The sequence below is a fragment of the Melopsittacus undulatus genome, chromosome 4 (genome assembly GCF_012275295.1).
Source record: "Melopsittacus undulatus isolate bMelUnd1 chromosome 4, bMelUnd1.mat.Z, whole genome shotgun sequence".
In the NCBI taxonomy this organism is placed as follows: domain Eukaryota; kingdom Metazoa; phylum Chordata; class Aves; order Psittaciformes; family Psittaculidae; genus Melopsittacus; species Melopsittacus undulatus.
In genome coordinates this window covers 76,580,732-76,652,820 of record NC_047530.1, presented here as the reverse complement: position 1 = coordinate 76,652,820, position 72,089 = coordinate 76,580,732, and the positions used below count along the sequence as shown (strand labels likewise).

General features: G+C 38.3%; 1 protein-coding gene across 1 annotated transcript; it reads left to right on the top strand.

Moving 5' to 3' along the window:
• Positions 1–20,348: 20,348 nt before the first annotated feature.
• On the top strand, positions 20,349–71,267 carry KYNU (kynureninase). The gene is made up of 13 exons (XM_031053360.2): positions 20,349–20,532; positions 24,916–25,036; positions 31,566–31,648; positions 37,626–37,687; positions 39,326–39,397; positions 40,791–40,865; positions 42,211–42,357; positions 47,964–48,062; positions 48,828–48,901; positions 64,533–64,585; positions 65,847–65,932; positions 69,271–69,501; positions 71,115–71,267. The coding sequence occupies exons 1-13, from the start codon at positions 20,364–20,366 to the stop codon at positions 71,265–71,267; spliced, it is 1,425 nt and encodes a 474-aa protein (XP_030909220.2). The 5' UTR covers positions 20,349–20,363.
• The last annotated feature ends 822 nt before the right edge of the window (positions 71,268–72,089 follow it).

The following is a 72,089-nucleotide window of genomic DNA, read 5'->3' as shown; positions in this document are numbered from 1 at the left end:
AGTATAAAGCTAGGAAATTTATACTGGCACTGAACAAGCCTTTGCACATTTATTGCTTAATTGAAGATAATTGGCCTGGCCATAGAAGTTTAGACCTTGACATTCCAAGATCATGACATATAAAGGTTAAGTATCACTTCCAGTAAAATCTCAGGGAATTTAAAAGTTGCAATACAAAGTTTGGCAGGACATCTAATATTCTTGCTGTATGCATTTTTTATATTTTTTAACTTAAGCTTAATATAGCATTTGGTTTTATTTATAACATATATGCCCTGACCAAAAATGATTATTAAAGCACTTAATGTTGCTTTAGTAACTGCATACATTTTTGGCATTTTTTTATATGGCTGCTGAATTGTTAGCTATGTCCGTATAGTATAATTACTTGAAATAGAAGAGGACAATAAGGATATTCTATGAAAACAGAAATAATCAGACAAAAATATTATTTCCATCTGCAAAATAATACGCTAATTGGAAAAGCAAGTTGTCCGTCATATTTGAAAAATCATGGCAGTCAGGTGAAGTTCCCGATGACTGGAAAAAGAGAAACATAACCCCCATTTTCAAGAAGGGGTAAATGGAAGACCCAGGGAATTACAGACCAATCAGTCTTACCTCTGTGCCTGGCAAAATCTTGGAGCAGATTCTCCTGGAAAGCATGCTAAGGCACATGAAAAACAATGAGGTAGCTGGTAACAGCCAGTGTGGCATCACTAAGGGGAAATCTTGCCTGAACAATTTGGTGGCATCCTGTGATGGGGCTAGGGAACTGTAGATGGATAGGGGCAGAGCAATTGATGTCACCTACCTCGACTTGTGGGAAGAGTGTGACACTGTCTTACATGACATCCTTGTTTCTAAATTGGAGAGACATCAATTTGATGGATGGACCACTCAGTGGCTAAAGAACTGATTGGATGTCCACATGTTTTAGTCAACAGCTTGATGTCCAATTAGAGTCCAGTAACAAGTGGTGTCCCTCAGGGGTCAGTGTTGGGACTGATCCTATTCAACATCTTTGTCAGTGACATGGTCAATGGGATTGAGTGCGCCTTTAGCAATTTTGCTGATGACATTAAGGTGCGTGGTTCGGTTGATACACTGGAGGGAAGGGATGGGATCCAGAAGGACCTTGACACACTTGAGAGGTGGGCCAATGCCGATCTCATGAAGTTCAACCATGCCAAGTGCAAGGTCCTATACCTGGGTCAGAGCAACCCCACTCACAACTACAGGTTGGTCAGAGAAGAGGTTGAGAGCAGCCCTGCAGAGAAGGACTTGGGGATGTTGGTCGATGAGAAAATGAACATGAGGCAGCAGTGTGTGCTTGCAGCCCAGAAAACCAGCTACATGCTGGGCTGCATCAAAAGAAGCATGACCAGCAGGTCAAAGGAGGTGATCCTGCCCCTCTACTCTTCTTTCATGAGATCCCACTTGGAGTACTGTGTGCAGTTCTGGTGTCCTCAGCATAAAAAGGACATGGAGCTCTTGGAACAAGTCCAGAGGAGGGCCATGAGGATGATCAGGGGACTGGAGCACCTCCTGTATGAAGGCAGGCTGAAAAAGTTGGGTCTGTTCAGCCTAGAGAAGGCTGCATGGAGACCTCATAGCAGCCTTCCAGTATCTGAAGGGGGCCTACAAGGATACTGGAGAGGTTCTCTTTATCAGGAACTGTAGCAATAGGACAAGGGGAGATGGGTTTAAACATAAACAAGGGAAGTTCAGGTTAGATATAGGGAAGAAGTTTTTTCCTGTGAGGGTGGTGAGGCACTGGAATGGACTGCCCAAGGAAGTTGTGAATGCTCCATCCCTGGCGGTGTTCAGGGCCAGGTTGGGCAAAACCTTGGGTGACATGGTTTGGTGTGAGGTGTGCCTGCCCATGGCAGGGGAGTTGTAACTAGATGATCTTAAGGTTCTTTCCAAACCTAACTGTTTTATGACTCTATAATTCTATGAAATAACAACTATTCAGAATCACTGTAGTAATATTTTTTGGGGGTTTTGTTTTTGGTTTGTTTTTTTTTTTTTTTTTAGAATTGCTGCTTCAAAACTATGTACCACAATTTAGTGACAATACTAGTTTGATATAATGCATTTTGTGGCCTGCTGTAATAAACACTATGACTGAGTTAACTCTCAGCTGGAGCTAGAATGAGCTTGGTTCCTGTAGGTAAGCTGTATTAAAAACCTAACATTGAGTCTTTGAGTCATAGGTTTGCCATGGAGACACATTGGATTTTCTAGTGCTATACGTGCCATCCAAAAATGAAATCTATTAAATTGTATCACATTTCTATTAGAAAACAAGGTTTTTAGGTATTTATGGCTAAGCTGTAAAGCATGTTCTGAGTGAAATGCAGAGACTTTCATCTTATCTAACAAGTTTGCCCCTCACATTTTCAGACAGAAACAATTTGTTTTATTATATTGTGCGATGTTTGTACTGCAGTTAATAGTTACAAACAAAACATGAAAGATTATACAGGTCATGTAATATGGACATCTATGCTACCTCAGATGAGGATTAACCAGGCTGCAAGTTTGCAATTAGTCTGATGAGGTCCAAGTATGTGTTAGCATCATCCCTTCATCCCCTCTTATGTCTGTGTAAAATATCTAGGCATTTCCCACATAAGTCAGCAGTCCTGCTTTTGAATGACCTTATAGTGAGCTGGACCAGGAGCTGACGTGACTGAAAATTAAGATAGATTTAAGAAAGAAAAGAAAAAGGATAAGAAAGAAGATTTCTCAGTAGTATGATTATCAGTGCTGACACAAGAGAGGTGCTGAAAGTATGTGGCCAGGACAAGAGAAGATCTTAAACCTTAATGAAACTGTGTGTTCAATTTTATTTCTTTAACATAGGAAGGAAAAAAAAATCCAAGGAAAAGGGGGAAGGATTTGCACTATTTTCCTAATGGCATGTACTGTTCATCTTCAGTTTTCATCATGTTATGAGCTGCCAAAGGTCATTTATAGCCACATGAATAATTAGAAAATATTCTTATGCAGGTGGATGTAATCTCTGCTAATCACATTTGTCCTGAAGTCAGAGTAAAAAACGGAGTAGAGAAAGTGATTTAAACAACACACTGTTAATTAGTCCAGCATCTGATTTCAGACTTAAAACTGAACACTCCTTATTACTGAGATGGTGTTAAAACATTGATTTTTAAATAAAAAACTTCGTTTGTTCTGTACATTCATATGGCAGTTACCACCTTGCATATTCTCCCAGAATTCTTCTGTTTCCTTAATTATTACTAGCATTTTTATTCCAAACTAATTTTCTTATGGACCCCATGATGCAATTGCTTTGTGCATGGGATCACTGCTGATTCCTGATGAGAACCTGCTCCTCTAAAGGGCAATATCTTCTGCAGGAGAAGGAAACTTGGCTTCATACCTCTGCTATGCTGTGTGCTGAGCAGCCACTTTAGCCTCAGCACAAACACAAACGGTGCTGCTGTAGCTTTTGGTACTTTCTGACTGACTTCATAAGTAGTGCTTGCTGTGACACTGAGGTTTTTTAGCTGCACACATGTATATATACTATATGTATATATTTTCATAAAGATAACCTTCTGGGTGAAGAAGGGTACTACTTCAGCAGTGAAATCCCTAAGACTTGTACTGGGGAGACATCTAAGAGGTGGTATTTATAGACCTTTTGCACTTCAGGAACTGAAGAAAAAGCCTGCAGTGAATGTGAGAACTTGGACTGGCCCTTAACCTGGGTGATACTGCATCTTGACAGTGCTTTGAGAGGCTTGAAAATAGTAATACTTTATGTTTGATACAGAACAAAATTAGACATTGATTAATAAGAATTTATGATAACACCTCACCTGCAGTGAGGTGTTTTTCCAGTCAGCTCCTGAGACAACAAAATTATGGTGTTGTCTTTTGTAAAGCTGTGATCAAGCACTTCAGTAATAAACTCTGTTTTCAGGCATTTATAATGGGGTGCAGAGGAATATCTGGGGATATGTTGGGGTTAAACCTGGTATACTGTTGAAATACCTCATCACTTATGCAACCAATTTTAAAGTAGCTGAACTGTTTTGTTTGGGTTTTTTTTTCTTCTCTTTTTTTCATGGGAAATGCATTGAGAACTGCTCCAGGCAGGTATTTTGTTTTCCAAGGTGGGTTAATACATTTAACAGCCTGGGGCAATATGAAATGCTGACCAAGGCTCCAGCACCTGTATTAATGCAATCATTATATATATATATATTAAAATATATATATATATAATATATATATTAAAAAACAAAACAAAACAAAACTACTCACAGTAGTCATGGGGAGATACTGGAATCCTTCTATAGCAGCCCCTGAACTTCCATAATGAAAAGACGCACCCTGCTGCAGCAAGTTTATCTTAAACTCAAGTCTCGCAACTGACTGTGAAGTCATGGCCTCAGTTTTTCAACGCTTTATGGGAGAAGGATGGTGGAGAGCTCACAGGCAGATAAAGCTGATGGAAACACATACATGGTTCTAAATTGTTGGCAACTTTTTTCTTCAAGGTCAAGTGGAACTTGCTATCTGCCAGAAAGATGCAGCCTGTGCACATACGTCAAGTAACATAACTTTTATGGACGGTGTCTCTCAAAATCTCTGGCTGGTATAACCTTCTTCAGTTTATGCCAGTAGGAAGCACATATTGTACCTTTACTTCATTAAAATAAGATTATAGAATAACCTTTCTGAGGCAAGAGCTAGGGGGACAATTAAGGGGTTTTGTGTATTCTCATATTCTTGCAAAGAGGAACCTCCAACCCCTCTTTGCTCCCTTTTGTGCAAAAGAGGTTTTAACTGCATGGAGGGCAGTGTCTTCACCATAGCTAGATTGGCTGAGGGAACTGGGGTTGTTTATCCTGGGGAAAAAGAGGCTTAGGGGAGATGTTATTGCTCTCTACTACTTGAAAGGAGGTTGTAGTGAGGTGAGGGTCAGTCTCTTCATCCAAGTAGCAAGCTATGGAATAAGAGAAAATGGCCTCAAGTTGTGCCTGGGGAGGTTCAGACTGGATATTAGGGAAAAATTACTTCATCAGAAGTCTTGTCAAGCATTGGAACAGGCTGCCCAGGGAAGTGTTGAAGTAATTGTCCCTGGAGATATTTAAAAGGCATGTAGATGTGGCACTGAGGGACATCTAGGGCATTTAGTGGTGGAATTGGCAGTTCTAAGTTAACAGTAAAAATCTTTTTCAACATAAAAGTTTCTATAAGTCTATGATTCTAAAAGTCTAGTTGAAATTACTCTGGACATGCTTGGGATCATCCTGACCTAGCTGACAAAGGACGGAGCCTTGCAAGGAGGTCATCTATGAGAAGAAAATCTGTATAAAGTTTCAGGATATACCTTACTGAACAAATAGGAACATAAGATTTTCATTGTGACTTTAATATAAGATTAGCCATAAGAAAAAAAAATATATGTAAGAAAGGTATCTCATAATGGGAACAGCTTGGTTCCTGACACTATATCTACATGTGTGTCTGGCTGTGACTGAAGAATAACTGCCAAAGTGTCACTCTGGGACACACTTTGTGAAAAGACACATGAGCAGGTATTCAGGTGTCCACAGCCCTGTGGGCAGCTTGTGTTGTGCCTGCCAAGAGTTTATCTCCTTCTTAGGAGACAAATGGTGGGTGTGCCAAGCACAAGTTGAATAGACTGTACATCATGAAGAACCAACAGGTGGCATTTCCCTAAGAGCATGAGAGCTGTGTTCTGGGATGACTATGATTTCTTTGCAGGACATGTTGGCCAATCCTGCGCCTGTTTGTGCTGTCATGGCTGAAGATGCACTCCTTAAGCCTAGTAGCTTTTAGAGCCGTTTTAGAGGAGACCTGCTTTATCTTTTACAAGGATGAGTTAGGACCTGTCATTTCTCCTGATTCATGTACTTTGCCTAAACTGCAAAGGGGTCTCTGCAAAGCTCTCCTCTCCCTGTGTTTGTCAAAAAATTCCTGTTTGCAACAGACCTTTCTTGCAGTAGAGGTGTATCTTCTCCCAGCTATCATCTAAACTGTCAGACTATGCAGATAAAGGTGATTTGGTCAGTGATGGCTGTTAGCCCAGGAAAGGTAATGCTGACCAAACCTGCAGCATGTTTTGCAGTTTGCACTTGGAGGACTGACTCTGACCTGGAAGATGATGCTCTCCTTCTGGCAGCAGGGGAGCAGACACTGATGCCCATGCCCAGTATTTTCTACCTACCAGCTGATCTAACCTTTCTGTGCCTGTTCATGATGCTGCTTCCCACTCTAGATTTTGGATATGCTCAGTTGTTTAAGAATCTAAAACTCAGATATGTCCTGCCCGAAATCATTATAGTGCATAGAATATATACATGTTTTCCTTTCTTGCCATTTCTGTTAAAACATCTTTTCCATGTAGCTGGACATCCAAGTAGTTAATGATACCCACCAGACTTATATTAAAAACTAGCAGCTGTGGCATCTTCAGTGTACTTTTCTGAGTTATGATACTTTTGCTGTTTGATATGTTCTTTAAAATATTTAGTATTTTTGCTTTAAAATCATGTTAAAATGAAATCTTGAAAAAGCTAACAGTTTTCAAAAAGAACTTGGCTTTTTTTTCTTTTTTTTCCCTTGGTGCAGAAGAAAATACAAAGAACCTTGGCAAATAATTAAACATTCTAATTTGAGATGATCTTTGATTAATGAAGAAGCTGCTTTCGAATGCTCTTCTCTGGCTCTAATAATTGATCTCTAATTGTCACATCTAAAGGTTATATATTGCCTTTCCTCATGATTGTGTCCTCCTAATGCCTTACAACTTGGATCCAGCTATTAGCAACGTTCATTAATTCGTCTTGAAAATGCTATGAACTTTCCAAGTTGAAATAGTGCTTTATAAAACCCAAGTTTAGTTTTATATTAGTTTTGAGTGTCTTGAGAAAATCACACCCAGAGATGTCTCAAACATGATGTACAGCTATTAAATTCTAAATTATTTTAGAATTTCTGTATAAACTATTCGAGGATATTGGACAGGAGAGGTGTAGGAGGATAACCTAATTAAAAATAAAGGCACAAGTGTTTTTTGTTCTCTTATTGTGAGTAAGCAGATAGTGGATTTGCATTTAAGTGTGTGATGCCTAAGTGGTAAATGCATTTATGCAAAAATTACAAAATTATAGAATTTAGGATCTGGTGAAATGTTCGTGATGATTTAAAAGCTCTGTAGTTACAGGGGAATTTTACTTGGATCTCTAACAAGCTGGGACAGCTAAACATATTTGCTTAATTTCTTACCTCGTTGAGAGATGAGGCTTCTCCATAGTGTAAGTTGTTAACTCATTTCTGACATATGCTGATTTTTGGCCTTTTTCTAATTTGGTAAGACAAACCCTTTTAACCTGTTGCTTGGCAGGCTTCATTTTATATAGCTTAAAGAAAATTGGCTAAATTTCTTTGGTTTTCCTACTAGACATTAAATTATGTGCCCCAAAAGTTAGTGTGTGCCTAGTGCTTTACAACAGCATTACAGCATCAAAGGCTTGTGATTACCTAACACATTTTATGCATAGTTTGATATTAAAAATTGCATAAGGTATGTGCATGATCACAGATTTTTACAAATATGTCTAAATAGTACTATTTGAAAATGTTTTTACTTCATTTGCTCCTGAATTTTTCAGTCTAATTTCATTAAAGTGGAATATTTATTCATGTGCTGCTTTCCCCAGTCTTGGCTTAATTGTTTCCAGTCTGTACAGCATGGCTGTCTGGAGATGTTTATTACTGAGTAAATGTATTCTGGAAGGAGAGAGCCTGGCTAAATTGGTAGAAAGAAAAATTCTACGATCTGACCTTATCAAGACACGATCCAGAAGGTTCTTATTTTTCATTTTGACTGTGGACCATTACCAAGGAAAAAAACAATCCAAAGAAGTTAACTAATGTCTATCACAACAGTCATTGGTGCTGGGGAAAAAAAAAAAAGCACTGTCAAATGCTTATAATCCATTCTGCAGAACTGCAGAAAAAGTGTTACATATCCTGTAATGATACAAAGCTCTTTTCTTCTGGCTTTGGAAAACACAAATCTATTCCATGCAAATGCACTTGGTATTTAGGGAACCTTTTAATATACTTTAATTATATGATAACACAGAAGGAGAGTATAGCATCAAAGTATTCAATAATATATTTTGAGTGATCTTTAGTATCTCTCCTGAGCATTTAAGTCTTGCTAGAGGGAAATGCACTTTTCAAAGATCATGCACAGTCCCTATGGAGACCTGTAACCTTCCTCAGAGCAATTCACCACAAACTGATAGGTCTGATCACAGCACAAGTGAGACAGTAGGTTTAAAATGCTCTGAAAACTCTCTGAGAATACTAATAGGAGCCCTGAGACTGCTGAGTCACTGTCTGCAGAAGGGGATTCAAGCAGAGGGTTATTTAGGGATTATAGATATTGATAGGAAGTTGGATATTGGCAAAAGCTTCATTTAGTCTGTGGCCAGATAATGGTCTGATATGCTGCGTAACCAATTTATTAGCAAATCAAGCAAAGATAAAATCTGCAGCTAGGGAGGGCTGGGAGGTTTAAATCTGGGGCCAGGGAGGGACTGAGTGTATGGATGTCAAAAGGCTCCTGCGAGTGGCACAGGGATTTATATTAGTTCTAGAAAGAGTTTGGTACTTATCTGTAGATCCCTCAGAACCTGCAGGGTTTGTGAATAAAGGGCAATGTTTTCTCTTCACCTCTGTCCCCTCGCAAGAGTAATGCTGTGCCTTGGTGGCCTTAATGCAGGAGCTTGTTGGTTTTCTTGTGTTATTTGGTGTTATTTTCCAGGAATTTCAGCTTTGGTGAAAAGATCTACTGCTTTTTGAATGTGTGCTGTTAAATCCCCACTGATAGAAAACTGCAAAATGAGTTTCTTATCACAGAACATGTATGAATATATCCCCTTCCGAAGTAACTGCTGACTTTAAATGGTGGCCTCCTTCGGGTGTCACACACCAGTTTGCTGCCTGTCATGATCCTTTATGTAATATTGCTTCCTCTACTGCTTCAAGGCCATACAGAACAGTAGCATACTATTTAAATCAGTCATCGCCTGTCATTGCAGTTTCAGCTTTTAGAGAGTCTGGATCCACATGGTGCTTCTCATTAATATTTATTTATTTATTTAAATGCATGTTTAGTAAAAGCTTAGCTTGTTATTTTCTGACCTGTCTTTTCTTCTTTCTTCCCTCCATGAGTCTTGCTCCAGATGGTAATTGCTGCAGGAGCTTAAAAATAAAAATGAAAGTGTGAAGTGCATTCACTTTTATGGAGCTGCAAACAGGGGGCAAGGGAATGAGGGAAAATGCACTGGGATTGTTTATCTACCTCACTTCAGTTAATGTCCTCAGCTATCAGTCAGCCTGCAGTGGTATGAAGTGCATCAGAAAAGACATGGTACACAAATATTTAAGAAAAATGAAAGCTCAGGTATTGTAGGGAGCCTCTCAATAAAGCTTTGTTATTGTTATCCCATTGCATCTGGCCTGTCACTGATTTCCTCTTTCTCAGAAACTGACCACAGGCAGGAAATGTGCTACAAGTAGATGAAGAAATCAAAAATTCTCTTGTACTGTAAGAGTCTGGATACACAGGGGGTCATTTGGCAGGTGAGTGCCTGTAGATGAAACAGTGGCTATATAGAAGGAGTCTGTATCTGATGTACAAACACCTTTACCTGTGTTTGAGAGGACAACGGAGAAAGAGTAATTGGGAGATTTGCTGAAAATAAATCTCCAAAGCACTTGTGTTTATTTTTAAGAAGGTTGTGCAAAGCATAGCAAGCAGATGCCATGGGAAAAATGGGTGCCAGGTTCCCCATTTTGTTTTTACCCTTGGCTGTCATCCTACTGCTCTCTTGGGAAGGGACAGACACATCCCCCTCCTGTTCCTGTGTTTGGTAAAAACAGCTTGAAATTTCCTCAGTGTCCAAAGCAAACATTAAGACCAAATATTTGACAACGGTAAAAAAAAAAAAAAAAAAGAAAAAGCTCTTATCCCTTAAAAAACTTTAAGATAAACAGCAGTGATAAACCATTCCTTAGAGGCTTTTAAAACATATATGTATGTGCATTTGGCCTGGAAATGCTGGTGAGAGCATCAGAAGTGCAGTCATCTTTTATTAGTAACTGCTAACTTGGAGAGATACAAGGAAATTTCATCTATTCAAAATACGTTCTCTTGCTATTGCAGCTACCATGGAGTTATCAAAGCTGAGGGGAGTTACTGTTGTTTTCCTTTACATGAAAATCGCTTGTCTCTGATTCCCTTATTGTCCCTTTCTGTGAATTACTATTGTTAGTACAGTGATGGAATATTTCTCCCTAAATCCTACTGCAGAAAACTAAAGAATTTCTTATTTCTATTTTTTTTTCATAGAAACTCTACTTTAAGAAGAAATTTTAAAGGAAAAATAATATGTTTTAGGACTCAGAAGAAAGAAATTTAAATGATAACTGAATCAGAGCCTGAAGAAAAACTGTATTAGAAGCAGGTCACATAACAGGGAAAAATCCATATGTATTTCAGGAGGTGTGCCTACAGTCTAATGTAAAGGAAACAGGGAAGACTGCTTCAGACAAGCAAGAAGATTTTGGGAGGTTACTTAGGCCATCCAAAAGGCAGCCAGTAATTCATCGGGAGCTATTATTATCTGCTCCATAAATTAAAAAATCCCCACAATCCAAACAGCAAACCCTGGATCATAGTTATGGAAAGTTAACTCCATAAAGTAAAGCTAAATGTACTGAGCGAGGCTTTTTCGGTCTTTACTAGAAGATCAAAAATCAGAATTGCACAACCAGAGTGATCAACTGCTGCAAGTAAGCCAGATATGCATGTTCCCTGAAGGGAGCTTCAGGGAAGCAAAATATCACTTCAGAAGCAAAATACAAGTCTCTAGTGTTTGGGAAAGAGAACAAAGTAAGTGGGAGCAGGTATAGGGAATCCTGATAAAGCAGGGTTTAAATGTGGCCTGAGGTAAAAAGTGCATTTTTTAGGCAGAGCTGAAGTGTTAATAGGGTAGAGAGAAAAGAGAAGCAATAAGAAAGCTGATAGAAGGAAGAAATCCAAGGGTTTTATGCTGGTGTTTACCAAGTCATTGGTGTTAGGCCTGAGACCTGCACCATGCTATCATAAGGTTTAGAAGGTATGCTTTGAAAAACAGCTGTGGGGTGTGCCTTATAACCTTAGTTTTAATAAGCATTTGTGTGCTGAGCAAAACTCTACGCTAAGGGTGCAGTGTGTGCTGCTCAGATACGTTGTTGCCTTGCTGCTCATTTTAGACTGTCGAAACCACAGCATTTTTCTGCCTGAGGGTGTTCCAGGCCACCTCATCCTAGGTAAGACTTGCCTTTTTCTGATAAAGAGAATCTTTCTGGTTTTGCAGGGTCACTTTAACCTCTTGCCAGTGAGAGTGCTTTGGGCTAGCAGGGCCAAGGCAAGCTTTCATGACCTGATGAGCCATGTGTCCTGGCATACACCCTGGCATGGAGTGGCTTGCTTTAGGGCACCATTGGTTACTTGTTGTTGTCACATGTCTTGAGAAGAAGGCATGTGTTTTATCAAATATGTTTATTGCAAGCTTTATTGGTGTTCCTGTGGAAAAGCTCACACAGTTTCTTTCAGTCGGGGACGATGCTCCTGTGACAAGCGCACAAACGTGCTTCGGTGAGCCTGGAGCTGGCAGTGACAGATACCCCGTGGGTATCATAATGGTTAGGGTGAAGGATGAGATAAAGCAGTGTCAGCATGCTTGTGGATGTGTCTGGCAGTTAGTGGCTTAACATGGTTAAGCACCTTGTCTGAATAAGCCAGGGAAACTGCTGGTATGAAAAATGTGTTTGCCTGTCCAACCCTTAATTCCTTCTTTGTCCTATGTACCCCATACAACCCTTGCTTCCAGACATATAGAGTTCATCTTCCCAAAAATCTGCAAATCCTTTCTCAATTTTCTTTTAATTTCTTTTTATTTTCTTTTTTTTTCAATGTCTGTCAAATGTCACTGCCTCTCCACCACTCACCTAACAGCTCCTTTGAGAGGGTGATGGCAGGACTGCCCTATACTGAGCTTTATGCCTTTTCTCAGCCTCATCAGCCACTGCCTGCTGGGGCTTTGGCTAGCTCTTGTGGCCTTACCCTCTTGTACACTGGTCTCCCTGTGGCTTGCAGTGCCTCCTCCTCCCTTACCAGCCCTCTGGTTGCTTCACAGCATCACAGGAAAAAAAGTGCGGACCATTAGATTAGTTCTGCAGCTAAAAAAGGTACCAAGAAGAAATATTTTCTGATTTTTGAGCCTTGAATTTAAGGGCAAAGGTTTTTCTCTTTGTTTTTCTTTCATTCCATGTGAAGAGTTAAGAAGAATAGCTGGGAAGAAGGGGGTCAGTATTCCTACTCTCATGAAAGTCTATAAACATGTGGTCTTTTGCAAGCTAGCTGCCTTCCTGCCACCATTGACAATCAAAGGTAAAATTCAGGAAAATGCAGTGGGAAAATTTTCACTCTACTGTTTGTGTAGTTTTATTTTCACAGGCAAAATGAAAAGTTGCAGTGCATTTCATCTTGGGTTGACCTAAATAGCCAATTAAACAAGAAATAAATACCTTTTTGGGATTAGTGAGACATTGAATCCCTCTTGCCTCAGTAGCTGAAGTGCCTCAGTCTCCCACTTCTCTTTCTTAGCCCAAACTGCTGGTGATAGTTTCCTGAGCAGCAGTCCTGTTGTCTTGCTGGTGGAGTGAACACAACAAGTTAGTGGGAAGTGCAAAAAGTCATCTGACAGTGCAAAACAGGGTAACAACACTCCAGGAACTGATGGATAGAGGTTAGCTTTATTTTGTGTCAATATTAAGTGATTTGTGTGATTGTTGTCTTGTTTGTTTTTTCTAGCAAAGATGAAAAGTTACAGCTCAGGAGTGTAAAATATATTGGTGCTTCCTTAAAATGGAAATGCAGATAATAAGCATTACTGTGGGGGTAATATATTACCAGGATATATTTGTACCTCAGAATTACATTTTTAGTCCACAACTCTGACCACTTTGCCCCCATAGTTCTCTATTTCTCCTCATTTGTTTTTTTTGTTTGTTTCCCTGCCCATCACCTCCCCCCCCTCCCCCCCCCCACCAACTTCAGAGGCTGAGTAGAGCAAAACTATTTTTGTTGCTTCCAGATGATTATGCTCTAGCTATGTGTAGGAATGGGTGTCATTCAAGTTTGAATTGAGGGGATTGGGCTAACATGACTGGTTTGCGATAATGTTTAGAAAGAGTAAAGAGAGATATCAGCTTTGTTCTTTAAGTTCTCTAATTTTTCTGTTTTCCACCCTGGTGAATCCATGTTCTGTGTAAGTTCCCACAACTCCCTCTGTCATGCAGCTATGACCATTGCTAACTTCTATCTGTTACGCTATTGATCTGCTCCTCCACTAAAGTGAAAGATTTTGGTTTAAAAACATTTTCATTATAATTATGTGTGTATTCTTGTACCTGTATGGGAAAAGAGTGCCTTCTTAATTTAATCAGAGCTTTAAATTTTTCCCTGGTGTCAAAGGTGGAGGGAAACCAAAAACAACAGTAACAAAAACTGCAACACCTATCTACATCTGGTTTTTGGTTAACTCTCAGAGGTCATATGTTTGGTTCCTGTGTGGGTCAAAGTCTGGTGTATCAGGCACGTGACTGTTTCTTCATACAGCAATAAGTATTTGCACAACAATTTCATCATCCTCTCTCAGGACATCTGCCAGCTGCTGGGTAATGTGGTTTCACTGTGGAGGGGGAAAACTGAGTTTTGTATGTAAAATTACTTTTAACACCATAGCACTTCTTGACACGAAGGTCAACCTGTGCCTAAATAACTCTAAGTAACTGAGTTTATTATAATTCCTGTCTGCCACAGTCCCTTGCTGCAGCTGTGACACTGTGCTACGTAACTTATTTAATTACACAGTTGTGTATCTGTTGTTGGGTAAGGTATGAATGTTTAGATTTTCTTTCTCTGCAATTCTGTAATTTAAACAATTCACTGAAATGTATTTAACCTGAAGTAATAGAGAATGTGCACTGCTTTGGGCTATGCTTTGTAGGAACTTTCTTCTGCAAAATTGTGCCCATGAAAGAATTTTTTTCTGTGTGAAGATAGGAAGGAGTATAAGCCCTTATGTGCTGTGCATTTCTGTGGTTTTCCTTTGGTTTTTAAAGCAACTTCAATTCAGAGTGCTATTAGTGCTTTCAGTGGGTGGATTTTGACAGCATGGACCTGTATGCTTATACATGTGCACACCACCAGTTTTCCTTCCAAAGAGTTCATCTGGACACTAACCTGAAAACACCAAAGGTTTGTTGGCTAAGCTGCATTTAGCAACCTGTTAAACAGCTGTTGGAGGACAGAAAGTGCAGGACGTTGGACATTTGCTCTGAGTATATTGATACGGCTTTTTAGTCAGGGATTCATTGTTAGCACCGTGCTCGGTAGAAAGACTGTAAGTAACATCTTGGAATATTTGAAGAAAATGTTAATGGGGGGACAAGGGGACTTCACAGTTTTCACGGTTTTGTTTTGTTTTTTTGAGCAGACATCAATATACAATTATAGACAGAGGGGTAGATTTATAGAAATATCGGAAGTGGATCTAAAAGTAGGACAAATTATCAGTCTTATAATTAAGCCTAATGGACCTTCTTGTGTAACTTTGGTAAAATGGCTTGGTAATATTCACACCTTTTTTTTCTGTTCAGTCAGTAAATTATGCATAAAGGACAAAACAGGATATTTGTCACTTGTGGCTGACTAATGCTCACCTATTGTCTTTGATAGTTTTAAAATGGGAGATGAAGCAGTGAGGCTGGTATCTGCTGATAAAATATTCAATAATGACTGTTTCCTTAATTTAAATTGCATATGGTCTTTCTGAAAATGAAAGACTGCCAACAGACATTGGTGAATCCTTTACATTGTATCAGTATGCAGCACAGGAAAATTCTCTGCAAGAGTTATAAGAGCAAAGCGAAAAAAAGAAGCTGACTTCGTCATCTCTATTTGTTATGTCACAAAGTGTAATAAAGTTTCAAGGAAAGGAAGAAAAAAACACCTGAATGCTTTTTTTTTTTTTTTTTTGAGTTGGTAGTGAAGGCAGGTCATTTCACTTAAAATTGTGATTATTTTTACTCTTAAGTTGTCTGAAAAAAAAAAATCCTGATAAAGAGTAGGGTTTATTTGACACCCCAGGGCAGCCTTAGCTGCAGGGATCATGAGATGGTCGAGTTCGAGATCCTCAGGACAGTGGGAGGGGCACACAGCAAGCTTGCTGCCCTGGACTTCAAGAGAGCAGACTTTGGAATCTTCAGGACCCTGCTTAGTGAGGTTCCATGGGATATAGCCCTGGAGAGCAGAGCTGCTGGCCGATATTCAAGGATTACCTGCTCCAAGCTCAGGAGTTTTGCATCCCAACAAGAAGGAAATGGGGCAAGGCCAGAAGACCTTCATGGATGGATAAGGAGCAGCTGAGGAATCTCAGAAGGAAAAAAGAAGCTTATACAAAGTGGAAGTGGGAGCAGGTGGCCTGGGAAGAATACAGGGACATTGTCCAGGAAGCTAGGGGTAAGGTCAGGAAAGCTAAGGCTCAGTTAGAATTGAGTCTGGCCAGGGACATCAAAGATATCAGCAACATCAGGAAAGGTTTCTATAGGTATGTTTCTCACAAATGACAGATAAGAAATAATGCGTGCCCTCTCTGGAAGGAAATGGGAGAACTGGCTACCCTGGATTTGGAGAAGGCTGAGGTTCTCAATGACTTCTTTGCCTCAGTCTTCACAGGCAAGTGCTCTAGCCAAGCAACTCAAGACTTGGAAGGCAGATGCAGGGACTATGAGAATGAAGACCTGAGGCTCATTGTAGGAGATGTTTAGGTGCGAGAACCTAAGAACCTGAATGCACAAGTCCATGGGACCTAATGAAGTCTATCTGCAGGTCCTGAGGGAGCTGGTGAATGAAATTACTAAGCCACTATCCATCATATTTGAAAAATCATGGCAGTCAGGTGAAGTTTCTGATGACTGCAAAAAAGGTAATATAAACCCCAATTTCAAGAATGGGAAAATGGAAGACCTAGGGAGCTACAGACCAGTCAGCCTTACCTCTGTGAGACTACAGTTCTGGTGTCCTCAGCATAAGAAGGACATGGAACTGTTGGAACAAGTCCAGGTGAGGGCCATGAGGATGATCAGGGGGATGATAACGGCTACAAGGATGAAGCACCTCCTTTATGAAGACAGGCTGAGAAAACTGGGGCTGTTCAGCCTGGAGAAGAGAAGGCTGCGTGGAGACCTCATAGCAGCCTTCCAGTATCTGAAGGGGGCCTACAAGGATACAGGAGAGGTTCTTTTTGCCAGGGACTATAGTGATAGGACAATGGGAGATGGGATAAACTTAAGGGAAGTTCAGGTTAGATATAAAGACGAAGTTCTTTACTGTGAGGGTGATGAGGCACTGGAACAGGCTGCCCAAAGAAGTAGTAAATGCTCCATCTCTGGTAGTGTTCAGGGCCAGGTTGGGCAGAGCCTTGAGTGACATGGGCCAGTGGGAATCCCTGCCCATGGCAGCGGGGTTATAACTAGATGTTCTTAAGGTCCTTTCCAGCCGTAACCCTAAGCATTCTATAATTCTCAAGGTGGGAATTACATTTTAGACTGATGGGTCTGAATTTCAATTTGAAGAGGATACAGAATATAGCTTTTGGCTAAATGAAGATAATGGGATGGAATAAAGGTGTGCTGTTCTTATACAAATATATTTCCTCTACATGTAGAAACCAACAAATGACTCATGAATTACTGTAAAATAATCTCATGGGACGTTCTTCTTCAGCAATTAAAAATCCGCAACGTCAGTTGGAAAAAAAAAAAAAAAAGAAAAACTAAAAACCCAAGCAATTCTGGTATTCCCTCTTTGTGAAGCCTAATTCCCATTTGAAGGCAAAAATATTTTCTTATTCTGGTCTCAGAATTGAATCTCTGGGATTTCATTCCTCAATAGGTTTTTGATTGATTTTATTTTAGTAGTTTTATCTTATTTCATAATGTTTGTATTAAATCAGGTAACTCTGAGCACTTAATAATTTTTGGCTTCTAGATTTTTGTATTTGTTATTATATTTGCTGTCAAAATTTAATATAAATAAGAATCACAGTAAATGTAAGTCATTGATCAGATGCAGCAAACTACAGCAATGACAGGGAATCAAAAGCCTGACCAAGAAGTTTTTTCCATAATAGAGACACCTACTGACTTCACTGGGGTTTGGGTCAGGCCTCAAATGGAAACAGAACCCATCTATGCTTGCCAGACAGGTCAGTGGATGACCTGGAATATGACAGTCATAAATCCACTGTAACAACTTTGTGTCCTTACTGAAAAATTGTGACTAGTAAGACAAATATTAGGATGCTGTGCTCTGCTCACATGGTGTAAGCAGAGAATCTACTGGCCAGATGAGAGTGATCTGGTGTACAGAACCAAACGTCAAGCACCCTTATAACCCATCTCCTGATCATAAATTACAGGGGAATTAGCTGGCATTGCCTGTGTGTACCCCAGGAGATAAACATTAGAGGATCCCAAACCTTCCTCATAGGGGTACAGGAGAGGACATAAGTGGTGGGAGTATCAACACTGCCTGGTCTCTCTCTTAGGGACTGGAGGAAGTGAGCATCACTGAACAAATATTCCTAACTCAAGTGAGCTATGTGCTTAGAGAGATTAAAGGGTGACTCCTCTTACTTCAGGACAACTCTTCTTACTTCAGGAGCTATGTCACTGGGGAGCAAAAAAAGACATTAGCTCAGGTGGAAAGGGGTTTCTACCTATGTAGAAAAGACCTCACAGACTACTGTGTGGTGCTTTTATCTGGAAGAAGACAATGAATCTTGAATTCCAGCCACTTCTCCAAGGATTGATGCCATAATTTTCTATAAATGCTCATTATTAAAAATAGAGGACTATATCTCAATTGTGTGAGTATGTAGTGGACATGCTTTAATCAGAATGCCCATACTAGTATTGTAAATCAAAGAAATAGGGCCTTGGAAACAAGAAGCAGTTTTACTTTCTAAGTGCCTATTTCAAGATTTCTTGAAAAGAAACACTGATTTACTCATTAAGCCCATGGATTCTTAAAATTGGTAGTTTGGAGAAGTGAAACTGAAGTTGTCGTACAGTATCTTTATATTATAACAATTTGCCTGTATTAGTGATGGCTATAGTGTCCATGACCCTCTCATGTATTGCTTCCAGCCAGCTCAGGCACTTTAGCATCACACCCAACTGCTTGTCTGGGTGCAGCCCTCTGCCTCTTAGAAACCTTGAAAAGCACTCTGACAAACAAGATATTAAAATATCTTTTTTTCAAGCATTTTTTCAATTTTATTTCCTTTTTATCAGCTAAGGGATGATTAGGATGAATGAGTGGGAAAAATAAATTTGGTGACAATAAGAAGGTGTGAAAAACCTGTGTGGAGATAGCACAGAAATAGGATATCTCCAGTAACTCCTAGGAAAGGTGAATATTAGCTAAATGAAAACTGGTCTTAAAGAGCTCAACTGACTTTTTTCTTTGGTTGGGTTTTTTTTTGTTCTTTTTTTTTAACTCTGTGTGCTACTGGGAAAAGAAAAACTGCTACTGCATAAGATACTGAGTCTGCAGAGGAGAAAGAAAATGTTCTTATCGTAAATGAATGATAGCAAATTAAATCAGTTAACTAGCACCATTCTGGCTGTTTGGCTAGAGTATAAACAGGTTTGGTTAAATTGATACTAATGAGGCTGTGCTTGCTAGGGCTTTATATGCCAACTGTTGTCCTTCCATTATGTATCAATGAAGCTCTCCTAGATGGTCTTGAGAGGCTGGCAAAAAAAATTTGATTAAAAAAACCTAATCTGCATTTGTGGATTCATTGTGAAATAATTAAGACAAATGTGTCATAAAGGATTTAAAACAAACAAACAAACAAACTTGAAATATACCATCACACTCATTCTCAGGATCCCTCTTCTACAAAAGAACAAGCAAGGTTAAGTGACAATGAATGTAATGCTCAGTTGGCTACAACCCACGTAATTGTCAGTGTTCTATCCATAGCTTTCTAGATAACTATCTGTAGTATACTACTGTTTTTAAGAAAAGATAGCTGGTACTTATGGAGGTTGTGTACTTTCTTTCTCAAACAGAAAAAAAGCTGTATTCTCTGGTGGCTCTGTGCTGCATATCATGTGCTAATCTGCCCTATTTTGGCCAATATGCTAGAGTTTTTCTTTTGTACCAATACTCTTGGGGATGTTTGAAAGGCAGGGATTATTGTCTAACTATACAGTTCCCTAAACTGGGCCAACCACCAAGCACCTCAATGAACCCCATGACTTCCTTCTGCAACAGAACACAGCAGGCAGCACTGACAAAGTTTTGCCCTGAAGTGTAAAGTACATGACATAAATTTTCTTTGCTAATATATTTGTAAAGTCAAGTGCATCAATGCTATCTTGAACATCGTGGTGTATGTCTCCGAGCATTACAGGTACATATCTCCATTTCTTATCAAGATCAATGAGCTTGTAAATTTTGGAGTTAGTTTTGGATATCCTGTTAGAACCTATGATCTGTCATGTGCGCAGCTTGACTTCTCTCCTTCCCCAAGACAAACAGCTAAAGCACCAGGATATTTGGTATAGCTAGAAGGGAATACTAATTAAAGGTTCTGGTCTAGAAATCTACATTTGTAATGATGTCTCTGTCTGCCATGTGTATCCTGCCCTTGTACTTGAGCACAGCTGTACACAAATACACTCTTGTATTTTTAAGGCAGAAAAGCTGGAAGAGGCCGAGCGTTGCACAGCCCGGAAACACCATCAATGTAGTTTGCACCTGCTATTTTCAGGAGCACAGACTGCAAAAACAATAATACTCTCTCTGGCTTTGAGATCTCAAAATTGTGAATGACATTTTAGTGCTTGTAACTGCACTGGTCTGGTGGGAGAACAGAAGCTGCTGATAGAGCTTATAAGGGGAAGACCATTGCATCTACAAAAAAAAAAAAAGGTGTTTGGGGATTACAGCAATATGTTGCTTTGGTAATACGTGAATTGATTGGTTTTACCATTATTCAAATATTTCACTTTTTAAAAGCTTTAAGTCAAGTAAATTTTGGTCTTGAATGATGTGGTTTTAATGGCTGTTTATCAGCCACTTGTGAATATGCATACTGCAGAAGCTAAACTGTGGTATTTTTCATTTTAAGGTGAAATTGAATGCCCTGAGAATGGATTCATCTTCTCCTGTGTTACCAGCAACCATTTTGGAACAAACTGCCTTGCGGCTAGGATGCAGTCCTGCAGACAAGAAACTTGCTTTTCACTTAGATGAAGAAGATGAGTTAAAGCATCTTCGTGAATGTTTCTGTATCCCAAAAGTCAAGGATCTGCCTCCAAGTGAGAATTATAATTAGAAAAGAAGTGGGGGGAAAGGGTGGAGTTTCACTTCTTTAGCATGTTTATCACAAATCTTTGGAAATCATTGTCACTTATGAGATAATTGAGCAATTGCAGTCATATCTGAGCACAATATGTCCCTGGTGTTGCTAAATCAATCCATCAACTTATTCTAGCACCAAAAGCTTTATGCTCTCATTTCCTTCCTGAATAAAATGTGAAGATATGGTACTTACATGGTGCTTATGCTGTCAGTCAGCTGCTTTGAACAATATAGTGGCTGATTGAAAATTATAGGCAGAAGCATTTCTATCTAATGGTTTGAAATGGCAATGTTGCTTACAATAGTTCAGAGCAGTTGCTTCCTTCATATAATATAGTTTGGTGTTATCTATCTAGTTATAATTATTTAAGTTAATGAAAGAGACAATACATATATTAACATTTATGCCTTATTGCTGGCAATAGAAATGATTTTTGTCCTGAGGCCAAATAGAAGACTGGGCCTCAGAATGAATAATTGATCTGATCAAATAATTCATAATAAACCCCTTTATCTGAAGATCTTTCCCACTTTCCTCATGATTGCATGCAAGTAGATAACTGCACTTTTATTCAATGTTGCCATGCAAAGTGATTCTTGATTTTTTTTCTGCTTTATTCCTGATCTGTCAGTTGTTTCAAGGAGCCTGTTTCATGCCTGGGCATGTTATGCAGGCAGGAGGGGTGCATGGGATGGCTGGCATTATGGGAGGAAAACATTTGCTTTGGTTTAGCACCCCCAGGCCAACAAAAGTACAGAACATTTCCATTAGGTTTTTTGTACCTGATACTGCTGTGTCTGGCCAAAATCATGCAGGGAAACCCTGTGGGAGCACCCATCTAAGGAGCCAGCATGGCTCTTCTCCTGCTTCTGAAGTCTTGTCTGGGTTTACTTTAAGGTTACATTGTCAAATACGTGGGGAGCAAAAGCTGTGTGATACCCCTGTGACAGTTTTCAATTATTTCCTTTCAACCTCCATTATTGTTTTTCAATTTCTATAATATTTAGATCCAAAGACTGCTGATGTTCTGTAGAGGGTTGTTTGTTTGTTTGCTTGTTTGCTTGTTCTTCCATACAGTTACTATAATGGTTAGTCCTGAGGATATGGGTATGTAAATTTCAGTGAAGGTAAGCAGTCTACAAAGTAGTACCAGTTGAACAGTACACAGAACCTACCACTCCTGTGTTCCCAAAACGAGGGGTTTTATTCTTCTTCATTTCCCCTGTCTTTCTTTTCTGTGCTTTGGCTGTCATCAGGAACAGCTTCCTTGCTGAAAAACAGCAGGAGGGTAAATATATATGTATTTACATTGTGTCTATACCGTAGAGACAGATCTCCTATGACATTTATCTGAGCACAGGAGCTAGATAACATGCTTCTGAAGATAAATGTCATTGCAGATATTAGCCATCAAATATTCTTTATATATTTACATAAAACATTACAATAAGGTTTTAATATGTGGCCTTACAAGCAGCAGACAGGAATATCCATAGGAAAAAAAACTGTAAGATGGTGTACATAAAAATATTTAGAAAGTCATCATAAGAGTTTAATTTAGTTATCAACTTACAGACTGTCACAGCTGTTTATTTATTGTATCAGTCAAGTGGAAACCACTAGCAGACTAACTCCCTGGCAAATCTTTGAGGTTTTTCTGTTTGTGAAGGACAAGGCTCAGGTGACAAAATAAGAAAAGATGACAACACAAAATTTAGAGAAATGTTTGGATCTCCTCGCTCTTCCCCAAGCTGACAACAAAGTCTCTTTAACATTCTCTCATGCATTGCAGGATGGAGGTAAGAATGACAGGATGTTGGCAGTTGGGCACCAAATCACCAATATGATTAAGGCAATGGCTTGTGCTTTGTCAGCTTGTAAATGAATAGAGTATCCTTTGTATCTCTTGGGAATAAAAAGATACCCCGGTGTGAAAGTGTTGAGCTATATTTCCCTGAAGAGATGGTTAAAGGAAGTGGTTAACTGTATAAATCTGTCTTCTTCTTTGGAGGGTTTGAGATGGGGTATAGGAAGTTGTGAAAAAAGTGGTCTTTTACCCTTCAGCAAAGGATAGGATATGCATATATATAAGCAGATTTAGTCCTTCCTTTCTGGATAGCAAAGACATTAAATTTTTTCCTTTTTTTTTTTTACTGAATATTTCTGAAAATAAATTTGCTTTTTCTAGAAATTGTAGAAATACCTCTTTAATGTAGAAAAATGGGTATAATCAGTATGCACAACAATGTATGCCATTAGATTTGACCAGTTTGCATGAAGCTGAGTAGGTGTGAAAATAATTTATAATGTATTTAATCTTAGTGTAAATTATTGTTAATGTAGGTTTTGGGATTTTCTGTTGTTGTGGGTTTTTTTCTGTTTGTTTTGCACCAGTCTTTATTTCATGAGTTGTGCTTATTTCCTATTTGACATTTAATCTATATTGAAATATTCAATCACAGCTCCTCCAGAAATAAAAAGGGTCAATACTGTGAGAAGTAAGGGTAAAGCAATCTGGGGAAAGACAAGTGCTAGTCTTTATACAACAAATATGTTACTGTAAAGAATATCACAGTGACCAGGGAAATGTTGGAGCACAAGAATGTGCTGGTCGGGAGAAGCTGTGAAATGACAAAAATGCTGCAAAAAAATAAGCCTAGTTTGGGAAGCAACAGTGGTCCAAAATGAGGCTTTTAACAATGTTAGAGAGAGGAAATTAAACTTTACTACATGAAAAAGAGTATAGCCCTATACAGAGTTGATAACATGTGAAAAAAACAATATCCAATGTAGCAGGTGTATAAGCAGAAAAATACCAAAGTTGCAATACTGTATCTCTCCAACAGTGACCCTGTGGGGAGGACTGTGGTGCAAGAAAAGCTAACTTTTTATAATTCCTTACTTGTTTTAATGCTTAATTGGAGCAAAAAGAGTATTTGTGAGATTAACGTCCAAACACTTGCGCAAAGGCCCTTCTGTCTATTCCCAATGAGATAGTATTACTGGGTTTTTTCATAGAAAAAGAACTGTTAATAGAACCAATCTAGGAACATGGATAATATTTATGCCTCTCTGTTTTCATTCATATTAGAATAGAAATGAAAAACAGACATAGCATCTGTAAAACAGATTAGGTTGAAATTGCTCTCTGACTTATGCTTTTTAAAAGCTTCTAAAGCTTTAATTAAGAAATCACCCAAGTTGTCTATACTTCTGAAAAAAGTGTTTCTGGTGAAGTTCAGTAAGTTGGCAATTGTTAATGCAAAAGATAGTAAATCTTTTCCAAGCATCCATTTTATTTTTCTGCAGTTCTAATATAAAATTTTTAGACAGAAATGCAACCTTATCATTCATTTCTAACATATATCTTAACATGTACATTAATTTGCTCTTTCTTCTGAGATATATCAATTATATTTACAGAAAATATCAGTGTTAGCTTTTGGGGTATTGTAAACATAGGTATAGATGAATGCAAATTAATTACTACTTCTAGTAGGTCATCATCACTTGTCCCTCCAAGAATCTCTAACATGAGAAATAATAGGCAATGTTTGTATTGACAGATGATGACATGGGGTAATTAGATTGTTCAGAATCTCACTAGAGCTAGTATTTATAAATTTCTAAGGCCTTGCTTTTTTCCTAATCATTGAAAGGATTTGTCAACATAGATTTCCTCCTTAGGTAATGATGATGACATGAAGTGCAGCCCACAATATATGCTGACAAGACAAGAACTTCTGAGATTGCCTTGAAATATTCTGTGCAATGACTAAATTTTTCTAAATAGTGATTTAATCATGCAGGGAGAACTTATATGAAAGACACAGATTTACCTAATCTTAACTTTTATTAAATGCAAAATCCAAGTAATTTCACAACTCAGTGTAGGAATGTAATGATGATGGAAGAAAAGTGTTCAGGAAAATGCTCCTTATTCATTTGCCATTTGTTACAGACCTGACAAAATCAGCAAACAGAGGCTGCTTCCCAGGCAGCCCCAGGAGACCTGGGGATTTGATGCTGCCTGAAGTCACGTTAGCTCCAGAACAGGCACAGGTGGACTCAGCCGAAAACTGCAGAAGGGTGAGGGGAGTAATTGCTTGCAAATTTCCCAGCTGTCCTCATCCTTAGATGGTTTTGCAGGGTCACCTGAGTGGTCTCTGTGGAGGAAGGTCAGGATGTGGCACTTCAGTTCACATGTGAGGACCATGAAGTCCCAGGGACATGTGAAATGGGCAGAGCTCTGGGTGGTGGCACACGTGTGCATATGAACATGCTGTCCCTTCTGTGTTCACACCCCTGTGTGTGTTATTTCTGTGATTTTCCTCCACAGCTGATCTGGGCCTGGTGAATGGAGAGGAAAGCTGCATATACTTTGCTGGGAATTCTCTTGGGCTCCAGCCAAGAAAAGTGAAAACCTACTTGGATGAAGAACTGGAAAAGTGGGCTCAAACGTGAGTACACTGTGGGGTATAAGAGATACTAACCCATGCTTCAAATGAGTACTTCATTTTATTTTGGGATCTGCCTTGGAATTGTGCGAATAGAAGGATAGCGTGTTAAAACCACTACAGCCCAGCAGTAAAACGTGTTCAGTGTTTCCCTAGCACTATTTATGTCTCCTTGTAAAGGTATGAGCCATAAAACAGACAAGGAGAAACTTCCAGCTGCTATAACCTGTGCTGTGCATAGATGCTCTGCTTTGGCTCATCTGGGGGATCTGCACAGTTTAACCATCCCCATCCAATTGCTACATGTGCTTATACACAAGAGACACAAACTCATTTGGTTGCTGCTGCTTGCTAATGAATGTGATTCAGTTTCAGACCCCATGATTTTCTAATTAGTAGTTAACTGCATGTGATTCACCCTGCAGGCCTTGCAATGGGCAGTCCATTGGAATAACACCTGGTGCAGGTGGTGTTATTACCAGTGCTGGCAGGTTTTTGGCTCCTTTTAAAAGGGGTCTCTGCCTGACAAGTTCGTTTTATTTAGAAAGCAACCCTGTCTTTTCAGTAACATCTTGGAGAGGAACTGAGTGGTTTGCAACAAGCTCTGCCAAACAGACATGATGTAAGAGAGACAGGAGGACAAAGGAGAGACAACTTTCAGCATTGCAGGAAAGGGGCATAGTCGTCATAGGAAATGGGAAGCTTTTTAATATATAGGGAGGAAAATTTTTTTTTTTAATTATTATTATACTTGGTTTCCATAGAGTTTGTGCTTTGAGGTGCCCAGTACCTGCTTGAGCACCTGGTGCAGGGATGAGTAAAGAAAAAGATAAATAAAAACCATGGAGCTGAAGATGGGAAAGGAAAATGACATCCAGAGGAGTGAGGGAACTGGGAGAGAGACAAACACTTTCATAGGGTACAGTATATGTGTGAAACAGATGTGGTTTCATGGTGAGAGAGCAGAGGAAATATGGAAAGGCAGAAGATGGAAAAACTAATTATGCTAACTAGGCAGCCTTGTTTCAGTAGAAATGGTCTAGATGGGGGCTTTGCAATGTAAATATGCAAGCTCTGTAGCTGCTTTTTCAATTGTTAATACATGAACGCTGTCGGTTAGTAACAATGGTTTACTGTTTCCTGTTTGTAACTTGTATTCTTATAAGTGAGAAGGTTGAGAATGAATGTGAACTTTGGGAAGTAATTGTTCTTCCTGGTTATTCATTCAGCATGGTGCTGCAGTTTGTCCAGTCTTTTGAAAAAATTGCAATCCTGTCCATTCTTGTCTGGTTATCCTACTTTAGCAAGAAAACAGGTGAGCTCTTTCAAAAGGTGAAAGTCAGTACTCTCAGCTGTTAATAATGCAGTTGGAGTGCAAACATATTTCAGCTCCTTCACTCTACTTTTTCACTAGTTCACTTCCATTCTTATGTTTGTCTTTGCTACAGGAAAGGATTATTTTTTTTTCTCTCAGTGATAAAAAAAAAAAAACAAAGAAAAGTGTAGGCATAATATTTCTCCAGAAGATAAAAAGTGCTTCCAGTAGCTGTATCTAAGAGGGAAGTATGGCTGAACATGACTTCAAGCCACCAGAAGAGAGGAAGCAAATATAGAAAGGTTGTTTAATAAAAAATACAGCTTGGCCCCAAACGTCTTACCTAGAATAAATCAGGCAGTTTAAAAACAAACAAAACCCCTAACCAAACAAAGAGACTCAAAACACAAGACAAACCAAAACTGAAATTAATGAAAACCTGGAACAAATATTCAGCTAGTTGCAGTTGCATCTAATCAACTGAGAAAGTCAGGGTAAGGTCAAGCCTAATTTGAACAGAGCAAGATAGGATGCTGGAGACTCCAAAGGAACATGTGGTTGGAGGTGTAGAAATGAGTACTTTTATTCCAGGTACCAAGAACAGCTTAGCAAAATCTAGTCTAAGGTAGTAGCTGTTACCAGCAGAAGTATGTTCAATGGCTCATGTGTTGGCAGTGTGGAATTTACTGCCTGTAGTTTAGATAAATAAGCAGCGAAAGTCTAAGAAATTGCATGTAAATTAGGTACATCCTTCAAGTCAGCAATGATAGAGATTCTGTCTTTCTTATAAATTGTTTTATTGCATTTTCTAGTTTTTGTGTCTTGGGACTCATCCGAAATAGCTACTAGTCTATTTAAGCAGTTTTCACTGCTTCTAATTAATGGTAAGAGTGAAAAAGAAAAATATGCAGTAGCTGTGGTCAAGGGCAGGGAAGCTTGTAGTTTCAGCTCTGTGTAGTGATGGCAATTAATTAGGGAAAGGCCTTCTCATGCATTTCTTGTATTCCCTCTTACAATGTCACTGTCCCTTCTACCTGGGCCCAGCTTTAAATCTTCCTCACATATATTTTCTGGTTTGGTATTCTTAATACTTTTCTATTTTTTTTTGTTTGTTTTTTAGATCTAAAAGACCAAAGTTCAAGTGACTTGCTTGGTTGGAGAAAGGCCTATAGGTGCTTTGCAGTGTCCTGTTTTGTCTTTCCCCTACCAGAACTGTTTAAGTAATTAATGTATTTTATAGAATTATTATTGCATGCAACCATACTTGCTGCAGTGGGCAATGTATCTTACCTCTGAGTAACTCATTAAAGTGGACTATTAAACAGAAGGGAGTCTGTCATAGCTGGTTGTTATGCCCTTGTGAGGGGCTATTGGGGTGATTGTGGAGTGGAGAACCTGCTGTGTGAAAACCTTGAGGATTGGACTTGTTTAGCTGAGCAAAAATAAGACTGAAAGGAAAAATTATCTCTGTCTATGTATTAAGGGGTAAACCTTGGGAGGGGGGGAAGGAGCTACTTACATGAAATAACATGCTGGCACAGTAAGTATAAACTAGGCATTAATAAATTGAGGCTAGAACAAAATATTTATATATATGCTTTTAGCACTGAAGCAATCTGGCAACAGGCTTCTGATGTGGACACAGTAGACAAAACCTTCAAGTCTGTGGAAGGCTTTATAATGTTACATCTGAGGCAACAAAGACTGTTTCCACAGAGTCAAAAGGTATCTTTGGTTCTATGTGCTGAATTAATCCTGCAAGATATAACAGCCCTGCAAACAGGAGTGCAGCTTGGTGGGGTTTGGTTATGTTCTGTTTGACAAGCCCACTTCTGCCGTTCTGCAGAAGTCATCTCTGCATTGTACCTTTCATCAGGCTGTATGTCAGAGCTGTAAATGCCTGGTTTAATACCCTGAGATTTTTAGGTTTGCCTTCTATCTACTGCTTCAAAAAGTTCTTTTTTCTTTGGGTATTATCTTCCTTTCTTTTGTCTATTTCTTTGCTTGAAACCATGGTCAAACTTAAAAAGACTGTGTTGGCTTATTAAATACCTTGCATCAGTTTTGGCAAAGAAGCAAGAATGAAATTTCCACTTGAACAAGATTTGGATGAGCACAGAAGATTTCTGAAGCTGGCAATTAATTTAAATCCCTTTTCTCACCACCTTTGAAACTTTGGGATTATATCAGAAAATGTTTCTAGCTCCCCTAGCGAGCTTTAAATCAACAGTGAATAGAATGTGGCATTGTGATTCCTTGCCAAACTGGAAAAAAAAAAGTGGTAACCGACTAAAAATTAATTTGGACAATGAAAAACTGTCAGAGTAGTTTAAGAAATAGTTCTGTTTGTATGAAGTTTTATGATTTGATGAGCCACATCTTGTATTCATTAATTTGGGTACCATGATTTAAATCTCTCTTGCTACCTAGGGTGCAGTGGAAACAAAGTGAGACATAGGCTGTCCGTGTCTGAGGGGAATGCCAGAAGTGCTGCAGTTGTGTCCTTAAAGATTATTACCCCCATTGCCTACCAGAGCTGAGAGAGGGGTGGCATAATATACAGAGATATAAATTCTCTGAGGCAGAGCATAGAATTTTACAACCTAAGTGTAATATGATGTATTGTGCCGTCAGCAAAGTCTACAGAGTTTCATGTGATTAAAATAAAAAAAGTGTCCAAGAATATGCCTTTAACTACCATTTTAGCTGCAATAATTTTTGTCTCTTGGCATTTATATTGGCCATCAAGAGGGAGGCAAGCTGTAAGCTGTGTTGTAATAATAATAACAATAATAATAATATGAATAACAATAAATGCTGTCTCTTCCTTCTTTCAATATACTTAAATTTGCATGTTTTCTTCTTAAAATAAGATATTCTCATGGCTAACATATCTGTTTTCACAGTAACTTGGAAATTCATTCTGAAATTTTGTTAATTCTGTGTGCTGGTAGAATGAGGTTTATTAGTAAATTCCCATTAGAAGGACACTAATGACTATAAAATCAGAGAAAGTTAATGAAAGAAAATCCCATAGGTAGTTAGGGCTTCTTTTTCCAATCTTATTATGCTTGGTATCCTCTTTCAGAAATACAGATCCCTTTGGGCTGGCAACCACAGAAAATCTTTGTGGGTTTATTTTTTATTTTTTTTTTTAATTTAACACTGTATTATCCCAAGTCCCTTGATCACTATATTACAGTTAAGAAGGGAAATTAGCAATAAACGTCTTGCTGTTTGTGAAATATGTATGACTGTCTTTAGGGAATGCAGCTGTATTACAGTCTTACAGAAGGGAGGGACTTTTAGCACTAATTCTGCACCTTACCACATTTTCTCTGCTACCTACCTACTGCCTTTATTCCTCATCTATGTAATGTTCTCATAAATGAGTGCTATTTCATACTGTCCACTTTCTGCTATCAAAGTCTCATCAGAGAGCAATTCTAACACAGGGAGAAACAGTCAGCTAGTGTACCGTGACCTTATCCATATTAGGGTTTGGCATCCTCCTTGTCATCTCTATGGTGCTGGACTTGTGGAACATAAGGAAGTTATGTTATCTGTAAGAGCTGTTCAGTTGTACCTGTGCCCTTCTTCAGCTGCTGACCTAAACTAATGGTATTTTGCAAAGGTGAGAGTATGAAGTGGTTAATACAAATTGTGGTTTTTGCAGCAGTTCCTCTGTTCTTTAGGACTAGGACTGTGGTTCTTTTGGAAATATCCCTAGGAGGTGTGAATTAGACCTTAGTCAATCAGAAAGGGTCTGACTATGAAATATTCAGGTAATTTGTGAGGGAGACAATGAAATTCAACCTGGGAAGGGAAAGTACAAGGTGGACAGGGAAAACCAATATTTTAAAAGTGAGGGACTAGCTGGTAGTGTCTCATACACCCTCCTTTCTCATGTTTTAATCTGCCAGATGTCCTCTTAGGATTTTGAATGAACATTGTGGACCTGCTCTTCTTTAAAAGGTTTATTACTTGTTTGGTTTTCTTTCCCCCCCCCCCCCCCCTTTTTTTTTTTTTGAGGAGGAGGTTTTTTTTTTCCTTATCACAGCTCTTAGAGCTTCTTATTTGCTCTCTACCCAGTTTTCTACTGGTTTTGACTCTGTTTTGAAACTGCTTCCTATTTGGTTTGCCTCAACCCACATGCAGCTTGGTATTTCTAACTTCACTAGTACCCTGTGGTGCTCAGCAAATATGAAAGTCATCCAGTGTGAGATGGGAGCCCAGAGCAATGTTCCCCTGGATTAGCAGCATTAGTATTTTTCTCAATCTGTCTTCATTTGCATTTAAATCTGTATGCTACATCCTGCATGTTCAAGAATCTTTAAAACTTTTGCTTTATATATGCATGATGGCTATCTTAGAAGTTTATTTCTCTCTCACAGTTGAAGCAAAAATTAGTTCAGAACACTTAATCCAGAACCATATGTACATATCTGTCATTTTGGAGTAGTGATGTATTGTGACTGTGTGATTCACTGTAGACAGGAACAGTTTGCAGAATTAAGTTTTTAAACACTCTCTGTTAAACTCAAAAGCTTTATGGATGCTTAGATCTAGAACAATTTGGCAGGGAGAAGATAAGCAGTAAGAATTATCAAGCAGCTCTGTTTGGGCAGGTACTTCCCTGCATATACATTAAGTACCTGCTGGTTTATGCAGAAGGGTGAGTTCAGACAGGAGATTGAGGAGGACAGAAATTGTTACTGACAAGAAATACTTCCATCTGGAGTAAGGCAGTATGCCAGCCTACCATCTTCTGCATGGTACAGTGTTCAGGTAGAAATGCAGGTGGAGTAACTGCAGGGTAATCTTTGCTCTGTGCTGTTTATATGAGCTGGGGTTAGCAGGGTGCCATCCTGCACTGGGCACCACCATGTCTTCTCCTGGTATGCCTGTTCTTGAAGTCATCATGTACTCGCACAGCAACTTCAAGGGGACTTGTGAAAAAGTTATCATCTTTAATTTTGGGGTATTTCTAGAGGATTTTTTTTTTTGCAAAAATAGTTTTCAAGCAACTGAAAACCTGTCAGGAACCAACAAGTTAATTACATTTCCTGTGAGCTTTAGTGGCATGATAAAAGTGCTGTGCTCAGCTTAAGTTGAGTCTCCTTCTCTTTCCTCCTCCAAATGTAGGGTCTCCAAACCAGGTACGTTTCTTAGAACTGATCCAGAGCATGTTTTCATCATTTGCCTCTTCCTTTTCAGAGGTGTTCATGGACATTTCAATGGTCAGCGCCCATGGGCTTTGGCAGATGAGTGCATCCTGGACCTGATGGCTGAACTGGTTGGTAGGTGTGAACTGCTGGAGAAAATCTTTTTCTGGAAAAGGAAACCAATTTGGGTTCTTTTCAGATTGAAAGTTCTGAAACTCTTTAAGCAGACATTAGTTCCTTGCATTCCATTGCTTTAAAGTAGTTTTCCTGAGTGCCTTGTGCATAGAGTAACACTTTAAGACTGCAAGCAATTTAGGAGATGAAAGTTTGCGATAATATATGAGCATATGCATATCATGAAACTAAATGCAGCAAAGGGGTTTTTGGAGCATCATAAACCACTTTGTCTACACATGAAGCCCTCTTCAAGGGCACTGGCACTATAGATTCTCAGTCGCTCTCCTAAAAGTAAACCAATAAACTTTCACCTTTGAAAAATTATTTATATCTAGACAGTCTCTGCTTTCCTCCTTTCCCCACCACTAAATCCAGTCTCATATGAGAATTGCTTATGTCAATGAAGCAGATAACTGGGGCAGGACCTGCTATTTGTAAGTTCTCATTACCCTGCTGTACTCCTTGAGGAGTCTGCAGTGGTGCAGGACCTTGCCAGTAAATGCTTCTGGTTATTCTAGAGACTGAGAAGGAGCCCTGGAGACTTCTGTTGAATTTACCAGTCATAGAATCAGTTGTGTGAGTCTGAATGCAAATTTCCTCCATCACCTCTTACTCTAACCTGTGTGTAGCTGCTGAAATAATCTTTCACTGTAATTTCCTTCAGAGCTGTTGCTGAGAGAATGGAGAAGAGAAATGATCTTGGCAGGGTGTCTCTCAGACTCTTTTTCTCCCCAACACTTAGAGCTCTTGTCAAGGCTAGGTTAGTAGATTTTAGTGAGATTTGGCCAGTATTTCAATTTAGCTGTAGAAGGCAACTGTCTATATTGACTGTCAGAACTGAATTATCATTTGTTCATTTGTGCCATCACTAAGGAAAAATATTACTGTTAAGTTGACCTACTGTACATGGGATATTGTCTCATAATTTCTCTTTCAACTATAAGCAAGTGTTTAATGAGAAAGTTATGATTTTTCTCCTTCAAGAGAAGCAAATGGTGTCTGTACAACTGGAATCAGAGACGTTAAAGAATGTTTAATGACAACTTTATATATTTATAAATAAAGTAACTTCCTGACTTTTTCATGAAATTTCCAAATAGCTAAAATATGGGACATTATTGTTGAAGCAGAATAAATATATGAAAATATTGTTGTAGTTGGTCCATCCATAATGTCAGCACTAAGATATCACAAATATGAGCATGGCTACACCAGGCATCACTAGACAACTGGTGCACAAAACAGTTGCTCACCAGTCGCTAGCCAATGCTTAGCCCATCTCTTAGCAGCAATCGGCAGCTCACAGCTAACTCCACTCACTTTCTATACTGAGTGTGGCATACTGTGGGACAGAAGAACCCTTTGGCTAGCTTGAGTCAGGTGTCCTGGCTGAGCTGCCTCCAGGCTTCTTGTGCCCCTCCTCACTGTCACAGTATGGGACACTGAAAAGTCCTTGATTAGAGTAAGATTACTCAGCAGCAACTAAAACATTGGTGTGTTATCAACATTATCCTCATAATAAATCCAAACCACAGACTGTACCAGCTACAGGAAGAAAATTATCTCTATCCCAGGCAAAACCAGGACACTTTTCTCGCTTTCATTGCACTCAAGGGCATGCTCAGTACTTTCATCCGCTAACACAGAACATAAAAATGTGAGAATATAAAAGGATAGAGGGTGTTGAAATGCTGAATGCAGGTGATTTAAAGTTTTCTTTAGTATGACCAGTCTTTCCTGGCAAGTGGATGTTCTTGTTCTGGGAGGGTATAACTAGTAACTGGTAAGCTGTGGGCAGGTGGGGAAATGTAACTTGTCATGCAACTAGCCTGGTGCATGGTAAGGCCTTTTGAAATTGAAATCTTGAATTTAATTAAATGGAGGTCTGAGAATTTCTCTTATGTCTTAATAGAATGGGACAGTAGTCACACTAACACTACATATGTTCAAGCACCTAAATTAGTAAAGTAACAAGGTAAAACCATTGATGCTTTTTACATAACCAGGAGAGAAAGCCAAGATAACCTGAAGGACAGCTTGAAGTACCTGAGTTATCATCCTTCTCTGCAACACCTTCTGTGAATATTTGCCTCTGTTCTGTTTGCAAAATATGGGCCCCCATGAACTCCCCACAGGATGTCGGGGCAGGATAAACACTGACCTCCTGCAGGTGCTGGGGTCGGTTTAGCCTTAGCTTTAGGTTAAGCATCACTGCAGAAAGCAGAGTCAGACTGAACCTTTTTTCCCTTAGCCACCTGTCTTGTAGAGGATGTCATCTGAGTGTGTATTATAATATTTCTTTAACTAAAAGGCATATAGGTATATTCTGGGTCTAAGGAGAAGGAAATGAGAGCTTTGCTTAAACTTCATCAAATTGCTTGTCAGTCTCCTTATTTTTCTTTTCCAAATTCTGTTGACACTGGTGCTTTTTTTTTTTTTTAATCACAATGGCCCGACTGCACTGACCTTATTATAATTTTTCTTATTTTAAATGAATATTTTAAAGTTTTTATAAAAACTATGGCTGAGGTCACCCTACCATTAACCTAATCTTGTTTTTAAAATTTTTTACTGGGAAATGTTTCAGTCTCATTTCTTTTCTGAAAAGTAAAGGGTGTGTCATCATTACTGGTTTGAATTTTATTCTCCAGGATTTTTGGGTCTTCGTTTAATTGAACTATAAAATGTGGTTTGGATTTAAACCTGACCCTCAGATTTGCATGCCAGCAGGGTTCTATTTATGTTCTTTTTTTTTTTTCAGGAGTTAGATGAGTGATTCTTAGTATGCAAATGAATTAATATTTCCCAAATAATGGATACATTGTAATAAATTCTGAATTTTAAAATTGTCGGAAATAGTGAAAAGGCTAAGAGAAGAAATGCAGGAAAGATATTATACTAAAATGCTTTCTTCCAATGTGGTATTTATGATCAAGTACTGTTTACCCCCAAGGTGTAATACTGAGTATGTATAAATTGAGTGACTTCTGAATTTCCTTTTTTAGTGATTTTTATGTAATAACATAAAGAGAATTTTACCCTGTTTTTCATTCAATATTTAATATGTTATGGAGGAGGAGTAAAAATTGTCATTTCTCTAAGTACTTGTAAGTAAAAATTATTCGGTGCGATTTATTCAGGAATGGACTAAAGACTGTAAAAAATCTTTGTTCATTTAATGGTTTGTAGTGCTATAACACATTGCTTATTAAGTGCAGTCACATTTTGTTGTTCAATGAAAGTTACAGTAGTAAATACATTGTGAAATGCAGAGGCAAGGTCAGTGGAGGCCAAAGCTTTTTTTCTGTGCTCACTCCAAGTGGCATAACGCGGTGACGGTAATCTCAGCTTCTCCTACCAGACTTTATTAAAACATTGCAACCTTGGCAGGATCACCTTCTGATGGAACAAAATTACTGTATGGCTGCTGCTGTACAGTGAGCTTGAGCAGGTCTCTGTTGAGGGAAGACTGAATGCTAGGCAGATTTGTAGTGACTTTGAGTGATATGGTTTATTTGCAATAACCAAAATGTTTTCAGAATTGGAGCCTTTAGCGTTTTTACAGTCATTTGACAAAATGCTTTTTACTTACTCTGGTGAGGTTCAGGCTCCCACTGCAGCCAGAGAGGAGAAGGATGGCAATGTCTGCCTAACACAATCATAATTGTCTCTGAAGTTGTACTTTGCAAATGCTGTTTCCTTTTATTAAAGAGGAGATTTATCAAGCAGAACATACAGGTTTTAGCCTGGCTTGGAGATACTGCATACAGTTAGGAAATAAAGAAAGCAAACATAATTTTGTCTCTTGTGTGCTGGGTCTTTGAATATTGTAATAGGTTAATTGGATCATAGAAAGGTTGTTTTCTGAAATGCAGTGCAGGTTATAAAGGATAACAGTTTTCCAATGACACGGATGAAGTTTGTTTTATGGGCATGAAATTCAATAATGAAAAACTTTTAATAAATATATAATTTATGGAAGACCAAGACTTACATGACAAATGCAGTGTCATATTTAATTTGAGATGCTAGCATGTAGCTAAAAGTGATTTGCAGATTAACCATTTGTTTTATACAGAAACAGTACAGCAGGCAAAGGATTGCTTATGCAGAATTTGCTGTGAAAGCCACAGATTTCATGGAAGGAGCAGAGGGAGAACTAGGAGCCATTTCTTGATGCTATCTATCCCTTTTTTCAGCTTCAAGAGTTCCCTAGAAATATTAAGATTGCAAATAGTACTGTTTTGAGTTGCAGTCACTCTCTCTAGCTGTCTTCTATATTTGCAATAGAACAGCCACAAGGTGACCTCTTCGAGCAGCATGGAGCCTGCAGATGCAATGCTGTCACAGGGAAGAAAAGAAAGCAAAGGAGAGGAGTTTAAATGAGGAAAAGAACTTATTTTTTCCTAGTAAGAACTAGTTCTAGGTATACTTTTTCTGACAAACCTGATGATGTTCCTGCTATCTGAAGAAGGGAATTTATTCACATCTATTTTTCTTCCTGATTCATCCCCTGGACAGGTCTTCTGCAGTCAGAGCTATTGAGAAATCTTTATGTTGAATACTTGGAGATTTCAGCAACACACAAAAAAGCACTTGAACACTTTTTTTTTAAATTTTTTAATTAAAAAAAAATAAATCTAAAACTTAGAATCATTTTAAGTTTTTCCTGTGGTGGCGGAAGCTGAGGCCTGCTTGGGAAGGATTTCTGAATAAACTCTTCTTGATTACAGATTTTCATGTTTGGCTATATTTGCTTGTAATGAGTTCAGCCCATGATTATGACTTTTTTCTAGGCTGGCAAGTAATAACTCCAGGAACCTAAGTTCTGCGATATGGTGGGAGTATCTTGGTGCTTTTGCTGCCTTTCCCCCTTGATGGCTGGGACCTTGTGTGCCCTCCAAGGCAGGGACAGGAGAAAGACAGGATTTGCCTTTCCATTTCTTGTGTCTCCCCTTGCCTTTTTTACCCCACATCATGTTTTCCTCTTTATTAATCTCAAGGGTGGCTGCTACCCTCCCCATCTGCTTACAGTTGTCTTCATCCTCTTGTCTCCAACATCTTTCCACCTTTGAACTCTACTGCTGGGGCAATAAGTAAGTCAAGGTGTATGAGTCCATTTTCCAGCTGAAAAAGCTTCTCAGAGCACTGATTTGTGTCAAAGGTGAATTACTGCTTTTCAACAACAGATACCAGGCAAAACAGAAGGAAAGAGGAATTGATTTTCTCCATTTGTCAGTGATGCCATGTCTAACATGCAGTTCCTTGTTCTACCTAAAATCTTTCACCAGTGGCTGGTAAGGGTCTGGGAATTTACTAAATACTTTGAAATAACAATTAGTCCTGCCTGTGATTAGCTGTAGCTGGCATCTGTTATTAGCTTCCTTGGAGGAATGGCTTGGGGGTATGGCTTCTTGCTAGGTTGCTACAGTAATAATGGTCTGTTATGTTCAATAGACAAATTTTGCCACATTTTTTTAATTAGGTATGATATTTAGCTTGACATTACAGTAACCATTTAGAATAAATGATTGTCTCGATATGTTTTCTGACTTGCTTTTACAAATAAACTTATGACAATAAATAAGTCTGCAAGTCTTGCTTTATATAGTCTTCTGACCTGATTTTTGTCTGAGGTATTAATGATACTAAATCCTCCAGTGGTTTGCTGGGAAATGGAAACACGTCATTGTTTTTTGTTTTCTGTGGCTGACCTGAAAAATGAAATATTTTCCTGCCAGTGTTGTGTAGTGAGTCATACAAGAATTTTTTTTTTACTTTACTGTGATGACACCTTAAGCATTTGTTTACTTCCCAGTCTTTAGAGAGACACTGACTGAAAACATAATTTTGCTTTCTCAACGCTGTACGAGATTTCTCTGAAATTATAAAGAAAACCCCCAACCATTTTTGTTTTCCTTTTTTATTATTTCAGGGGCCAAAAGAGAGGAAGTAGCCTTAATGAATGGGCTAACTGTTAACTTGCACCTCCTGATGGTATGTCTTTGAGATGTATCTTTCATGTCATGTTGGCAAGTATTCTTTTTTCCTTTAATTGTGCACATAAGCAAAATGTTTCCTGAGGACCTCAGAAAGACAGCACTGGATGATAGCCTAACTTTTCTTAAGCCTTAGGAGTTGTATCTTGAATGATGTTTTGTCTTGTGCAAGACCTGTCTCCACTTACTATTAAGCAGAAAATCTGGACAGAAAAATATTTTCAAGAACTCTGCAGGGGAAGTCTGAGTTGTTTTTTCATGTGCTTCATGTCATTCTCAGGAAGGAGATGATATTAAAGAAATTTTACAAATAACATCAAATTTGTTTTTCATACCAAATTTCAGTTTAAGAAACAATAGTTCAAATGTGAGCAAGACAAAGCTGTAGTGTCAGTCAAGCTTAAAATGCAGTTACACACATGTGATGGCATTTTTGAGTTATGCTGATTTATATATGCCTACCATGTGGTTTTGATTTTTATAACACAGTGCCCATAAATGTAGCTTCTTTATGCACTCTGTGGCTACAGAGAGCCTGTCTCCTTCTCTAATATTTCTGAAGATTTGATTCAAGTTAGTGAAGATGTAAAGCTTCATTTTGTGTGGTTCACACAAAAATATTTATTGCTGGGATGTGCTCCTTTGTAATGTCTCTGACCTTTGTTAAATTAAGAGCCTGGAAGGAGGACAAGTACCAACCAGTACCAAACCAATTTACCTGGCTACTCTGCCCTGAATTAGTGTAATACAGCCAGACTCATGCCAGACTGCTTGAGTACAAAGCCTGTGCTGAGCTGTGTGTAACTACTGCCAGCATGAACAGGAGGAGGGCTTGTAAGTCTTCTCCTAGTCCTCTCAGCATGGTGACAATCTCAGCTTGCCTCCATGTGAGAGACTGAGATAGAAAACCATTCACCTTAAGGTGCTGAGATGAGGTCTTTGCAGAAAGCTTAGTCCTTCGGTCAGTCTTGTTTCAGAGGATGGGATGGTTTGATAACTAATGCTTTAGGGGAGGACTGGAAATCCATTTTTTTTGCATTGTTTTCTACTCTTCAGGTGTGGGTATGTCTGTGGGATGGAGCTGGGTGAAATCCCAACTTCCCTGGATGCAGTCAATGCTTTGCCATCAATTCCTGTAAATGCAAGTTTTCACTGCTGGATTTTTGTGGCTGTTGTTATGTATATGTGAAATGGAGTATTATGTCTTTTTCCTGCTTTGATGAATGTTATATGGACAAAGAAATATTTGTAACTTCTGGGGAATTTTCTGTAGTCTGCATGAAAGTAAACCAGTCTTGACAAGGGGTAACGGGTTGAAACTTAAACAGCAGGGATTTAGACTGGATCTAAGGAAGAAATTCTTTACTGTTAGGATGGTGAGGTACTGGAATGGGTTGCCCAGGGAGGTAGTCAATGCTCCATCCCTGGCAGTGTTCAAGACCAGGTTGGATGAAGCCTTGGGTGATATGGTTTAGTGTGGGGTGTCCCTGCCCATGGCAGGGGGGTTGGAACTAGATGATCTTGAGGTCCTTTCCAATCCTAACTATTCTATGATTCTATGATTCTATATGCTGGGAGTGTCTCTCTTATCTCTGCTTAGCTACATTTCAACATTTTTTTTTTTAATTTTTAACAGCTATCTTTCTTTAAGCCTACTCCAAGACGCTATAAAATTCTTCTAGAAGGCAGAGCATTTCCCTCTGACCATGTAAGAAATTAATATTTCACCATATTTGTATTATTAATCATATTTTCCCAAAGAATATCAGTAGCCTGATTTGAATATATATTAGCTCATCTTGTCCAAGTAACATTACAATAAAAAAAATTGTCAGGAGCTTTTGAGCTCAGCATATTTTACAGATCGCAGCCTTTTTCCTTTTGTTCAAATAAAATATGTTACAAGACGAAAAGACTGAATGGGTACATTGATTTATTAGTCTTTTTAAAGACATTGAACAAACTAATGGCCTAAATCAACTGAAGTAAATTTTTTATTAATTCTTGTTGCTGTTTTATTTTACAAAGCCAAATCAATACAAACTCACAACATTAACACTTAGATATCCCCAGACAGAAATGGAAATGTTTGTTCATAGCACTTTAGATTACTAGTTCAAACATAATTTTTCTGCTATAAAATAGAAGACAATAGCCTGTACACAACAGCTTAGAGCAAATTAATCTTTGGTTTTGTGCCCCACTGCTATTTTATCATCAATACCATAAGCCCATGGAAATTAATAACAAATTTGATCTCTAAGGTGTGATAAAAATGACTCAAGCTACTAACAGGTTTATTTGTAATGAAGATGGTGGCACAGATGTATAAACCTCAAATTACCTTCATTCTAAGTAATGTTCATATCAATCCCGTGTTTGTTCCAGGCACATTTGTACATTTGGAATCCATTTGCTTAAATTTCTATGGCACCTCAGTAGTAACCTGTGTAACTGCTGTCACTTCAGTTCCTGTCATGTAATTTTGAACCATTTTATACCATTATCCATTGATTTTAATGTGATCTCCAGAACAATTATTTATTGATAAAATCAGTGGACAGTATTTTCAAAATAGCTTGGGAATTTAGAGCTTTCATTTCCTCCTAGCTACGCAGCAAACTGAAGACATGAGGATAGCATGGCACAGCATGTATGTGCTGGCCAAACCTCATTTACATTGAGAGCAGTGCATATGTGACAGGCTGGGATGTAGGATGTGCTACCAAGCCAAGTAACTACCTAGGGCCCCTGGAGAGGAGATGTTCAGTCTTCTCTTTGGCTGTTATGCATTCAGACTTTACTTGCTGGCATCTGGTGATGCACATCCTCCACCCTATTTCCACCCTCATTCTGAACATATGCTGTAGGGTTTAGTTTTTGACTGTCCTTGTCTGATGATGCAAATTGAATTCTGATCTTTTTCAAACCAAAACTATGAACCTTTCAGTGGACTTGGGTTAGGATTTCAAGTGCTAATTTTAGTGAAAGGCAAGGTATCTGAATCCCTTTTCTGAAGTTCTGAGGTGTCTGTCCATTTTTCTTTTAGTTCTTTTATCATGTACTTCCACTAACATTCTGTGCATGGAAATCTCTTTCAGTATGCTGTAGAGTCTCAACTTCAACTTCATGGACTTGATGTGGAGAAATGCATGCTCATAATGCAGCCACGGGAGGTTGGTGAGAAATATGTCAGTTCTGCTTGCTGCCACAAAGGGCAGAAGCATGTTTCATGAGAGTGTAGTCATATATTCTCAAATATTCTAGTATCAGCCTGTGGAAGTATTAATTTGTTTCTACTAATACATTTAGGTAAAATTTATGAATCATGTAGTCTCTTTCTGTGTATGTTTTTTGGCATTAGGACACATTTTATAATTGATTCAGGTAGTTAATTTTCCTTGAACAAAAAAAAAAAAAACCTTATTTTTCTGTTTGCATAAACTGACGATATCTTGAGACAAATGAAAAATATAGTAGCTAATTGAGAAATGCTCTTGTCCTTTTAATGCTCTAAGGTAAAAGATTGCCATAACACAAACAACACTGTGTCTGTATCAGCATAGGCTAAGGGAAAGGTCTGCTTTGAGTAATGTGTTATTCAGATTAATTTGAAAGACTGTCTTCCTTTGCTTTTTAGTATTGGGAACTTTGCCACCTTACTATAAACTGATAGTGACCTTTTGCTTCTGAAATCTGAGTCATCTTGTGAGTAAAGAGCCCACTCCTGACTGCGTGGTAGATCTGCAAAGATTATTGAGATAATAACAGCTACTTTCAATTCAACAATCTTGTCCAAGCTCTTGTCAGTAACATGTCTAATTTAATTCTAGAGTTTCACTGCTTAACTGATCCCTAGGTGGTGCTATGTTTTACATGAGTCCTTGCTAGGAAGATAGGAGGAGGATGAGGCAGTAATTTTCCTAAGAAAAAGATCAAGAATGAGGTGGCTTTTATTTTTTATTTTTTTTTAATTCCTCTATATTTAATGACCCCAGGTTTGGGATTTTTATACTTCTGATGATGTGAGACTTATTGTTTTTAAAATAAAAATGTGGCTGATTTATAATAGCTTCCTGTGGGATACAAAGTTTATCAGAAAAGTACAGTGTGAAACTGATAGAAAACTTTGAATTCTTGTGGATGTCACAAATTTCAGCTGCCACATAAAAATCATTATGTAGGCTATTTTTACCCAGACTTTTTTTAATGTAAATTAAAACTCTCTAAAATATTAAGGAGTACAAAGCATGCTAGAATGTGAATAGATTTTTGGGTTTAACTGGCACTTTCAAGATACATATGCTAATGATTTCTTCTTTTTTTTGAGGTGGCTTACTTATAGGCTACTTCATATACCTCATAGAACTACCTTCATATATCATTACTATACTAAAGACTTGCTTTTGGAGTCCTTATGCAAGCAGCATGGCTCATGGTAAAATATAGATTATGAAGTAAGAAATGACAGTTTTATTATGCTAGAGTTATTATAAAATGTGTGCTTTAACTTTATTTTAGGGAGAGGAGACCCTGAGGACTGAAGATATCCTTGCTGTAATTGAGAAGGAAGGGGACTCTATTGCTGTCATTCTCTTCAGTGGGGTACAGTACTACACGGGACAGTTTTTTGACATCTGTAGAATAACGAAGGCTGGCCAAGAAAAGGTAAGGTTGTTCCAGACCCATCCTTTTAACACCATTTTTAGAACAATTTTTCTGTGAAATATTTATAATTTCTACTTTTTCTGGAACAAAATGGAGCATATGCAGAAATCTTGGGGCTCTGATAAAAAGTAAAAGCAGTCTGTGCCCAGATCCTCTGGGGGTTGTGTGCTGCATGAAGGAATAGTCCTGTGAGAACAATCTTGCTGGAATGACTTAAACAGTATGGAAAGATAACTCATGACCATTAACTTCTATTGGACTTTTATTGAAGGACAGAATTTCAGGAGGTTCAGGGGAGAAGGAGGAGGAGGTAATCACAGCTCTAATCTCTTGTTGTTAGTTTGTGTTAGATTTCCTTTTTTTTTTTTTTGGCAGATTTTCATTATTTTCCTCTGTTCCTGCAGCTTTGCTGTGGCAGTTTTTCCCCCCAGTGTGTAAGGAGGTGAACTCCCAATGAAGCCAGCAGTGTTTGGACTCAGCTGATCAGTTTTCTGGAGGCAGATGCAGCATGGGGCTCATCAATGTCTTAAGATGGCTGTATTTTAGTGATGACTCAGCCTTCTGAGCTTGGAGGCAGTGTGTTCTATGGACATAGCTGTAAAACTTCTTTAACCATCACTATTGCCTTAGGAATCCAAGATAAAATATTTTTTAATTAAGTCTTTTTGTCAACAGGAGGTCATCAGACTTTCCGTAGGGGCAGTCTTATACTGGATGTACTTTATCTCATAAAAGATTAAACCATTCAAGGATTTTGTATCTCTTGATTTGGCAAATTTTGGCAAACCAGCTAACTATTTATATTTGATGTTTTAACTCCCTGGAGAAGTTCCTGGCTTGCAACAGGCTATACATTTTCTGTTGCTGTAGGTTTGGCAGTGGAAACTTTTCTGGAGGTCAGGGAGTAACTTATGCTGATGGAAACTGGTGGTAAAGTCTCCCGTGAGAGAGCAGAGCAGGTGTGAGAGCTAGTGCAGGGCCTGTGGGACATAAAAAGGGAATGTTCTCACAGAGCAGCACCTGGCAACAAAATTGTTCCTGAACCCAGAGCAAAGCAAGACTGACTTATGACATGGATGCAGAAAACCAAGGGAAAAACAGAAATGGGGGGAATCAGCTACAGGGGCACATGGGTCTGTGTATTAGCTCCATGCAACTCAAAAAGCACCTTCATGCTGTTTTCCTTGAGGGTCTTTCATTGTTTTGCTGACCACAAATAATCAAAAGTCTATTCTAAAATGTTTGAAATGGAATACAGGTTATTAATAGGATGATGCCACCCACTGCTCTGCTCTCTCTCACTCCTGGTGGCAGCAAAGCTTTTGTTCAGCTGCCAATGCCTACGTGCCTACAGTGATTTTTCCCTGAAATCTGCTGTGATGTGTCTGAAAGGTGTCTGAGAGAAAAATCTTTCTTCTCTACTGTAAATATGAACATTCTGCGAAAAGCCTATCACTTTACTGCCTAACTAAAGATGCTCTCTGGACTGTGGGACATGTGCTTGGATAAGTGGAAGTGGTGCAGTTTCACTGAAAGCAATAAACTATCCTGAAACAGCTGAGAACCTGTGTTCTGGGAGAAGAGTAGTCTCTCACAGTTTATTATCTGGAGTGAAAGTGGGTTTGATGTATTATTATCTGATATAACCAGGACTTGTTGGAGAAAACTTAAAATTTCTATAAAGCAATCCAAATAATACTATTAACTCAGGGGTATGTGCTTCCACATGAACGTACATAAAGCCACTGCACATTTGTAGTGTGTGTCATGTTACTGAAGAGCAGAGCAATTTCTGACAGCATTTCAGTACTCCAGCAGGCACAGGTAGATGTCAAATGTCCATTTCCACCTGCATGCCTGTTAGAAATGCCATAATGTAGAAGTTAATCTCTTCTTCCAGAGACTTCTAACAAATGAAAAAAAGAGAAAAAAGGAAAGTATTTGCCAGCTTCTTTGTGGTTAGAATATGTAGGACTGGGATGCGGGTAGGTTCATGACCTATAATGACATTAGTGTATTTAAAAAGAAAAATATAATTCAGCTTGAAGAAGTGTTTGAGTACCCATAAGGCTTGGAAAGTATGAGCCAGCCTTGTTTTTATTTCCACACTGTCAGATCGGCTCAGCTCAATGCCCTTTCAGATTTTGCCCCTGGGTTAAGTGATGTTTATGTGTTCATACAAAACCACTATGTAACATGTTACACCACCCTTGAACATCTGCATATGGCAAATATTTTCTTGAACAGCTACAAAGTATGGTTTCATGAAGAGTTTTCTGTCTTAATGTTGATAGAGGTATTCCTCTATCCTGCTACTTCTCTTAGTCTCAGGGTTTCTGGTTACCAAAAGTCCCCAAATGCAATTAGATTTTCTTCTCTTTTCCCAGGTCAGAGATGATGTTAGAGCTGCCATTGTATTAGGGGTGGAAAAACACCAACACAACAGGAAAACCAAATCAACAAAACCCAAACCAAACAGCTGTTAAACCAGAATCATTAGCATCTATGTAATGTGTATAGGCTCAGTTTCTGTTTGGTGGCATCCAACTGGTCCCTGTTGCCAAACTGATGAGCTTTCAGGACAATAAGTGCATAGACTTAAAGACCGTATCTCCTTCAAGAGCTTCTGTATTGTCTTATACATAATACATTATCACAGAAAGGTTGGAAGTCCTTTAAAATGTGTGTTATGAGGATAAGCCCAAGAAGTCATATTCATAGCAGAAATGCAAGGCTCTCCTTCCTGTTTGTGAATGATGCCATGCTCCTGAACAGGAAATAGCCTGTGGGAGCTGACAAGCAAGAAAGTCAGAAGTGGAGAATACAGGGTGGAAATGTCTTTTGAGAAGAGGAAGGGGAAAAAAAATCCCTTGTCAGACAGTACAGCAGAGTGAAAGGTCCTACGCAGATAGTCTTAATGATTCTTTTAATGCACATTTGAAATAAAATTCTGCAGTGCTGTGGCATATCACTGCTTGTCTAGAGATTTGAGCTGCAAGCTCAGAGGTCTGGAAAATGTCTAGGATGCTTGAGGTCAATCATTTATGAATTAAGTTACTGATTTCCTTTTACATTTTTTAAGCCAATTTCCTAAGTTCTCTGCGTACATTAAGATTCCTCCCAGAGTGAAAGCTCTGCACATAGACAGCTTCATTAAGTCATTAAATATTAAATGAACTAAATTAAGCTTGAAAAATTACCTCAGGCTATTTTTCCATCTTAGGTCTCAGATAAATCAAAATTACTATGTATTGTGCAAGAAACTCATCAGCAGGCTTGAGAGGGTGTAACAGTTTGCCTTGTTTCATTCTTCTGAGCTTGCTCTAGAGAATGGAAGGGGTTGAGTCATTTTATTCTTCTACAAGTGGAGAAATGGCTGACTTTTAGGAGACTCTACCTTTCAAATACAATTTTCATTTCATAAGTTATATTGTACTTTCCACTGACTCTGTACCATATGTAAAGTATTTTAATCTCTTGAGTCCCAGTAGGAAGAGCTTTAAGATCCTTCATCTTAATTTCTTTTCCTGACTCTCTTTCTAAATGTCCCAGCTTTGCTGGTCTGAAACTGTCATTTCTCTCCTGCTCTCCAAATGTCATTGTCCATGCTGAGTTGTTACCTGCTGGTTATCAGCAGCTACCCAGACACTTTTGCAGAAATGACTTTTAGATGTTAGAATAAAACGGAAGAGGCAGGGAAGAACACATGTCCTCCTCTTTGCCCAGAGCAGATGGAAAGCTGTGTTTTCCCCTTAGTGTGGGGAAGCAACACTCCCACACAGTCCTTGTTCTGCGTGGCTTGTGCAGGGAGAGCTGTTTCAGTTTGTTTTACTTTTTCCATGCAATCTGTGTGGCTAAACATTTGCTGTTTGTGTGACTTTAGTGCTAGACACCTACCAGGGAAAGTAAGCCAGCGTGACCCAACTTACAGATGATGACTTGAATGAAATGGTACAAGTGAGTGTTTCTGAGATGATGCAGGAGACCTGCCAGCAATGAACCCAGATTTTCAGGCTGTGCTTTATTAGTAGGTTAAATAGTGTCCAGTAAGATTTACCAGCCAATTTCAAAGTGCTGGGGAGCAGTTAAAGAGGTTCAGGAAGATGGTTGTATGTTGTTTGCTCTCCTGTTTGAGGACTATAAGCCCATGGTGTGGGTGCAAGCTGGTCTACTCCAGCCAGTGTCAGTGCCCAAGAAAGTTTGTGCATGTTGATTTTACAGATAAAGCTAATACCTGCAAATGTTTAAATCCAGTCAACTGAAATTTTGAAGTTAATTCCTTAAAAGCCTACAAAAATCTTCTTATTATCTAGCAGATTGTCTTCAGTTTGTTGGAGCTGAACTAAGGCCATTTTATCTCTAAGAGCATTCCTATGGGCATTCAGTGCTTCATCTTCTCTGCATTTGCTTCACCATTTCAGTTGATTTGTCTTAACTCACTTGTGTGTATGTCCCTATGAAGACAAGCCACCAAGGATGTGAAGGCCAGGCTGTTTATTGGAACTTTGATTCCAATGTTTAGATCATGCAACTGCTATGGCAGTGAATTTTCTTCCCATCATTTTGGAGTGACTTCTCAAGCTGATAACTTCACCAATACCTCCATTAGAATTAGTGTGTCACATCTTCTTAAAATGCTGCTTCATTCAAATTGTTATCTAGTTTATACAGAAGATTAAATATACAAAAGAGCTGATTAAATAATTTAGCTAAGGCTCCCTTTGTGCAAGAAACAGCAAGAGATTCTTAAAATCCTTTGGTTTATTATTGGACATGAATTTTTCTGCAGTCTGTGCTCTTAGTCCTGCCATGCTGCTTGCAAGCAAGCTGTTTGTGTTTTAAAAGCAAAATGCAAAATAGCATTTAATTTGTAGTCCTGGCACAAAAGGCAATTTTATTTTTCTGTGCTGAAATAAATAGCAAAGCTTGAAATAACTTTTTAGTTTAAAAATACTGCCATCCAGTGGTTATTTTGTGTGCAAAACTGCTACTTTTTAAGGTATGTCTGTGGTCCTTTATATATATATATATATATATTCTTACCCCCCCCAGTGCCCTATGCAGATTGTGGTCATGACAAATACAACAGTTTTCAGAGAAATGACAGAATGTTTTGTAACCTCTTAGGGAAAAGTACAGAAATGTTTAAGGTCAATGTTTTGCATCTCACCCATTTGGATTCCCAAAGAGCAAGATCGTCACAGTTTAAATATCAGGGAGTCTTTAAGTATAAGTACATAGTAGAATGTAATTGTTCAGGAATATTGACATCATTATACATGTTAATAATTTGTCTCTGCCTAGAGCTTATCATGCCATAAAACAGTCTGAAATTGTTCTGAATACTTATTTCAAGTGATTCCGCTTTACTGCATGAGAAAAGATTCAGGAATCTAAACCACATCCAATCATTCCTGAAGACAAGCCAGCTAAACAGTTCGTGGTTTCTACAGATACCTATGGTATAGAAAACTTGTTTCTGGTAATAACTCAAAACAGATGGGACTTTATAGAGAGCAAGTAAATCTCTAAAGATGTTTTTTCAAAATGTTTTTCTAGTAATGATTATCTTGAGAAGTAGCATATTACTAATATCTTTTCTGCAGGGTTGCTTTGTTGGATTTGACCTGGCTCATGCTGTTGGGAATGTAGAACTTCATTTGCACGACTGGGGAGTAGACTTTGCATGCTGGTGCTCCTACAAGGTAAAATAGATTCACTGTTTGAGCCTATTTTCCATAATGTCACTTATGATGGGTTAGCAAACAGATCAGATGAATAAGAACTGTACCTTAGCTGTTGATCAAGACCTGGATGCATGTTTGAACTAGTCCCAGTGGGGACATGGAAACTGACTTTGGTGGTGGCTTTGTTATGAGATGTCGAAAAGATAGCAGTATCAAAGACCTGCAAGGTCTTGTGGATGTGAGATGGATGCTAGTGGTGGTTAAACATCTGCTCTGAAGCACACCCTGGTCTCCAGTCACAGTATCAGGGACATTTCTTTTATTTTTCATGCAGAGAAAGTCTTATGGCTATAAGCTTTTCTTAAGTAGCCCTTAAATAAGAGAATACTCTTGTCTAAACTTAATATCAGATGATAAACCAAGGTATTTTTAGTTCCTTTAACTTCTCCTGAGCTTAAGATCCAACAGACACAGTCAGATGAATTGTTTGATGACTGCTATATGTGTTTTGGCATGAGACTGTTTCAGCCATACTTCAGTTTTCTAACCTTTTGTCTGTTAGACTTCAACTATTATATGTAAGCCAAGAAAGATATTTTTAGGACTAATCTGAAAAAATATATCTGCTTTTACGTATATCAGCACATGAGACAAATGCTAAGATCTCCAGTTAAAAAACACTAATGTTAAAATTGGTCTGTTTTATAAAGCAGGGTGAGGGAAGTAAAGCTACACTTTACAGGTAATGAGCATGAAGTGTACATGTTGATTTATTCTTTGCAGTATTTAAATTCTGGAGCAGGCGGCATTGCTGGTGCCTACATTCATGAAAAGCATTCCCGAAGTATTAAACCAGTGTAAGTATTTTTCTATACCCAAATAAAAGATGCTGTGAAGTTCAAATGGAAAAAATATCTTCCCTTTGAGTTCAGATTTAAAAGTGAAAAGGTGTAAAGATTCTTAATTGTATCTATGTGTGTATGCAAATATGTATACATATGAAGAAGAAATTTCCTGTTTCAAAAAAATGTCGGAGTAATATTTTTTACTGACTTATTCTAGTAATGAAAAGGGCAGTACAGGCTTAGATAATTTATCTGACTTTGTTACCTCAGATGGGTTGTTTTATGTTAATTTCAGTAAATTTTCAAGTTGTTAATGTACATTTTCACATCTTAAATGCATTTCCTTCTTGAAGTCTGCTATCAGTTCTAACCTAAGTATAATCATAAATGAGAACACTTAAAATACTAAACCCAAGTAACCTAAATCATGCCTATGAGACTGTTTAATGCAAAGAGAATATGTAACATCTTCCTTTAAAAATGGATTTTTAAAAAATATTGAGGTCTTTTCCTGGTGAACAAAATCGAAGACAATTTCAACTCTGTGTCTAATAGCTCTTTAATACTAGCATGTTTTCATTAAAATTGTATCCACTGTTAAAGCTAGGAAGCATTACATAGAGATATGATTCTCAAAGACTGCATAATCCATGAAAAGCTGTGCTGTCAGCTGAGGTTAGTTGCATTAAACCCCCCCCACACACCCTCTTATTTAAAATGTTATATGACTGCACTCCACGTATGTATATGAAGAACAGTAGGATTAATGCTTCTAATGCACTGACAAGTATAAACATTTCTTTCTGGCTATAATGCTTGAAGAGACTGCTGGCCCTTACTTTTATTTTAGCTTGAAGAAAGTAAACTAAATCAGGTTTCAGAGAGAAATAATATTACAATGAAAAACTTCACTATACTATGCGCTGGTTTCAGACTGTCTAGACTCCCAGGAGATAACGAAATAATGCTGATAAGTTCTTCTTAGTCACCCATAACAGAAAACTCATTACGATGACATATGATCTGTTGTAAACTGATTTGATCCTCATATGTGAACACTGGCAAAATATTTCAAATATCTGGATACTTCTTCTGGAAAGGCATTGCTGATTTTGTTTGTGTTGGTTTTTGGGTTTTGGTTTGGTTTTTTTTCTATTCCTGATTCCCTTTTTGCCAGGTGTGGGAATTGCTCCTATGTCCACACCTCTGGGTCCTGGTTGTGGGGACTAGGAAGATTGCTGAGCAGTGAAACAATGTGGGCCAGCTAGAAATCACAGAACAGCAATAGGAAGTATGAAGAAAATCTCAAGGACTCTGAGTCTTTTTGATTCCTTGTTGAAATTTTGCAAGGGTACTGTAGGTAAGAGCTTAAATTAGTTATTCCTATACCAGCTTCTTCATACACAGACATTAAACTGTGCACTGAATCTGGATACTGAAAGTCTTAAACAGTTGCCCATATGAAAGTTTTTTTAGCCTGGGGCACAATTAAGCATATAATTCCAAACTTCCTGCATAGATTCTTTGCATTTTTTTCCATATTTCCTGAGATTTGATAATCATTAATCAAATTGTTTGTAGTAAATATGCATTACTTTTCTTTCTTTTATGCATCGACCAGCCGTTTCAGGTCTCCAAATAAGGCAGTGAGACAAAGGAGAATTTGTCTGTGTCAAAGTATTCAATTTTATAGCTGATTTAAATGCAGAGCAATTTGCTGTATGTTGTACAATCAAATAGAGTGGAATTTAACTGCTCTGAAGTTGCAGGTTTTATGTTGCATCTCAAAAGTCTTTGGCTGTCATCTGAATCAAGGATGACACCCAGTGGCCAGACGACTTCATTCTAAAACAAAAGCATCAAACACATGTTTGCATCTCAGCCCACACAAGTGGCTAATTAAATTCCAATCCAGCTGAAACCATTTTGTCATTTAAACTCTCTGAAATAATATTTTTAACTCATGGCCAATATTGTGCAAGTCACTTTGCCCACCTATATAAATTTCTTTATCTCATCCTTCATATTTTTATAGGCAGCTATTTTCATAGCAAACTGATGTATTGTATGCCACCATAAAAATATTGTATAAAAATACACAGTGGCAGACCCAGAACACTTGCCAAGTGCCTTTGCCTGCTACTGACTGAGTCCGTAGCAAAAAGGACTTGGGTGCTTCTTGAAAATTAAACAACTCAATCTGAAATTCTGATTTCAACCCCCAAGCCCATCACCAAAGGCATATATGTATTTTATTTAGATTACTTAATTTTATGAGAATGCTCTTATTCATGCCCAGGGACTTCATAGTAAGAGCAGTGTAAGGAAATAGGCATTCACATTGTAGATATGCTTATTTTCAAAAACTGGATTCCTTTCCAGTTGTTCCTCCATCTTGAGCCTGCTCCCTGGACAACAAAACACTTATTTGTTGCTGCTTTTTTTTTAAAGGCAACTTGAGAAACAGTTATTAATTTAATAGCCTTATCCCCAGGTAGTGGGGGCCATGCCAAAGCTGCTTTGTGTTTTGAGTCTGCAGAGGCTGTGGCAGTCTAACTGCAAACTTAAACAACTCAAACCTGTTATTATTCAGTAGTATTATACCATGTCCCAGGAGACAAAAGGAAATACCAGTCCTGCTCTTCTTCTTAATGGACATGCAAGCTTCTCATGAGTCAAAAAAGGTGGTAATTCACTAACTTCGGAAAGGATTTATACCTAAAAGCAAGGTTTGATCCTTCAGTCTAATGGCTGGCAGATGGAGGTTATGGGCAATACAGACTTGTTTTGTGACACTGAAAAGACCAACATGCACTCCCTGGCTTAGCTGCATGTCATGGTTTAACTCCAGCCAGCAACTAAGCCTCACAGAGCTGCTCACTCACTCCCCTGCAGTAGGATGTGAGAAAGAATAGGAAGGGTGAAAGTGTAAAAACTCATGGGTTGAGATAAAGACAGTTTATAAAATCAATCAAAAGCCATGCATGCATAAGCAAACAAAGTAAGGAATCCATTCACCACTTCCCATGGGCAGACAGGTGATCAGCCATCTCCAAGAAAGCAGGGCTCCATTGCATGTAACAGTTACCTCATACTAGCTACTATAAAGAAAATTGACTCTATCCCAGCCAAAAGCAGTGCACTGGGAATAGTTCTCTAATTCACTGGAAGGGCCATGGGTCTAAAAGTTATGTGTTGTAACCATCCTAATTAACATCCGCACCCAAGTATGTTGGATAGTCCTTTGCTAGTCCCATTTCTTCCGAGAGCATTAAAACTGAATCAGGCTGGCATATATACATCCAATATATCCTTATTCTTTCATGATCTTACCTCCTTTGGAGTCTGTTTTAATACTCAAATAGCTTTTTTAATACCTGCTCTATATATCACAATGCAATATATTCCTGGCTAATTGTGCTAGAGTGATTTCTTTATGCAAAGGTTTCAGATAAAAAAAGACCTGGACAGTGCAGAGTTATGGAACACTACTGAAACTGTTCAGTCAGTGCAGGCTAAGCCTGTCCCACCAAGCTTCCACAGAATGCAGTTATGTGGGGTTTTGTCTGTTTGTTTCTTTGTTTGTTTTGGTGTGTGTTGTTTTCCTGGGTTCAGCAGTACCAGTTGTTTTTCTTCTTCTTAGCAGCTGGTGCAGTGCTGTATTTTTGACTTTCAACCTGGGAACAGCACTGATAACACTGATGTTTTCAGTTGTTGCTAGGTCATGTTTAACATGACCAAGGACTTTCTGAGTCTCATGCTCTGCCAGGGAGGTGGGGAAGCCAGGAGGAAGCAGAGACAGGACACCTGACCCAAGCTAGCCAAAGAGGTATTCTGTACCACAGCACATCATGGCCAGGATGTAGAACTGGGGGCAGTTACCTGCAAGCTCTAGATCACTGCTGGGATTGGGCTGAGTATTGGCTGGTGGATGGTGAGCAGTTGTATTCTCTTCAGTTGTTATTTCTGTTATTGTTTGTGGTATTGGTGGTAGCAGCAATGGTTTGTGTTATACCTTATTTACTGGACTGTCTTTATCTCAACCTGTGGGAGTTACATTCTTTCGATTCTCCTCCCCATCCCTCCGGGAGTGGGGGGAAGAAGGGGGGGATGTTGCCTTTGAAAGGCGTGATGACCTGGTTCAGGAACAGCGTGATGGCCCCCTCTTGGGCCGCTCAGTCCAAATGCTCACAGACACCAATGTGGTGAACGGCAAATGGCGTTTATTGAGAGAGAACATGGCATTATATAGCCTAGGTTTACGATGTCATTTCCGTCTGCTTACATCATAAAACTGGTATCATCACCTAAATGCTATTGGCTACCTGGAGAGAGGTCTTATCTTTCCACACAGCACGATATCTTCTGGCCACCAGGCCCTATCTGCCTACAGGGGGAGTTTGCTAGGGCTGTGTGGCTGAATTGCCAGCTGGGTTTAAACTATGATAGTGGTATCCCCCCTTCCCCTTTTCTCCCCATTTCTCAATTTCTCTATTTATAAAAAGAAGGATAACTAAAATCTACCAATCAATTTAGCTATAATGAAATGTGAATGTTTGTGAGTACCTAGGGTAATAGGTACAGAAGTCAGTTGTTCACAACAGAGTATCTGCAGTTGTAAATGTGCAGTGAGTTCAACTGTGGTGTCAACATGGCATAAGGGATGGGAGGGGACAAGCATGCAAAGTCCTGAGATAGGAGAAGAAAAAAAAGTCCTAGTCAAATCCCTGTAAGAAGTAAAACACAATTTAAAAAGATGAAAGGGTAATAAATGTATGTAAAGCAGTCAGCAGAATAATAGATAAGCCTTGGCAGAGGATTAAATAAAAATTGTACACAGTCTAGTGTTTAAAGTTAAAGGATTTATCAAGACTTAACTTTAGCATACACTAGAACCAGGTAGAATTTAAAAATAAAATGTTTGTGTGATGTGCAGAAATGCTGTATGTGCAGAAAGCAGCCCACGTCCAAAGAGCATGTCTGCTTTTACTGTAGGATAAAAAAAAGTATCAAAGAACAAGAAACAAAAAAGTAACTATAACTAGTTCAAATTAGCTTTGAGAAGCACAAGGTATCTTCCGACACTTTCTTCATAGACACAGGTGAGATATCAATCATTCCTCTTAGATAAATTTCCTTTTTAGTGTCTTGATTCCAATGAAAATGCCAGATAACAAATGGTTTTCCACAACTTCTTTATAGAGACCAGGATGGATTTTTGGTATGTGAACTTTTAGTCTGACATGAGATAAAAATATACTATTCCAGCTCCATACATCTTCCCCTTCCCATTTTTCCCAGGTGCTTTGGGTTCCCACCCTGCTCTGGTGCAGACTTTCTCTGCCCAGAAATTGTTTTGTGAGAAGTTGCTCAACCCCTTCCAGGGCTGGTAGCTTCAGCTGAGTTTTCCTTTAGTTATTTTCTTGTTCTATGATGAGACACCTTATTCCTGTCTGAATTAGAGCTACATAATCCCCAAACTAAATAACTGCAGCTTCTATGAAACTGCTGAAAGTGTAGCTTTGGAGCAATGTGAGTTGGGAGCAAAGGGCAGTCATAAAAAGATTGGGTAGGTTGTTTTATATCTGTTGTATTGGATCTTGTTTAAAATGCTTCTAGGAATAACAGGCTAAGATGGTCCAATTCTCACTCAAAACTGATAGATTCAAGGGTCAGTATCTCAGCACTACTGAAAGTTTTAGCAGAACAGAGCACCTTGGCCCAGCCAAGGAAGACATCTGAAGAAGCAATGGGGAGGTTTCCAGGGAGCAACACTGAATGTAGCAAGGTGGAAAGTCAGTGATCACAAGTGGAAGTGTACATGCTGCTGTTTCCATGCTCCTTGTCATTGGTCCTAATGGACTCAAATTGTGGACTAATGTATGGATAAACTATTAGTGGAACACAACTGGTGTCCCTGAGTATGTAAAGCATCCCATACTGAGGTAGAAATGAACTGTTTCTTTGCCAAGGAGGTGGGACCAATTTAGTTCCTTCAGCTAATTTAGAAACCAAAAGTTAAAACCTCCCTTATGAAGAGACTGTTTAGGAACCAAGGCATTGGCTAATTAGGCTTAATTGCATTGTCTTGGGACAAGTGATTTATTAGGCCAATCTAGACCCATGATGGGCCTGAAGGGCTGTGTTCTTGGATTGAAAACTGAATGGCAAATATCCAAGAGCATTTTTTAACTTTGGAGTGAGTCTCTGGGAGGAAAAAAGAGAGAGGTTTAATGTGCACTCACATCATCTATTCCCATTCTCATTTCTTCATCTCTATACCTCCTTTTATGTGACTCCCATGCTTGTCTCCTTGTTCTGTCAAGCATTTTCTCTCCATCTTCCTTTAAATCCTCCCTTGTAAGTAAACTGTATCTTCAAGCAATCTTGTTTCTTTTCTTGTTATAAATAATCAAATTCTTTCATCTCTGAAAGTCTTCCCCTGATTTGTCATCTTTGCCCTGTTAAGATTTTAAAGTGTTTGAGGGAGGAGCTGTATGTCTTTTTGTAAACTCACGGGACTACACCTGAGTCAACGTGCCATATATCAACTCTACATCATCTATAGGATAGATGGAGTGAGTGTGAAAGTAATATGCTGTTTTCATTCCCTGTGCCCTGTGTGTACTCCCATGCTATCTAGACACTCTTAGTTTTGAAAAGTTTAAACCTTAAAATTAAGCATGTAGAAAAACAGTGACATGGTTCCTGTAAAATTTCTCAAATATAGTGTTTTTAAAAAGCATGATGCTGGACTGATTGCTGCTTTTCATTTATAGCATGGGTTACAGATATTTTGGGGGCATATTTTATGTATGTTTAAATCTTTGCTGAACAACTTGTTCTTACTTTTGTCTAAAAACCCAGCAACAATATCCAGAAATGTCATTCATTATAGCTAATGACATTTCATTATAGCTAAATTGATTGGTAGATTTTAGTTATCCTTCTTTTTATAAATAGAGAAATTGAGAAATGAGGAGAAAAAAAGGGGAAGGGGGGATACCACACACACCAAACCAAAGTCATAACGCTTTTTATTTTTTTTTTTAATAATTTTTTTTTATAAAGTGGAGGCTGGTCAAATTCTTGCAGTAAGGTTTAATGGTATTCATTCTTCAGTAATTATTCACTAGATTAGTGAGTTTACATATTAGTTCTCAGTAGAATCAAATTTCTGATGAGTGTCTCCTTCTGCAACACACTGATGGGACATACACCATTTAGTCTGCTCTGCCATGGCCCTTTTCCAATCCCAGCCTTGGAAATGAGAGGGACGTGGCTGTGTTCCTTGAGGATGTAGTTTTCCATCTGCCACCTCTAGCTTTTCTCATCATATGGTGTAAGACACAATTGTTTGAACACATAAAAGGAACACAGCAGGCTTAGCCTGATGGAAAGGTGAATGTAGCCTGGGGGTAACTCTTGCATCCCCTTTAACTAGCAAGGAAGAGATCCTGGGGCTCTCCTCAGAGCCTGTATGGTTGCTGTGATTTTTTTCCCCCCCACTTCAAAGGATACGTGGTGTTAACTGTCTTCCCTTTGCGTCTCTGTTCTTCACCTTGAGACAGGCAGTTTTGAAAGCACTTTGCTGTGTCTTGATTTCTTCCAGTAAAAAAAGGCAGTGAGTTAGTTTCCTTCTGAATGAACTCGCAGAGATGCAACGCTCAAGCTGGTGTCACACACCTCTAACAAAATGGAAAGAAGACATTCTTTGCTTTTTTAATAGGTCACAGTGAGAGAAATTATCTTCCCTCTTATGCTTATGTCTTAATCTGTACGTTTCTGTATCTAACAGAACCTTTTTTCTTAAGGGGGGAAAATTATTATTTTGAAGAAAAAACATCAAGTAAATCTTCTGCTGTTTCCACTAAGAGATTGCCTGCTTCTGTGCAGAAATGTACTGGAACGAATGCAATTTTGCATTTGGGGTTTCCTACTATATGTTGACTCACTTTATAGTATTTGATAATTTTTCACTTTTCCTACTTCAGATTCCCACTCTTCTTACTTTCTGTGAATCAAAACAAATCTAGGGTGGGTTGCTTTATGTTTCAGATAAAAAGCAGAGGTGATAATCCTTACATTTGAGCTAATAAGGATCCTAGAATGACGAAGTCTTGCATTAATATTGTGATTACCACATTAAAAACCAACAAAGATCCAAGGAAAAGCAATGTCCCATATCTAAGAATTTTATATTATAGTTCAATCAGATACATATATTATTTAGAAATCTATCTGGATATCATCCCCTCAAAGATTCATACAAGGTATTGAGGAAACTGTATAGTTCAGTTAAATGCATCACAGTAATCAAAACTATTAAAGTCTCCCTTATGTCAGAATTCACATTTAACAGTAGCTCTAGGAGGGATTGTTGCTTTTGCTTCGTGTTTAATTTAATCTATTTGAAACAGCCTGGAAAAAAATTACTGATTTCTTAAAAAATGTAATATGCCTTTTTATCACCATAATATAATTGGTAACTATTCAGTACTATAGAAAAATCACTGAGAACTTTATTAATATCTCTATGAGTAAATTGGCTCCCTGCTTGATTTTTAATTTCTGGTGTTAGGCAGAATATTTTATATCCCCTTACTAAATGTTCTAACATATTGTTGGCTGTATTCCCCCTTTTCATATATCTGATATTTGGCTAGTGAAAGTGATCTATGAGCACTTTATGATAATAGTTGTTAGTAAGCTGATTTAACATTTTTTAATTCAACTTCATTAGCCTTAGACGGGTTGTTTTTTTGTGATATCTATTCCTGGGATTTAATTTAGGCTCCAATTTTGTCTGCTGCTTGATCATACCTTTCTTTTGCCTGATCATGGCGAATGAAATTATCATCCCTCATTGCAAGAGCCTTAGAGGTTTGGCAAAGAGCTCTGTAACTCCAAGGGGCCCTGATTGGATTCACAGCATTGCAGCCATTTCTCTTTCTCATGCCCTGATCACAGAAACTTGTTTCCTGCTACAGAAGTGAACTCAATCTCCTTTTGTTTTGACCTGGAGGGGTAATATGGAGGGACATGTTGAAATTGGTGTATTCCCACTCGTGTTGAGTCTAAAAGACTAACAAGAAAAAAATAAATTCAAGAAGAGTGTGTGTACCCTTTATCTTCAAATAGCTATCAGCTGTAAATCACCTTACACTTGATTGGCTGACCAGCCGAGACTTTTCACCCAAGAGTCCCTCTATTGTGGCAACAGTTGTGTTAAATTTTCCACCTTGGAAAACAGTGAAGCTCCAGGACCTGCCCAGCTACTTTTGGAAAAATCATGATTACTCAAATATAGAGTTTCCTTAATTTCATCCATCACAGTTGCATAGTTAAGTAAGTGTCATTGTTTAGATTATGAAACTGTTTTTCAGGATTTTGGTCTTTGCTTTTTAAACTTGCTGCTAGGCAGAAAGTGAAGTTAGCTATTTTTTAACCAAGACAAGCCTCAAAGTAGAGAATAAAACTCATCTCCATTTAAATGGTATTGAAAATGCAAGTTAATTCACAGAAGAAAACTGTGATGTTATTAGCCTTTAATACAATCGTATGACTTTGGTCTTTTGACAAAGTAAAGCCTCATTGATATTAAATATGTAAAGTTACTACTTTCACATTAAGGAATTTTGATTTTTTTTCTATTGAGTTCTAAAAGACTCATAAATTAATAATGTATGGTATTGCTTACAAGTCACATATGCTTGATAATTAAGAAACGTTTGTAATGAGTTTAAAAGGGTAAAGAAAGTATCAGAGTATGTGCAAGTCCAAAACTACAGAAGTCTGAGGCTAATAATTACCTGGGCTTCAAAAGCTTTTCAAACTCTAACAGCAGATCTTACTTAAAATTAGAAAAGACATTGCACAGAAGAGCTTAATGAAAGAAGTCCAATCCTACAATTTTGGATAAAGAATATCTAAATAGACATAAGGGAGGGGGAAAAAATAAAAAAGAAGGCTTTAAATATAGCTTCTGGCAATCTTGACAAGGTTTTCTGAAGGAGACAGTGAGAATTAGGTTTCCAAATGCTGCTAGAGTCTAACAGGGGCTAGCTACTCACTGCCTTAATCCCCCATGCGAATCCTAGCCCATATATATCTATATATATATATCTATATATATATATATCTATACACTCTTAAGTATACTCTATTACTGACAGCTTCACAGTATATGAAGAATTTGTCCTACACAGGAGGGTTAAAGTCTTTAAATTCTACATTTCAGTGATGAATCTGGGGGTCACTTTTCAATCATTCTTTGTTTTGATTAAGCAGACCCCTCATCACCACACCAAATATGGTTTGAAATCTTTTTCTCTCTTCCAGCATGCTGTCGCCAGGGAACCCTGGGTCAGAGTAGGACCTTGCTGTTGTTGCCAAAATGGAAGGGATGGAGTTGCAGCGAAATAGCATTTTCCACCCACCTGGGCTTCAGCTGTAAAATATCACGTAGAATTAAGTGATAGAAATATTGTTTGGGTTTGGTTTTTAATTATTTTTTTCCTCAACTTAAGTGCCAGTTAGGTGACATGGAGCAAGAAAAATATTAATTTCTGAATTCAACAAAAGTGTAACACTGGAAACTACTTTTGAGCCTGAAAGAATAATTCAGGGAAAGGCTGGGAAGAAGGGAAAAAAAAACAGTGGCATCATCCATTACCTCCAAATCCCTTTCCCTATTGGCATTTCAGAAAATCCAGTGTAAGATCCAAGTCAATCTCTCCGTTCTTACATGGTCCTTAATACTAAGTACATAAAAACATTTTAACAAATATATTCTCACCGCTCACAGAAGAGTTAGGGCAGTACTGAGCAGCATTTCTAGAGATGAGGGTTTGAGGCATGGAAAGATTAAATGGCTCATCCATGATCAGACAAGTCTGTGATAACAAAGAAAATAATTGAAACTCCTCAAACTCTAGTTAGTGAGCCAAAAATACGCTATGTAAAGCAATGAGCATTTTTTTCTCCTTTCTTTAGGGCAGTATTGTTCTTTCTCTTTATTCTGAATTTTGTCATTGAATCCAAAAATGCTTGTGCTTACAATAAAATTAATGCAATAAAAGTGAAATTAAAACATATAAAAGCTGCAAATAGAAAACTGCAATAAAATTAATGCAGAGTAGAATACAAAGACTGTGCCCCAGCTGTTGAGTATGACGATCAGGTCTGTGCTCAGAGTTTGTGGAGAGCTATTTGTAAATGCGGGTGAGACTAAGGTGGCTTTGAGTGGGTGATACAACTATTCATATGAGTTTGGTTACTGGGATGTGTCAGGAGCACCACTGCTGAGTAGCCTTGGGAAGCTGCAGGTACCTGGGACTGGCAGCAGGATGGCACCCGCACACACACCACAAGCTGTCTGTTGCTCAGATAACCCTTTTGATTAACAATGTGTTATTAACAAGACAAGAGCACAGTTTGGGCGCAATTACATGTAAAAGGCAGCAACCAGTAAAATATTAAGGTGCACAAGCCAATGGGACTGAATGAAATGCATCCATGGGTCCTGAGGGAACTGGCAGATGGAGCTACCAAGTCATTATATGTCATATTTGAGAAGTCATGGCAGTCCAGTGAAAGGAACTGAAGGAAAGGAAACTGCTGACTATGAAAGGGGAAATATAATCCCCATTCTTAAAAAGAAAAAAGGAAGACCTGGGGAACTACAGCCCAGTCAGTCTTATCTCAGTGACCAGCAAGATCATGCAGCAGATCTTTCTAGAAACCATCCTAAAGCACATGGACAATAAGGAGGTGACTGGTTACAACCAATGTGGCTTCACTAAGGGCATATCATGCCTAACAAATCTGATGGCCTTCTACACTGGGACCATGACATTTGAAGACAAGGGAAGAGCAACTAACATAGTTGTGCAAGGCATCTGACACTGTTCTACATGGCATACTTTTCTCTACATTGAAGAGACATGGATTTGACAGATGGGCCACTCAGTGGATAAGGCATTGGCTGTATGGTTGCACTCAGAATTGTGGTCAATGTCTCGATATCTGACTGGAGACCCTTAATGAGTGGTGTCCCCCAGGGGTCAGTACTGGGACCATCGCTGCTCAGGATTTTTGTCAGCGACATGGCAGTGGGATCGAGTGCACCCTCAGCAAGTTTGCTGATGTCACAACACACTGGAGGGAAGGCATGCCATCCAGAGGGGCCTTGAGAGGCTTGAGAGGTGGGCCCGTGAGAACCTCATGAAGTTCAACAAGATCAAGTGCAAAGTCCTGCACTTGGATCAAGGCAATCCCAAACACAACTACAGGCTGTGTAGAGACTGGACTGAAAGCAGCCCTGAGGAGAAGGACTTGGGTGTGTTGCGCTCGCAGCCCAGAAAGCCAACTTTATCCTGGGCTGCATCAAAAGGAGTGTGACCAGCAGGTCAAAGGATGTGATTCTTCCTCCCTAATCCACTCTCATGAGAACACAACTGAAGTACTGCATTCAATTCTGGGGCTCCCAGCAAAAGAGGGATGTGGACATGATGGACTGCCTCTGGAGAAGGGACACGAAGATGACCAGCGGGCTAAAGAACCTCCTCTATGAAGACAGGCTGAAAGAGCTGCACTTGTTCAGCTGGGAAAAAAAAAGGCTCTGGGGAGACCTTAATACAGTCTTCCAATACCTAAAGGGGGCCTACAGGAAATCTAGGGGGGGACTTTTTAACAAGGGCATGTAGTGATAGGACAAAGGGGGAATGGTTTTAAGCTGAAAAGAGGGTAGATTTATATTAGATATTAGGAAGAAGTTCTTCCTTGTGAGGGTGGTGAGGCACTGGCACAGGTTGTCCAGAGAAGCTGTGGTTGCCCCATCCCTGGAAGTGTTCAAGGCCAGGGTGGATGGGACTTTGAGCATCATGGTCTAGTGGAAGATATCCCTGCCCAAGGCAGGTGGGTTGGAACTAAGTGATCTCTAAGGTTACTTCCAACCCAAACTGTATTATGATTCTGCAATTATTCTTAAAGGTTTATAGTGGAACATCTGCAAAATTAGACCCTTTTTTCCCCCAGACACTGATTTTTACCACAGTAAAGGATGTAATTTTAGAGTCCTGTTCCTAACAAGTTTAAAGGTTTTTTAAACAGAAGCACATCATATAAGGATTTTCAGAGCCTTCCACATTATGTATTTTGCAAAGATTATGGTTTGGAATTCAGAATTAGTTTGGATCTTGCTGCCTTTGTTTTTGAAGCAGGAATAGTCAAAAATGGTGACTGCATTTCAAAATACTCATTTTGCATGCAGGGTAATAACTCTTTAATAAGAAACTTTATTGCAGTATCTTAATGTGCAGTTTTATTGCCTATTATTTTTAGTGAGCATTTATAAAGTATCATGTTTGGGGTTTAATACCTTAGTTATTTCCCATCACAGCAAGTTGAAATTTGGAGTGGCAGTGACAACCTTAATTTCAAAACTTTCATGGAAAATTGCAAAGAGCAAATTACTGTTTTTTTTTGTTAATTTCTACACTTCAAAGCCTGTCAACATCAATATCAAATAATGTGACATTTATATGGACCATTAGATCACCGAGAGCGTAGGACCAGAGCTGCCTCAGAGCAGTGGCATCTCTGAAGTTCTAGAACAACCAAAAAGGGAGGTGGGGGAGAGGGAAGAAGGAGAAAAAGCAAATTGTCAAGGTTATGGTAGGAAAGGGCAAGACAGCTAAAACTGCTTTTTATAAAAAAAAAAAAAAAAAAAACAAAACAAAAAACAAACCCAAACAAAAAAACACACAAAAAAAATCCAAAAACCAAAAAACATTCATTCTGTCATTTTGGAAAAGTTCTGAAATTTCAGTTTCCAAGTAGGAAATGTGATGCCACAGCAGAAACCTGTTTTTAAGCCAGCTTCAGAGTTAGCGTTCAGAATGCAACCAGCATGCTTTTCATCAGGCTCTCTCTGGGTAATATTGTGGTTGATGTTTATTTTGTCTTTGGCTTTACGATGTGGACCAAATAGAATTTTTGTTTCCTCCTTGCTATAGAGTAATAGTCCAAATGTTATACTTCTAATGGAATATTTCTGGTTTAAAAATTTTGGAATTCATGGAATGTATGTGTCATTAACACTAGCAGTATGATGTAGTAATAGATGACATTTAGGTAAATATACAGTTCATATTAAGTATCTGGAGTATCTGTTATGATTCAAAGCATCAGTAACTAATTCACATAGGCAGAAACTGTGTTATACTTGGGGTATATTCGTTTTGGCAATATAGTATCTTCTTTGAAATGAATATATATTGCATTATTAATTTTCATGGGTCTTAGAATAATAAAAACATGCAGCAATAGAGAAAAAAAGCATTTTTTTTTGTATGCAGTATTCTTGGATGCAGCTCAGAGCCTTTCATAGAAGTAAACATAAAACTTATGTTGTTATACAGGAATAGTAAGTACTTTGTTTTATCCTATGCAGCATTCATATAACAAGTTTTAAACTCAAACGTGGTCCTAATTCTGCAGAACTAAGCTCTTCTGAGCATACTGCAAAGAAGTGCTCCTGCTTTAGACAGGGGCAATGACTTTCCTCTTCCTTGTTTACTTCCAGGAAGGCTAATCTCACAATGAGTTTTACTTACAGATTCTTTTTTTTTTTTTTTATTATTATTACAAATTTTGGACACTTGTCAGGCTTCACTGCTAACAACTCTGCTACCTGATAGAGAGAAACCAAAATGAAGTTTTGGAAGAAATTGTGTCCAATATGTCCAGTCCTGAAGACATTAGAAGGTCAGGAAGGAGTCTATGGTTATGATTTCTAAATAGCATAATTGTATTTACACATGGGAAATTTCAAATGGTACTGACATTATTAGTCACCAATATTGCCATGTACTGAGTTAAGAAGTAGAGAACCCAGGGGAAGTGGTGAAAGATTCTTTGATTTTTGTAATATTGACTTCATCTGCAGTGCCTTGGGCACTAGGTGATCCAGTGTGTCCAGCTGCTTTGGAAAACTATTTATAGCTATGTCCTTGAGCATATTTTTCCCTAAGTATGAGCTAATAATGTAGTGACATCTTAATGTACAAGTTTGGATAAAAGATTTTCAAATTTTTTTTCTGGAGGTGATCTTAAAAAAATATTTTTGAATAGTAAGTTCATTTCAGAAGACAAGCTTACTCAGAATTCAGACTGCCATCTTGCAGTAAGGAACAGGCAATGCCTACACAATCCGTCTTCTGAGGTCCTGTTGCCTGTCTGCTGGCCATCACTAACTCCTTAACTTTAGCTTTTAATAATGATGAAACCAAGTTTGAGGAAGAGATTTGAATTTAATACTTTGGAACAAAACAGTGGAAATATTTCTGTTCTATTTTTTGTTTTGTGAAATGAATTCAGACAAAATGGGTATTGTTAGAAATCAATAGTTAATTGAAAGATGTACTGTATTTTATCATTAGTAGTTAAAAAGAAATTCTCAAACAGTAATATTAAGTTTTTAGTGCTAGCTACTTATAGAATTTATTGCATTTTTTAAAAATGCCATTTATTGTTAGGAATGCATATGTTTTTTCTGTATCTCTTAACTCTCATAGCTAAACTAAAATATATTATAAAATTGCAAAATTGCTATTAATTTTCTTTCTTTACAAAATCTTAGGCTAATTGGCTGGTGGGGTCATGACTTCAAAACACGATTCCTCATGGAAAACAGTATGTACTTTTACGCTTTCAATTTGGTTTGTATTTGATAAATTTGTAAACAACCAGGTTCATTTTACAGTAGTTTGAGTAGAAAGGATAGAACCTTGTATTTCCTTATGCATGACCTTATGTTAAAGGTATTAAACTAAACTTGTTACAAATATATAGTGCAATGAAGTTATCAAAATAAATGTTGGGAAAAATTTGAGTCTGACTGTCTGCTTCTAGACATTTTGCTAAAATACCTTCAAAATGTGGATATAGAATATGGATGAAACCTTCAAAGTATCTCAGTGAATTAAACTCATAAGTCTCTGAGGAGTGAGGATCATACTTTAGGATTAGTTCCACTGGAATTAATGAGAAATTATGTAAATAAAGGTAAGTGAACCTGATATAGTCATGAAATACTACTGAAGTTTCAACATCTCCAGATTCCCTGAACTAGTAAAAGACATGTAACAAGACTGATCGATTTTGGCTGGAGAGCAGCACTCTAATAGCCTCAGTCTGCTCTTTGTTTTCTGACCAAATGCAAAACTGGCACTTTCAAAAGCCAGTAGGAGACACAAATTGCATTGAAATACTGTTAGAAGAAGAAAAAGATTTCTTTATTTCCATGGGCAATTTATAGGGGAGAAGTTGAGCAGTGATCATTATAAAATTAGCCAGTCTGCTGTGCATGAAAAACCTTTCCTCCACAGCATCCTCTTGTTCTGGTGCTGGAGCGTGAAATATAAATGGTGACACAGAACTTACAGTGAAGCTTTATAAATTTATTAAATAGATTTTGTAAAATTTCACAGTTTAAAGTCTGTGCAACTTCTCTATGTGCCCTGAAGCTACACTTAGTTGATATGCAGTCTCCCATGTGTCTCATCAGTTTAATGAAATTAAGGAACATGATTTCCTGCTCATGCAATACAGCACCACATGAGCATGCCTCTGCTGACTTGGAATTTCTTTGGCTTGTGCCAGTGTTAAAAGAGATTCAGTGCAAAGGTGGTCTTAACACACACCATTTAAGCAAATTAATTGCAGTTCTCTAGTTTCCATGAAGCTGCTAATGAGGTCTTCTGCTGGATAAAATTGAGCTTCTCTTGAAGTTAAAAGTATTAGCTGAGAATAGATTATTATTTCCTTTTAACGACTGATTCCTACAGGCCACATTAGTGAAATATTTTATTGCGTGAGGAGGGACTTCAAGATAAGGTCCAATCCATTAAAAAGAAGTAGTCAAAACCACTAATAAAAGTTATTCATTTTCCAGAATTACAAGCAAGTGAAGGAATTAATGGATTTCGGTTATCAAATCCTCCAATTTTACTGGTATGTGCTCTGCAAGCTAGTTTAGAGGTAAGTGGTTGCTTTACTTTGAGCCCAAATGTAAGAGCATTAAAATGTTAAATGGATGTTAAGTGTATTATTGCCGTCTCCCTCAAAAAAGTTGTCAAAATAGTTTAAAAAGAAAGGGGTGATGGTGTGAAAAACAAACAAAACAACCCTACAACTTGATGAGAGACCAAGACCTTTAATAAATATGCTCATCTTTTCACTGTTCTAGCAAAATGTGTTGTTGAACCCAGCATACTCGAGGTTTGCACCTCCAAGTCTGACTGCTAGCACTGTGTTTATCCCAGCTTTTAGTGGTTCAGTACAAACGGCAGTTTTTCCCATATCGATACTTAGAGCTTGCCTCAGTACAACTCATGTGAAGGATGCTGTTCAAGATTTTCTGATGAAAGAATCACATAACTCTGAAAAGTTGCATTCAGAGGTGCTTTTACATATATTTCCCTGAGCAAAACAGCTCCTTTGTGAAAGCAAACAGATGTGGCCACTGAGTGTCCTGGAGCCTAAATTGAATCAGGGGCTCAGGAGCCTGTCCTCTGCTGTAGTCCTTTTGATTACAAATAGAAAAGGCAGAAGCTGCCTGTGGATACTTCCTAAAATAGGAATTCATATGTGTGGTACAGCTCCAGACTGTTTTTTCTTTTATCTTGTCATTAGTTTTCTGGTGGCCAAAGGAGCAGAGCCCCACCACTGACCCATCTCTAGATGAATCACTGTGGAAAGGGCAGTCCTGCCATATAGAGATAATCCCTTCCTTTCTAGGAAGGTGTCACCAATGGGCTGAAAATCATCTGGTCAGCCCTAGAGAGGACAGTTCAGCCCGGTCTGAAGGCATGCAGCTGTTCTCCAAACACCTTGTATCACACTACGTTTCCTATGGAGATGTAGCAACATTTCTCTTATGGATGATTCACCCATGAAATGCAGGACATATCTTTGTGTCTGAAAAGGATGGTTTTACAAGGCTTTTCCTACTATATGCTACATATGTTACTATATTAAGATTTTGCCAAGGCTGCTTTTCAAGCCAGTCTTGGGAAGCAAAGTTTTGCCACCAACATAAATGGAAGAAATTTATGTCTGTTAGCATTCCATTAATGCTAGTGTAATGACAAAGCTGATGCTGGAACAAAGAACAATGTCCATACCCTGTATGTTCCTCTTCTTTATTTACTGAAAAAAAGAGTATCATGAGCAAACATAACCAGAAAATTGCCAATTGTGCTCTCTCATCTTACATGCCATGCTGAAGTACTGCAAAGGGCACAGCAGTGCTGCTTGTTCTGCCTGATAATTTATTTTCTTAGCCCTTAAACATCCAATATAATTTTTTAAACTTTATGTGACCTTAGAGATAAACTGAAAGCTATTCTGCTATGACCCAGATTGTCACTACTCCAGTTTGTGCGGGTTGATGTCGTTTAGCCCACCACAGGGAACCTCAAACAATGAGGGCTGAGCAGTTTCCATCGTCTCCCCTTTCTATGCCTGCATTACCTTTTGGCACAGCCAGGATTTCCCAGTGCTAACTGCTCTAATACAGTGGAAAACAAAATAGTTTTCATGTCTGGCAAGAGATGGCTAGTGAAATTGCATGCCACCTTCACTGGGACACATTAAGCAGAAGGCAGTGTTTCCAATGGAAACAATGAAAACTGCAAGTGTTAATGGACATTATTCCTCAGTAATGCTTAAAATGACTGTTACGGCAGTAGCTTCTCCCTTTTATGGAAAAAAAGGGAGTGCTCCACACCCACATTTAAAAGGTCTTTTCCAAAAAATTTCACCCAGGAGGCCAAATATTCCTTGCACAAAGCCTGAGGAAACAGATTTTTGCATGCAGCCTGAGATCTGTCTCTCGTACTGCTGCAAAGCCCAGAGGAATGGGAGGCAGGTCTCCATTCTACTTCTAGTAACACTCTGAAGCTTGCGTGTAAGTTCTGCCTGCCTATGTGGTGAGGGAGGTATCTTTAGATTTTTATTGACCTGTGGAAGTGCTGCTGATGGCTTTGATCTCTGTCACATTCATTTCTATATCTGCACTGTCTCAATGTAAAGACTGTCTTACAGAAGCCATATTTTGTTTCACAGAAACACATGTAGGAACTTTTGGTTTTGTTCAGCATCTGGTGGTTGTGATAGAATCACAAAACAATAGTTGAGATATTCTAAAAAAAGAGTGATTTCCAGGTGCAGCTGGAAACCATACTTTGTTGTATTTTGAGTAGGATTTCTCAGTTACCTCCTTATAATATCTTCCATGTTATGATATAAGTAGTCTTAAAAGTGTTGCTCCTTAAGTGTGGATAACTGATTTCTTGAGCGTGAAGATCGTGGATTTTCATATAGGACCTCCACCTTTTGAAGCTGCAGTCAGTGGAGGCATAACTGTCCCTGAGCAGTGATATTACATTTATATGTCAGAATGCGATTCAAAGTGACTATTGGATGCTTGCGTGTCTATATCTTGTCATTCTCTGAAGCTACTTGTCTGGTAACAAGAAAAGGGAGGGCTTCAGAAAAACAGGGGTAAATTGTTTCCAGGGTCAAATTTTCCTTTATTCCCTGTAACTGAACATTTCCAGAGCACAAGTAAAAGCTGCCTCACCTTCTCCCAAACTCTCCTGCCACTTTGGTTGTTCTTGTTTCCCTGGTAAAGGAGCATTGTCATTTTTAAGCAGTCAGTTTTGCATGTCTCATGATATTTTGAGTTCTGTAGCTCAGCAGTCCTTGCAGTTGTTTAAGAGCATAGATAGCTATTAAACCAGAATCAAGTGAATATTTTTTCTTCATGTGCACTATCAGAAACAGAGCCTGTACAGGACTTAAAGCAGCAAATTTTGTGTTTTCCAAAACAAGTATCTATAGATCAGTCATGTTTCAGTCTTGACCTTGGATTTTGTTACTTGCAGTACATACAGGAAAAAAACTATGTGACTTTGAGTTTTACGTCCTGTTCCATGTATGAGAATTTATGGATCCTCTTCAGATGTGCAAATGAATGGTCTCAGAAAACTTTTTGTGTGCAAGTACATTCACGCAAATACAGACGTAAAACTTAATAGTAGATTGAAATGTCGTTCATTATATATAGAGTTATAACATTATCCTGTTTTAAAAAGCCCAATTATGACATGTTTATGTATAATGTCTATCTGCTATTACCACTTAATTCCAATGACAGTGGGTAGAGAAAATCTACCCTTTTAATATTCATTTCCTTTTTCTTATCTGTAGCAATAGAAATTTATCATGGATAAGTTTGTATTTTTTTTTTAGCTATTGCTAAGAAATTGCAATATTTACTATATTATTATTATAATGATCTAAATTAATTACAGGTTTTTGGTCAAACTACAATGAAAGCATTGAGAAGGAAATCCATTCTACTCACTGGTTACTTGGAATACCTGATAAAACATTACTACAATGAAGATAAAACAAATCCAGAGAAGCCCTTTGTAAAAATAATCACACCATCTCAGATTGAAGAAAGAGGATGTCAACTCACGCTATCTTTTTCCCTTCCAATCAAATCTGTGTTTAAAGAGCTGGAAAAGAGAGGAGTAGCTGTGAGTATATCAAACTTCATCTTCTTATGCACTGTTTTGTGAACCATAACAAATTCATAATTTTGCTTTTATTCAAATATAGTCTCATATAAGGGCAAAAACTCTGGGAATGATGAAAATTGCTTACATAGCATCTTCAATCTTTACTTATGCAAATAATCAAAAACTTTATAAATTATTTGTAAATGTGTTTATTGCCCTATCTCTAGTGATTTATTTCCAGTAGTTCTGCGAGTGGCACCCAGGAGTCACTAGTGAAGTTAAAGCTGCTTTATGGGTGTGTTACAGAGGAAGGAATTATGGATCTGTGGCTAATGGTCTGAACACAAAATATAGGAAATGAAAAAAAAAGAAAAATCACAAATCACTGGAAAAACACAAATATGAGTATGTCAGAGCTGCAATGCACTGCCTGCACAGGTATTTCCTGTTAAGTGTGCTTGTCCAGGTCCCCTGCTGTGGGTCTGGACATGAGGCCAGAAAGCCGAGGAGCTGGTCTGAGCCACCCTGGAGTGCATGCAGTCAGGGATGCAGGTTCAGGCCCTCAGGATGGAGGTTAAGGCAGTGCTCACTATCCTCAGCACCACAAATCACATACCTACAGACTGATGATGGCAAGGAACTCTGAACCTCCACCAGTCCCTTTCCTCATCTACAAATGGCAAAACCCTTGCTCTTTGTGAGGCATTGAGTTGAGAAATTAAAAAGTTGTCATTTCCTTAGAGGTATGTTTTAACACTCAGAAAAAGAGGCCACCGAATGGCAGTGCCATGTAATGGCTCAGTTGCCAGTTAGCAGTTCTCAAAAGGTATAAAAGCTAAATTTAAGGCTATACATTCATTGATTTAGAAGTGCTGGGAGGTGAGGCTGATAGCCTAATGCCATATAAATGATATACAGGTTTTATTTCTGCTCTTGACTTGTGTCCCCAAAGGACCAAAGGACAACTCACTGAGGCTGAATACATTGCTGTTTTGGTGCTGCCAGGGAATTCCAGGAACTGCTGCTTTTAAGAGGGCACGGGGCCTTACACTGTTGGCTTGTCTTCATGATGCAGTAATATGCTTCAAATATGAGACAATATTCAGCAGAATGTTCAAATTCATTGTGGGGGGAGGAAAAACCTGTGATATTACTTACACCTGTTTTACAAGACACTTTCTACTGGCATGTTTCTGTTTTGTGGTGGCTTTTTTGTCACCTGTGTGCCTCTTCAACTGTGGGTTGATATAGGTGTTAAGGTAAATTGTGGAGACATACAGTGGTGTGGAGCCCCTCAATGGCACTGCTAGAGTCCTGCCCATCCTGAGCCTTGCATCCTTTTTTAGGCAAAACACCAGTCTTCTTGGTACATTCTTCACCATAATGCTCCTTGCAATATTTTCTTGGGGCTCCAAAGTTTTTACATGTGTCTCCTTGTCAGTCCAGTCATTCTTCCTTGAAGACAAAGGACGACGTTTAAAAATGCAGTCTGACAGATAAATCATAGAATCATATAATAGTTTGGGTTTAAAGGGACCTTCAAAGGTCATCTGGTCCAGCCTCCCTGCAATGAGTAGGGACATCTTCAACTATACCAAGAATTTGCTAAGTATTCCCTTTCTGTTTTGCAGTGTGACATGCGAGAACCAAATGCTCTTCGTGTTACTCCAGTTCCTCTCTACAATTCTTTCCATGATGTGCACAGATTTATTGAAATCCTGGGATCTGCAATTACATCTTCAAAACAAACAGCAAATAATACTGCATTATCTGGTTCTTATTGATGGCTCAGCTGTATCTTTTAATCTATTTCTGACTAAGATGCATTTATCCCACTGAGCAATTCTTTGCTTCGAGTACACTAAGCTATATCCCATGCAATTTGCAAAAAAATTACTGTGCTTGAATAGTTATTTACAACAGACATAGTTTTATTAAAGCTTATATTTCTACTCTGCTCTGACTTTGACTTCATGAATTAGTATGCTTTGTATATTTTAATGGGGCTTTTCTTAAACATTTTATGTAGTTTTATTACATTAGCTTTGAGAAGCATGGAAGAATTGCTATCAACTAGAACAGGAATGAAAAAAATCCCTTCTTTATTATAAAAATTACGCATAATAAATAGTTGAAAATAGACAAATCACCAACTGTTAAAAGATACAGTCCAATTTACATTTTTAATTTAGCAATTCTATTTAAAGTACATGGTATACTTGAAAAGTAGAAGTTGAACAATTAGTTGTTTCAAAACTGCTAACTGCTGCATACTGAATTTTTCAAATGGTCCAACATTTTGAAATTCTAGTTTAATTAATGATATAATTGAATATATGTTTCAAACACCTTTGGTGTGATACAGTAGGCTAAAGAAAAATATTTGCTTTTTATATTTCTAGGGAGTCATCTTGGAGATGATATACCTGGGGAAGCAGAGAAGAATTTTACATTCATGTAAGCCAGTGTGAAGGGCTGTATGAGCATTTACTGCAGTTTTTAACAAAGCTTATTTTGGGTTAGGCAAAATGAACTCTGAACTGGTTAAGCAGCAGCAAGATATCTCATTGTTAACTTACAGTGTGGCCCAGATTTTTACAGAGATT

Excerpts from the sequence above, each read along its gene's own strand:
- KYNU (XM_031053360.2), top strand. The coding sequence starts at position 20,364 with ATGGATTCATCTTCTCCTGTGTTACCAGCAACCATTTTGGAACAAACT. Across the intron at positions 48,902-64,532 it reads TCCCGAAGTATTAAACCAGT|GCTAATTGGCTGGTGGGGTC; the intron begins GTAAGTATTTTT and ends ACAAAATCTTAG. Across the intron at positions 69,502-71,114 it reads TGGAAAAGAGAGGAGTAGCT|TGTGACATGCGAGAACCAAA; the intron begins GTGAGTATATCA and ends TCTGTTTTGCAG.